The 72089-nt window shown below is 43.6% G+C and overlaps 2 protein-coding genes across 9 annotated transcripts in view; one reads left to right on the top strand and one right to left on the bottom strand.

Moving 5' to 3' along the window:
* The window catches only part of LOC110524924 (polypyrimidine tract-binding protein 3-like), a 116855-nt gene extending 108750 nt beyond the window's left edge, over nt 1-8105 (bottom strand). For 2 of the 6 annotated variants that reach the window (XR_005051597.1, XM_036976560.1), the window contains exon 1: nt 8025-8105. Coding sequence is in view for 2 of the 6 variants with exons in the window: in XM_036976560.1 (XP_036832455.1) it covers nt 8025-8090 (66 nt within the window). In the remaining 4 variants the exon portion in view is untranslated. Of the gene's footprint in view, nt 1-7174; nt 7550-8024 lie in introns of those variants that run through there. The other 4 variants (XM_036976562.1, XM_036976563.1, XM_036976559.1 and 1 more) reach the window with 3 other exon arrangements.
* A 24928-nt stretch (nt 8106-33033) lies between these two features.
* Nucleotides 33034-71789, top strand: LOC110523071 (uncharacterized protein KIAA1958). Of its 3 annotated transcripts, none has more exons than XM_021601482.2 (7): nt 33034-33205; nt 38846-39073; nt 46813-47686; nt 58124-58303; nt 66503-66697; nt 69402-69559; nt 69742-71789. In XM_021601482.2, exons 2-7 carry the CDS (start codon nt 38867-38869, stop codon nt 69889-69891), a joined length of 1764 nt encoding a protein of 587 aa, XP_021457157.2. In that variant the 5' UTR covers nt 33034-33205; nt 38846-38866; the 3' UTR covers nt 69892-71789. The 3 variants fall into 3 exon arrangements, with proteins under 3 accessions (XP_021457157.2, XP_036832453.1, XP_021457156.2); XM_036976558.1 differs by having other exon boundaries at nt 58124-58324; XM_021601481.2 differs by lacking the exons at nt 58124-58303; nt 66503-66697; nt 69402-69559; nt 69742-71789 and adding exons at nt 53309-53398; nt 53528-54262; nt 55123-55839.
* The last annotated feature ends 300 nt before the right edge of the window (nt 71790-72089 follow it).

Here is a 72089-nt window from a genome sequence, read left to right as displayed (position 1 = left end):
GGTGGCTGTTGTCATTGTGTTCCTGGTTCGAGCCCAGGGAGGAGCGAGGAGAGGGACGGAAGCTATACTGTTACACTGGCAATACTAAAGTGCCTATAAGAACATCCAATAGTCAAAGGCTAATGAAATACAAATGGTATAGAGGGAAATAGTCCTATAATTCCTATAATAACTACAACCTAAAACTTCTTACCTGGGAATATTGAAGACTCATGTTAAAAGGAACCACCAACTTTCATATGTTCTCATGTTCTGAGCAAGGAACTCAAACGTTAGCTTTCTTACATGGCACAAAATGTAACGATTAACCGGTATCGGCTTTTTTAGTCCTCCAATAATCGGTATCGGCGTTGAAAAATCATAATCGGTCGACCTCTAGTTGATTGACCCTTTTTAGTCTAGTGTTTGTGTTGAATCTGAGAGGTATTCACCTACAGGAACAATGTCACTGAGCAGGAAAGTAAAGCAGCACCACAGATGACTCACTTCATCAGACAGACACATTCCATCTCTTTTTCCTGCCTGGCCCAACCAGGAAGAGACAGACACATTCCATCTCTCTTTCCTGCCTGGCCAAACCAGGAAGAGACAGACACATTCCATCTCTCTTTCCTGCCTGGCCCAACCAGAAAGAGACAGACACATTCCATCTCTCTTTCCTGCCTGGCCCAACCAGGAAGAGACAGACACATTCCATCTCTCTTTCCTGCCTGGCCCAACCAGGAAGAGACAGACACTTTCCATCTCACTTTCCAACCAGGAAGACAGAAACAGACCAGGAAACAGTCACAGCAGTTTCCTCTCTCTACAGGCCCAACAAACATGCAGGCCTGTGACTGGGCCATACCGGTCTGTCTGTTTAGAAAGGAAAGATATAGGAGGCTCATATGTAAGGTCTGATATAGGGTCTGATATAGGGTCTGATATAGGGTCTGATATAGGGTCTGATATAGGGTCTGATATAGGGTCTGATATAGGGTCTGATATAGGGTCTGATATAGGGCCTGATATAGGGTCTGATGTATGTAGGGCCTATGTCAGGCCCTAATCAAGTCTATTTGCATACCAAATGGCACAGCATTTCCTATATAAACGCAGCACAAAAAGAAAAGTCCCTTTTTTAGGACCCTGTCTTTGAAAGATAATTAGTAAAAATCCAAATAACTTCACAGATCTTCATTGTAAAGGGTTTATACACTGTTTCCCATGCTTGTTCAAATAAACAATTAATGAACATGCACCTGTGGAACGGTCGTTAAGACACTAACAGCTTACAGACGGTAGGCAATTAAGGTCACAGTTATAAAAACTTAGGACACTAAAGAGGCCTTTCTACTGACTCTGAAAAACACCAAAAGAAAGATGTCCAGGGTCCCTGCTCATCTGCATGAACTTGCCTTTGGCATGCTGCAAGGAGGCATGAGGACTGCAGATGTGGCCAGGGCAATAAATTGCAATGTCCGTACTGTGAGACGCCTAAGACAGTGCTACAGGGAGACAGGGAGGACAGCTGATCGTCCTCGCAGTGGCAGACCACGTGTTACAACACCTGACAACAGGATCGGTAAATCCGAACATCACACCTGTGGGACAGGTACAGGATGGCAACAACAACTGCCCGAGTTACACCAGGAAAGCACAATCCCTCCATCAGTGCTCAGACTGTCCACAATAGGCTGAGAGAGGCTGGACCAGACAGGACTGGCAAAAAGTGCTCTTCACTGACGAGTCGCGGTTTTGTCTCACCAGGGGTGATGGTTGGATTCGCGTTTATCATTGAAGGAATGAGCGTTACATTGAGGCCTGTACTCTGGAGCGGGATTGATTTGGAGGTGGAGGATCCATCATGGTCTGGGGCGGTGTGTCACAGCATCATCGGACTGAGCTTGTCATTGCAGGAAATCTCAACGCTGTGCGTTACAGGGAAGGCATCCTCCCCCTCATGTGATACCCTTCCTGCAGACTCATCCTGACATGACCCTCCAGCATGACAATACCAGCAGCCATACTGCTCGTTCTATGTATTCCAGCAACACAGGAATGTCAGTGTTCTGCCATGGCCAGCGAAGAGCCCGGATCTCAATCCCATTGAGCATGTTTGGGACCTGTTGGATTGGAGGGTGAGGGCTAGGGTCATTCCCCTCAGAAATGTCCGGGAACTTGGTGGAAGTGGGGTAACATCTCACAGCAAGAACTGGCAATTCTGGTGCAGTCCATGAGGAGGAAATGCACTGCAGGACTTAATGCAGCTGGTGGCCACACCAGATACTTACTGTTACTTTTGATTTTGACCCCCCCCCCCTTTGTTCAGGGACAAATTATTCAATTTCTGTTAGTCACATGTCTGTGGAACTTGTTCAGTTTATGTCTCAGTTGTTGAATCTTGTTATGTTCATACAAATATTTACACGTGTTAATAAGTTTGCTGAAAATAAACGCAGTTGACAGAGAGAGGACGTTTATTTTTCTGTTGCTGAGTTTATATGCATTTGCCATTTCACATACTGCAAAACACACATAGAGCAGGTTCACTCCACGGACAGAACCAAGGAAACCGGATGTTACATTTGTGTTTATTCTAATTCCGTCTTCAGCCAACAGTTCTGAATTTAAAGACGCTGTTCCAATCACCACTGCATATCTTCTCACCATCCCAGGAAAGAAAGGCAGGTGTTGATGATTCTAGAAGACAATACTGTACAACGGCTACAAAGAAGGTAGCTAGTCTTACAAGTTTAAGTGGAGAGAGTTAGTATATTTGACATCCACATCACATGGTGGTGTATAGCATTTTAGATCATGTTTATTTTGGACAGGACATTCAGAATAACGAGTGTGTAGGGTCTAGTGTGTAGGGTCCAGTGTGTAGGGTCCAGTGTGTAGGGTCTAGTGTGTAGGGTCTAGTGTGTAGGGTCTAGTGTGTAGGGTCCAGTGTGTAGGGTCTAGTGTGTAGGGTCTAGTGTGTAGGGTCTAGTGTGTAGGGTCCAGTGTGTAGGGTCTAGTGTGCAGGGTCCAGTGTGTAGGGTCTAGTGTGTAGGGTCTAGTGTGTAGGGTGAATGACTACGAAAACAGTTTGTCAAAAGCGATACCTGATAGCAATAATCCTGCTCTATTGCAACAGGTCCATTGGACAGACCCTGCTATTGCAACAGGTCCATTGGACAGACCCTGCTATTGCAACAGGTCCATTGGACAGACCTTGCTATTGCAACAGATCCATTGGACAGACCTTGCTATTGCAACAGATCCATTGGACAGTGACAACTACTTCATTCTTATCAGCATTGCTGTAGGTTGTGTAAAGGAAACACAGAGTAGACCATTTATATTTCCTAATTACTAAAACACTGAAAATCCCTGTATGAGTTGAGTTTTCAGTTTTAATAAATAAGAAAGGAACCTGAGGAAACTGTGTCATCATTCATGCAAATATTTTAAAGTACTACTTAAGTCGTTTTTGTCTGCATCGGTACTTTACAATTGATATTTTTGACAACTTTTACTTTTACTCCACTACATTGCTAAAGAAAGTATGTACACAAATACTGCGTTTGTAAATGATGTCCAAGCGTTGGAGTGCGCCTCTGACTGTCCGTAAATTAACAAAACAGGAAAATCGTGCCGTCATGTTCGCTTAATACAAGGAATTTGATGTATGTACAGCATTTACTTCTACTCAAGTATGACAATTGAGTACTTTTCCCCACCACTGTACATTAGTACGCTTAAAAACAGATTATTTTAGACTTTTACTCAAGTAGCATTTTACTCTGTGACATTCCATTTTACTTGAGCTATGTTCTATTAAGGTATCTTTACTTTTACTCAAGTATGACCATTTAGTACTTTTTCACCACTGTGCAAATATGTAGGGTTAAACGTCTACCATTGACAGTGTGTTCAGCAGACACGCATATCACTTAGGCCTATTTCCCCATGTCATTAACAACTTCTTGATTAATTTATGTGTTATCACTGTAGCTAGGTTTACATACAATTAGTGACAGATTTCCATGTGAATATTCTATAATCCACATAAAAAAAAACGATATGGGCATTTTCCCACAAGTTTCCATTAAATTGACCTGTTGTGGATGACGTAGCCTGGTGCACATATATACAGTTGAAGTCAGAAGTTTATATACACTTAGGTTGGAGTCATTAAAACTCGTTTTTCAACCACTCCACAAATGTCATGTTTAGATCGTACTTTTTGGAGAAATGTCCTCTGGTCTGATGAAACAAAAATAGAACTGTTTGGCCATAATGACCATCGTTATGTTTGGAGGAAAAATGGGGAGGCTTGCAAGCTGAAGAACACCATTCCAACCATGAAGCACGGGGGTGGCAGCATCATGTTGTGGGAGTGCTTTGCTGCAGGAGGAACTGGTGCACTTCACAAAATAGATGGCATCATGAGGTAGTAAAATTATGTGGATATATTGAAGCAACATCTCAAGACATCAGTCAGGAAGTTAAAGCTTGGTCGCAAATGGGTCTTCCAAATGGACAATGACCCCAAGCATACTTCCAAAGTTGTGGCAAAATGGCTTAAGGACAACAAAGTCAAGGTATTGGAGTGGCCATCACAAAGCCCTGACCTCAATCCTATAGAAAATGCGTGGGCAGAACTGAAAAAGCATGTGCGAGCAAGGAGGCCAACAAACCTGACTCAATTACACCAGCTCTGTCTGGAGGAATGGGCCAAAATTCATCCAACATATTGTGGGAAGCTTGTGGAAGGCTACCCGAAACATTTGACCCAAGTTAAACAATTTAAATGCAATGCTACCGAATACAAATTGAGTGTATGTAAACTTCTGACCCACTGGGAATGTGATGAAATAAATAAAAGCTGAAATAAATCATTCTCTCTACTATTATTCTGACATTTCACATTCTTAAAATAAAGTTGTGATCCTAACTGACCTAAGACTGGGAATTTATACTAGGATTTAAAATGTCAGGAATTGTGAAAAAATGAATTTACATTCATTTGGCTAAGGTGTATGTAAACTTCCGACTTCAACTGTATATAAATGTTGAGGTAAAATTCCCATGAACTGAATAAAAAATACAAGTTAAATGGGTTTCCATCGCATTTTCAAATGTACTGATTGTTTTCTCACCAAAAAGAGGTAGTTATATAGTGAGTGTGCCTTTGCATGTGCCCTCTAACCAACCATACATGGTGAGATTATAATGGACCAAAAAATATATTTTAATTTGTCAAACAGGCAGTCAAGCATAGATGATCATGTCACCAGAATAAGACCCTCGATATTTATTGGAAAGCGGCATCAAGCTCATCATCTTGCACTTTCACCACCCTGTGAAGTTCATAACTTATTTCATCTGTAGCCTAATAAACTGCATGCTTTCCCGACGAGTCTGAGTGGGAGGACCACACAATATGTCCTATGTTGGTTATTATATCAATATTTGCGTACTAAAAACGTTCCCACCGACATTTCTTGCATACTTGACTTTACCGACACAAAAAGATCCCACCTTGTCTATCGTATTTCGTTTTTTCAAAATGTTAAAAGTTTACCGAAAAAATGTTCTGTTTCCATCAGGCCTGTCGTGACATGTTTTATCCGACATGTAGACCTACTTTACTGCATAAAAAGGTTCGACATGTAGACCTACTTTACTGCATAAAAAGGTTCGATGGAAACCTGGTTGGTGTTATGATGACACGCATTCATCAACAATAAGACAGCTGTTGTGTTTGGTTCACATCAATACGGGATGATGTGGCAAACAGCTCACACGCCAAAACAATAGCCTGCCTTATCACTGATAGTTGCCGTAGAGATGTGTGATGTACAATCACGGAAATCCCCACTGGAGAAGCTCACAACACAATCAGCTCACTGCACATTGGAACCATCCACTACATTTAACGCTACTTGTATATCCATATCCTACACGAGGCCCCAACTAACTAACTCGTGTAAGTGATTTGACTGATGATCCACTTCCACGTCGTTACATTGTTGCATTGTATTTGTTACATGAATAAGAAATGGAGAGAGGACCGAGCGGTCAACAGTTAAGCGACAGTCTTTTGTTTCGGGAAGAGAAGGCAAGGCAGACAGCGTGGCAGATCATTCGAAGTTGAGAGGTGGCATAGATAGAAATGCTACAAATTGGCGAACCAAACTGCACAATTATGGTCACCAATTGCAAGTTAGTTTGTAGGCAAAAAATAGGATACAAAAAAACGCGTCATAGGTTATGACGGTTTTATTACATGTTATTACTAAGTTATAACATGTATATCTGTGTTAATGTGTGCAGCCCCACGCCGATACACCTGTTGGATAATTGAGCACATGGAGCATATGTATCTGAAAAGAATTGTCTGAAAATGTTGTAGAGAAATGTTGTAGGATGAAGATTTTATAAATCTATCGACCAGCCCCCCGCCCACATGCCGTTATTTTCCCACGCACACGAGTAGTAAACAATGATTTAGAATAGCTCATATTCCGTTGTTTAAACAGCTCTGATATCATGTATATCTATGCTTAAATTGCACCATTTTACTTCAAGACTATTCTGTTGTAACTAGTTGTACATATTCTCTAAATGATGCTTTCGGTAGTCTATGTATCAAGAGCCTCTGTTGTTTTCGCGAAGAAAGAAACGCCCCTTGCATATCTTAAAATGGCAGCATATCTTAATCAATGTCTTGATTTGTTACTTTTACTGTCCATGTGTGGCGATACTGTATTACTTACAGTAATGACACATATCATGCGAGAGTAGGGACAATAGAAAAAGCGTAGGCAACTAGCTCAACAATTGAAGGGAAACGGGCTATTTTCTATGACTTTATTAAGTCAACTCTAGATAATGAACCAGCAAACGTCCATGCGCATAGACACAGAAATATGATGACCTCTCTAATCTATAGTCTTTTTTCGGTGACGTGAAGTCCTTAATTGAATAGAATATGACCAATAAATCTATGTGAACACTTAAAAGAAGGTTAGGTTTAGGCTGCGAGTGGGCTTGTTTGTCCCCCCCCCCCCCCCCCCTGCGTGCAAATCTCAACATTTTCTATCCGTGACTATAATTCCACTACACATTAAACAGGTTTCCTGCAAAAATGTTACATGCTTTTGTGTAACGGGCAATTACTGTAAAGAAAAAAGCAACATACCCATCCATTGCACAGAGGAAACAGTGTAGAAAGGACAGTGAACGCTCAGGAAAGTGAAGAAATCGGTTTGGGTGTTGTTACTACTGCTCAGCTAGCTCGCGCCCCTCCAACACTGAAATGTTCGCTCTCATACGCACAATGGCACGCTTCCTGTTAAACTGACGTGAAAATACACAGACAGACATGTACAGACGCCTTGCCTGCCTGCCTGCCTCGCTGTACAAAATGGCCTCTCCTCTCAGGCAGCTCCAACATAGACACACACACCTTTGTCACTTCCAACAACGAACGCACATCCATGTACACCACTCTGCGCCTTAGCGCGCCATCACCGCGCACACAGTTTGGATAGAAATTAGGATAGAATATGTCTGTGCCGCCCTGTCAGCGATAAAGACTGAGATCTCATCTAGGGACAGAGTGGACTCTGCTGCAGACTAGCAGTTAGTTGAACAGGAATAATCTTGTTCAATGGCAGGTATTAATTAATTAAGTTAATGGATCACACTGATCCAAGACTCACTTTAATTAATTGGCCACACTAATTTACCCATGAGAGTCACCACGAAATCATAGCACTTAAAGAAATTCATTATCAAATACAGTTTTAAGGAATAATTAACACAAACATGTTTATTTTACTATCATTGTGGGACCAAACAATTTAGTCCCATTCAAAATCCTATTTTCCCTAAACTTAAACCCAAACCTAACTCTAATTGTAACCCTAAACCGAAAACAGCCTTTTTCCTTGTGGGGACCGGTGAATTGTCCTTGTTTTTGTTTTACTAATGCCCCCCTCCCACACACACACACACACACACACACACACACACACACATACACTTACTACATTTGGGCCTACATCATGTCTGCCATTCCTTGTTTCCTGCACTGTCAATGGTTGTTTCATCATGGTTCTATGCAGCACAGTGAGCACACAGCTTACCAAAGCATCCTGAGACTGCAGCATGTACAAACTCGTTGCACCAGTCTGACCAGAAAGACTGAAGTATTGTATACATAGGCTATGCAATTAAAACATTACTCAAATACAAGGGAAAGCTATAGTTCCTAACATTATACTGCCCCCTATGTCACTCTCTTTCTTTCTCTCACCCTGTGTGTGTGTGTGTGTGTGTGTGTGTGTGTGTGTGTGTGTGTGTGTGTGTGTGTGTGTGTGTGTGTGTGTGCGTGCGTGCGTGCGTGTTGTGGTGTGCGTGTGTTCCCACATCACATGGTCAAGAGTAATGCGTTTGATATTCATTGACATCAGAGGACTGCAGCTGTGAAAAATATATTGATTAATCCTAATGTAGCCTAAAGGATTCCCATTCAAAATTCTGTTTTCCCAAACCCCTAAACCTAACATTTACGACAGCATTTACGACAGCAAATTTCAATTTACAAAAAATGAAATGACTGTGTTTTTGTCCTTTGAGTTTCTAGTCATGAAATCTATGCAGCCTACTCAATCACTTTTTATAGCTAATGTTTACAGGCCTCCTGGGCCATATACAGCGTTCCTCACTGAGTTCCCTGAATTCCTATAGGACCTTGTAGTCATGGCAGAGAATATTATAATCTTTGGTGACTTTAATATTCACATGGAAAAGCCCAAAGACCCACTCCAAAAGGCTTTCAGAGCCATCATCGACTCAGTGGGTTTTGTCCAATATGTCTCCGAACCTACTCACTGCCACAGTCATACCCTGAATCTAGTTTTGTCCTGTGGAATAAATGTTTTTCCTCATAATGCTGGACTATTGGACCACCATTTTATTACGTTTGCTATTGCAACAAATAATCTGCTCAGACCTCAACCAAGGATCATCAAAAGCCATGCTATAAATTCTCAGACAGCCCAAAGATTCCTAGATGCCCTTCCAGACTCCCTCTACCTACCCAAGGACGTCTCCGATTTGGTCTTGCCGAACATACCTACACGTACGCTACAATCACAAGACGCAGGTGTTCTAATTGTCCCTAGAATTTTGAAGCAAACAGATGGAGGCAGGGCTTTCTCCTATAGAGCTCCATTTTTATGAAATGGTCTGCCTATCCATGTGAGCGACTCAGACTCGGTCTCGACCTTAAGTCATTACTGAAGACTCATCTCTTCAGTGGGTCATATGATTGAGTGTAGTCTGGCCCAGGGGTGTGATGGTAAACGGAAAGGCACTGGAGTGACGAACCGCCCTTGCTGTCTCTGCCTGGCCGGTTCCCCTCTCTCCACTGGGATTCTCTGCCTCTGACCCTATTATGGGGGCTGAGTCACTGGCTTACTGGTGCTCTTCCATGCCGTCCCTAGGAGGGGTGCGTCACTTGAGAGGGTTGAGTCACTAACGTGATCTTCCTGTCCAGGTTGGTGCCCCCAACGTGTGGTAGAGGAGATCTTCGTGGGCTATACTCAGGCTTGTCTCAGGGTACTAAATTGGTGGTCTGTTGATATCCCTCTAGTGGTGTGGGGATTATCCTCAGCCTGGTCTCAGGGTAGTAAGTTGGTGGTCTGTTGATATCCCTCTAGTGGTGTGGGGATTATCCTCAGCCTGGTCTCAGGGTAGTAAGTTGGTGGTCTGTTGATATCCCTCTAGTGGTGTGGGGATTATCCTCAGCCTGGTCTCAAGGTAGTAAGTTGGTGGTGTCATGACGTTGGCCTGGGGGGGTGGTTTATGACAGTCATAAATACCTCCTCCACCCTTTTTCCTCTCTCTACCCTACTAAGGTTACATTTGCAAACCCCTGGGGTTTAGGTGGGGGGAAATGAACTATATTCTGGTAATCCGACCAATTGAACATATGCAGTGGTACTTAATGAATATGATGTCAGTTCGGTTGTCATCTGAGACATTCTCATCAATGATAAGATGACATAAACTCTACAGTGGAAAGTCTACACATCAGAGTTATCGGATTCACATGGAATTGTTGTTCAATTTAAATGTTTGAATGTGAAATTATTTGTGATGGGATGAAATGTGATTTTAGCTTCTAAAATGTGAGATGTGGGTTTTCATAAGGTTAGGTCTGCTCACTCAGTGGCCCGCCTCTGTGAAGGGACAAGGGCTATAAAACGTTTCAAACACACCCTTTTCTCCCTTCCTATATAAAGCCTTGACGACAATAGAACTTCCTGTTCCAATGAGGTAGGATGACGATCCTATGTCAGAATGGTTCAGATAATAACTACAGAATGAAGCCAACATCCGCATGAGTTTTGGTTGCGAATGGTATGAACTTTGAACTCTTATTCACGACAGAAGTGATACCTCCTAGCCGTTGAGTTAGCGACCGCAGCTGCAAACGCAGGTTAGGAAGGAACAGACAGAGTATCCCATCTACCACACAACGACGTTACTACAACTTATCCAAGTGACCACCAGAAACATTCTTCAAAGGACAGAGGACTCGGTTTGGCAACAATGTCTCCCATCTACCACCAACCTGCTGAAGCGCAGCTCAGAGTAAATATTTATTGCATTTTCCTTTTCCAAATGGGCGGTAATTTAGAATGCATAAGATACACAGCTTCGCCTTTGTTCCTGTCTTCCCGCTCTTTCACTCAACCCAGCCCCTTTTCCTTTGTGTAACAAGCTGTCATGTCTGTTCCGCCCGCTAGGGACGTTTTTCCTTTATGATGTAAAGAATTATCCAGGTATAATTAATTCTTTGTAAATGTAGTTCTGGGTGATTGGTTAGGTATTTAGTAAATAAGTAATTATACCCAATTTTGTATTGCTGATTCAAATTGTTAGCCAGGGTTCTTGCAGATAACCAAGAATTTACAACTTTCCGATTATGAGACTGAAGTAAGATGACGATTGATATTGACTGCTATTGATCTAAAATATTACTATATCTTTAAGAGTTTATTCGGAAGATAACAGCACCTTAAATATTATTTTGTGGTGCCTGACTCTCTAGTTAATTCCATTTACCTGATTAGCTCAATCAGGTGATATTAATTACAGAGAAATTATTTTATAGAATAGCATGTCATAGCAATTAATCTGGCATAGCCAAAGACACGACAGTGTTCTGTTGATATCCCTCTAGTGGTGTGGGGACTATACTCAGCCTGGTCTCAGGGTAGTAAGTTGGTGGTTTGTTGATATTCCTGTAGTGGTGTGGGGGCTGTGCTTTGGCAAAGTGGGTGGGGTTATATCCTGCCTGGTTGGCCCTGTCCGGGGGTATCAACAGACAGGTCCACAGTGTCCCCGAACCTCCACCTGTCTCAGCCTCCAGTATTTATGCTGCAATAGTCTATGTGCCGGGTGGCTAGGGTCAGTCTGTTATCTGGTGTAATTATCCTGTCTTATCTACTGTCCTGTGTGAATTGAAGTATGCTCCCTCAAATTCTCTCTCCCTTCCCTCGCGGAAGACCTAGGACCATGCCTCAGGATTTGCCTAGCCTGATGACTCCTGGCTGTCTCCAGTTTCAACTGTTCTGCCTGCGGAACATCCAGACGTTCAACCAATTACATTAAATCCCGGACGTGAAACTATGAGATCAGGTTGAATGTTCCATAGTGTCAGCAACAGTCCTGAACTAGCCTATCCTACAGTTCAACCCATTCTTTACTGTGGGTGACTTACAGAAAGCTGGCATGACAAACCCTGTTCATCACAGGAGCAAGTCGTGGAATAGGGAATGCTATCGCACTCAAAGCTGTCAGGGACGTGCCAATGTTGTCATAGCTTAGAGAGGAACCAGACTCTGAGAGTTGGCCTGTCCTCTTCTGGTTGTGCCAGGTGGAGATCATAAGAGTACATGGCCATTAAGGCCAGATCGTTCTTTAAGATGTTCATAGATGACCAGCAGGGTCGAATAATAATCACAGTAGTTGTCGAGGGTGCAACAGATCAGTATCTCAGGAGTAAATGTCAGTTGGCTTTTCATAGCCGAGCATTCAGAGGACGAGACAGCAGGTGTGGTAGTGACAGAGAGATTTGAAAACAGCAGGTCCGGGACAAGGTAGCACATCTAGTGAACAGGCCAGGGTTCCCTAGCCGCAGACAGTATACAATTTAACGTTTGGTACAGATTGTCCTCCCACGTCTGTCCCTCTTTGTAAATTTGTTAATTTTATCCAGGATCGCTTACATTAACATATCAGTTTTGAATTGAGTTGAACGTTCTGTTAGTTTCTGACTTTTTTTTTGTAAGGAAGGAAATCTATTTAAAATGGAAATGTTTGGGATTCCGTAAGTAGAGATGGAGTCCTCCATCGGGGTCTTGATAGGCAGTAGGGCTGATTTTGTTAGGTTCATTTTATAACTTGAGATATAAGCTGAATTGATCTATGATCTTTAATGTGTTTGGGTGTGCTCGTTTTGTGTAGCCAGTTGTTGTGATAACCATCTTGTGTGTTGACAGAAATACTTTCCACAAAACCTTCTCAAATAGATGTTAACTTCAAAGTAGGCTTACCTGGCAGAAGTAAAATACAAGTCAGAAGTTTGGACAAACCTACTCATTCAAGGGGTTTTCTTTATTTCTTTATTATGGAATCATGTAGTAACCAAAAAAGTGTTAAAGAAATCAAAATATATTTTAGATTCTTCAAAGTAGCCAAGATTGTGCAGAGCTGTCATCAAGGAAAAGTGTGGCTACTTTGAAGAATCTCAAATAAACAAATACAAAATATATTTTGATTTGTTTAACACTTGTTTTTTTTGTAGGTTTTTTCTTCCAGGCATGTAAATTCACTGAACCAGGGTCAGTAGTGACTCCTCTAGCACTGAGATGCAGTGTCTTAGACCGCTGAACCAGGGTCTGTAGTGACTCCTCTAGCACTGAGATGCAGTGTCTTAGACCACTGAACCAGGGTCTGTAGTGACTCCTCTAGCACTGAGATGCAGTGTCTTAGACCGCTGAACCAGGGTCTGTAGTGACTCCTCTAGCACTGAGATGCAGTGTCTTAGACCTCTGAACCAGGGTCTGTAGTGACGCCTCCAGCACTGAGATGCAGTGTCTTAGACCTCTGAACCAGAGTCTGTAGTGACTCCTCTAGCACTGAGATGCAGTGTCTTAGACCTCTGAACCAGGGTCTGTAGTGACGCCTCCAGCACTGAGATGCAGTGTCTTAGACCGCTGAACCAGGGTCTGTAGTGACGCCTCCAGCACTGAGATGCAGTGTCTTAGACCGCTGAACCAGAGTCTGTAGTGACTCCTCTAGCACTGAGATGCAGTGTCTTAGACCACTGAACCAGGGTCTGTAGTGACTCCTCTAGCACTGAGATGCAGTGTCTTAGACCGCTGAACCAGGGTCTGTAGTGAATCCTCCAGCACTGAGATGCAGTGTCTTAGATCTCTGAACCAGGGTCTGTAGTGACTCCTCTAGCACTGAGATGCAGTGTCTTAGACCGCTGAACCAGGGTCTGTAGTGACTCCTCTAGCACTGAGATGCAGTGTCTTAGACCTCTGAACCAGGGTCTGTAGTGACGCCTCCAGCACTGAGATGCAGTGTCTTAGACCTCTGAACCAGGGTCTGTAGTGACGCCTCCAGCACTGAGATGCAGTGTCTTAGACCGCTGAACCAGGGTCTGTAGTGACGCCTCCAGCACTGAGATGCAGTGTCTTAGACCACTGAACCAGGGTCTGTAGTGACTCCTCTAGCACTGAGATGCAGTGTCTTAGACCGCTGAACCAGGGTCTGTAGTGACGCCTCCAGCACTGAGATGCAGTGTCTTAGACCACTGAACCAGGGTCTGTAGTGACTCCTCTAGCACTGAGATGCAGTGTCTTAGACCACTGAACCAGGGTCTGTAGTGACTCCTCTAGCACTGAGATGCAGTGTCTTAGACCGCTGAACCAGGGTCTGTAGTGACTCCTCTAGCACTGAGATGCAGTGTCTTAGACCGCTGAACCAGGGTCTGTAGTGACTCCTCTAGCACTGAGATGCAGTGTCTTAGACCGCTGAACCAGGGTCTGTAGTGACTCCTCTAGCACTGAGATGCAGTGTCTTAGACCGCTGAACCAGGGTCTGTAGTGACGCCTCCAGCACTGAGATGCAGTGTCTTAGACCTCTGAACCAGGGTCTGTAGTGACGCCTCCAGCACTGAGATGCAGTGTCTTAGACCTCTGAACCAGAGTCTGTAGTGACTCCTCTAGCACTGAGATGCAGTGTCTTAGACCTCTGAACCAGGGTCTGTAGTGACTCCTCTAGCACTGAGATGCAGTGTCTTAGACCGCTGAACCAGGGTCTGTAGTGACTCCTCTAGCACTGAGAGGCAGTGTCTTAGACCGCTGAACCAGGGTCTGTAGTGACTCCTCTAGCACTGAGAGGCAGTGTCTTAGACCACTGAACCAGGGTCTGTAGTGACGCCTCCAGCACTGAGATGCAGTGTCTTAGACCGCTGAACCAGGGTCTGTAGTGACTCCTCTAGCACTGAGATGCAGTGTCTTAGACCGCTGAATCAGGGTCTGTAGTGACTCCTCCAGCACTGAGATGCAGTGTCTTAGACCGCTGAACCAGGGTCTGTAGTGATGCCTCCAGCACTGAGATGCAGTGTCTTAGACCGCTGAACCAGGGTCTGTAGTGACGCCTCCAGCACTGAGATGCAGTGTCTTAGACCTCTGAACCAGGGTCTGTAGTGACTCCTCCAGCACTGAGATGCAGTGTCTTAGACCGCTGAACCAGAGTCTGTAGTGACGCCTCCAGCACTGAGATGCAGTGTCTTAGACCGCTGAACCAGAGTCTGTAGTGACTCCTCTAGCACTGAGATGCAGTGCCTTAGACCACTGAACCAGGGTCTGTAGTGACTCCTCTAGCACTGAGATGCAATGTCTTAGACCGCTGAACCAGGGTCTGTAGTGACTCCTCTAGCACTGAGATGCAGTGCCTTAGACCGCTGAACCAGGGTCTGTAGTGACGCCTCCAGCACTGAGATGCAGTGTCTTAGACCGCTGAACCAGGGTCTGTAGTGACGCCTCCAGCACTGAGATGCAGTGTCTTAGACCGCTGAACCAGGGTCTGTAGTGACGCCTCCAGCACTGAGATGCAGTGTCTTAGACCGCTGAACCAGGGTCTGTAGTGACTCCTCTAGCACTGAGATGCAGTGCCTTAGACCGCTGAACCAGGGTCTGTAGTGACGCCTCCAGCACTGAGATGCAGTGTCTTAGACCGCTGAACCAGGGTCTGTAGTGACTCCTCTAGCACTGAGATGCAGTGCCTTAGACCGCTGAACCAGGGTCTGTAGTGATGCCTCCAGCACTGAGATGCAGTGTCTTAGACCGCTGTGCCACTCGGGAGCCCACTGAGATGTAGTGTCTTAGACCGCTGTGCCACTCGAGAGCCCACTGAGATGCAGTGTCTTAGACCGCTGTGCCACTCGGGAGCCCACTGAGATGCAGTGTCTTAGACCGCTGTGCCACTCGGGAGCCCACTGAGATGCAGTGTCTTAGACCGCTGTGCCACTCGGGAGCCCACTGAGATGCAGTGTCTTAGACCGCTGTGCCACTCGGGAGCCCACTGAGATGCAGTGTCTTAGACCGCTGTGCCACTCGGGAGCCCACTGAGATGCAGTGTCTTAGACCGCTGTGCCACTCGGGAGCCCACTGAGATGCAGTGCCTTAGACCGCTGTGCCACTCGGGAGCCCACTGAGATGCAGTGTCTTAGACCGCTGTGCCACTCGGAAGCCCACTGAGATGCAGTGCCTTAGACCGCTGTGCCACTCGGGAGCCCACTGAGATGCAGTGTCTTAGACCGCTGTGCCACTCGGGAGCCCACTGAAATGCAGTGTCTTAGACCGCTGTGCCACTCGGGAGCCCACTGAGATGCAGTGTCTTAGACCGCTGTGCCACTCGGGAGCCCACTGAGATGCAGTGTCTTAGACCGCTGTGCCACTCGGGAGCCCACTGAGATGCAGTGCCTTAGACCGCTGTGCCACTCGGGAGCCCACTGAGATGCAGTGTCTTAGACCGCTGTGCCACTCGGGAGCCCACTGAGATGCAGTGTCTTAGACCGCTGTGCCACTCGGGAGCCCACTGAGATGAAGAAAATACAAAAAGTAGTGTAAACATATAGTGCCCTACTCTTGACCAAAGTCCTATGGGGAATAGGGTGCCACAGACTTGGTGTGGTAGAATGTGTCTGTTAATGTTAACACATTGTAGTATTGTCTCTAAGGTTATTGGTCAGGTATAAACATGTAGTATTGCAGTTATTGGTCAGGTATAAACATGTAGTATTGTAGTTCTTGGTCAGGTATAAACATGTAGTATTGTAGTTCTTGGTCAGGTATAAACATGTAGTATTGTAGTTATTGGTCAGGTATAAACATGTAGTATTGTAGTTATAGGTCAGGTATAAACATATAGTTTTGTAGTTATTGGTCAGGTATAAACATGTAGTATTGTAGTTCTTGGTCAGGTATAAACATGTAGTATTGTAGTTATAGGTCAGGTATAAACATATAGTATTGTAGTTATTGGTCAGGTATAAACATGTAGTATTGTAGTTCTTGGTCAGGTATAAACATGTAGTATTGTAGTTATTGGTCAGGTATAAACATGTAGTATTGTAGTTATAGGTCAGGTATAAACATATAGTTTTGTAGTTATTGGTCAGGTATAAACATGTAGTATTGTAGTTATTGGTCAGGTATAAACATGTAGTATTGTAGTTCTTGGTCAGGTATAAACATGTAGTATTGTAGTTATTGGTCAGGTATAAACATATAGTTTTGTAGTTATTGGTCAGGTATAAACATATAGTATTGTAGTTATTGGTCAGGTATAAACATGTAGTATTGTAGTTATTGGTCAGGTATAAACATGTAGTATTGTAGTTATTGGTCAGGTATAAACATGTAGTATTGTAGTTATTGGTCAGGTATAAACATGTAGTATTGTCTCTAAGGTTATTGGTCAGGTATAAACATATAGTATTGTAGTTATTGGTCAGGTATAAACATATAGTATTGTAGTTATTGGTCAGGTATAAAGATGCAGTATTGTAGTTATTGTACTGTAGTAATTCCTCTTTGGTCCTTAAAGGTACTGATATCCTGGTGAACCATTCCAGTGCCATTAACCAGGAAGCCTGGAGACACCCATGAAGAAGGTGGACCTTTATGTTGGGCGTCAACCTCCGAGGGACCTATCTGACGTGAGTGAATGGCTGCTGTCTCAAATGGCACCCTGTTCCCTTTAAAGTGCACTACTTTTGACTAGAGCCAACAGAGCTATGATGAAAAGTAGCATATATATGGAATAGGGTTCCATTTGAGACCTCGACAATGAATCAGTACGCTAAATAATGTCTGTCTCAACTTCGATGTTAATGACAGTTATGTAGTCTAGTGTGTTATTTACCAAACTGAAAAGGTGTTTGTTTATTGCAAGCTTTGAAAAAAATGGTAGTAGTATTTAATGCCAGGAGATGGCAGTGTAATCTTGTCTGCAGTACTCTATGGTTATCAGCTGATCACCCATGTTATACAGGGCTGTCAGCTGATTACCCATGTTATACAGGGCTGTCAGCTGATCACCCATGTTATACAGGGCTGTCAGCTGATTACCCATGTTATACAGGGCTGTCAGCTGATTACCCATGTTATACAGGGCTGTCAGTTGATCACCCATGTTATACAGGGCTGTCAGCTGATTACCCATGTTATACAGGGCTGTCAGCTGATTACCCATGTTATACAGGGCCGTCAGCTGATTACCCATGTTATACAGGGCCGTCAGCTGATCACCCATGTTATACAGGGCTGTCAGCTGATTACCCATGTTATACAGGGCTGTCAGCTGATTACCCATGTTATACAGGGCCGTCAGCTGATTACCCATGTTATACAGGGCTGTCAGCTGATTACCCATGTTATACAGGGCCGTCAGCTGATTACCCATGTTATACAGGGCTGTCAGCTGATTACCCATGTTATACAGGGCCGTCAGCTGATTACCCATGTTATACAGGCCTGTCAGCTGATTACCCATGTTATACAGGGCTGTCAGCTGATTACCCATGTTATACAGGGCTGTCAGCTGATTACGCATGTTATACAGGGCCGTCAGCTGATTACCCATTTTATACAGGGCCCTCAGCTGATTACCCATGTTATACAGGGCTGTCAGCTGATCACCCATGTTATACAGGGCCCTCAGCTGATTACCTACAGTGCGTTCAGAAAGTATTCAGACCCCTTCCCGTTTGCCACATTTTGTTACGCCTTATTCTAAAATAGATTTATTTTAAATGTCCTCATTAATTTACACACAATACCAAATAATGACATCACAATACCCCATAATGACATCACAATCGCCCATAATGACATCACAATACCCCATAATGACATCACAATACCCCATAATGACATCACAATAGCCCATAATGACATCACAATACCCCATAATGACAAAGCGAAAATAGGATTTTAGAAAGTTTTGCAAATACATTACAAATTTAAAAATTACATAAGTATTCAGAACCTTTGCTATGAGACTCGAAATTGAGCTCAGGTTCATCCTGTTTCCATTGATCATCCTTGAGATGTTTCTACAACTTGATTGGAGTCTGTGGTAAATTCAATTGATTGGACATGATTTGGAAAGGCACACACCTGTCTATATAAGGTCCCACAGTTGACAGTTCAGGACATAGCAAAACCAAGCGATGAGGTCGAAGGAATTGTCCACGGAGCTCCGAGACAGGATTGTGTCGAGACACAGATCTGGGGAAGGGTACCAAAACATTTCTGCAGCATTGAAGGTCCCCAAGAACACAGTGGATTTGCAGAGCCCGGACTTGAAGCCAAATATCTCTGGAGAGACCTGAAAATAGCTGTGCAGCGAAACTCCCCATCCAACCTGACAGAGCTTGAGAGGATCTGCAGAGAAGAATGGGGGAAACTCCCCAAATATAGGTGTGCCAAGCTTGTAGCGTCATACCCAAGAAGACTGGAGGCTGTAATCGCTGCCAACGGTGATTCAACAAAGTACTGAGTAGAGCTCTTAAAAAAAAAAAAAAAATTATACTTACGCAAAAATGTCTCAAAACCTGTCTTTGTTTTGTGATTATGTAGTTGTGTGTAGATTTATGTAGAAAAAAACAACATTTTAATACATTTTAGTATAAGGCTGTAACGTAACATAATGTGGAAAACGTCAAGGGGTCTGAACACTGTATGTTGCAACGACCCCAGGCTTCCTCGGTGCTACCTAATCTGTGCTTCCATTACATTTGGTGTATATTGCAACGACCCCAGGCTTCCTCGGTGCTACCTAATCTGTGCTTCCATTACATTTGGTGTATATTGCAACGACCCCAGGCTTCCTCGGTGCTACCTAATCTGTGCTTCCATTACATTTGGTGTATATTGCAACGACCCCAGGCTTCCTCGGTGCTACCTAATCTGTGCTTCCATTACATTTGGTGTATATTGCAACGACCCCAGGCTTCCTCGGTGCTACCTAATCTGTGCTTCCATTACATTTGGTGTATATTGCAACGACCCCAGGCTTCCTCGGTGCTACCTAATCTGTGCTTCCATTACATTTGGTGTATATTGCAACGACCCCAGGCTTCCTCGGTGCTACCTAATCTGTGCTTCCATTACATTTGGTGTATATTGCAACGACCCCAGGCTTCCTCGGTGCTACCTAATCTGTGCTTCCATTACATTTGGTGTATATTGCAACGACCCCAGGCTTCCTCGGTGCTACCTAATCTGTGCTTCCATTACATTTGGTGTATATTGCAACGACCCCAGGCTTCCTCGGTGCTACCTAATCTGTGCTTCCATTACATTTGGTGTATATTGCAACGACCCCAGGCTTCCTCGGTGCTACCTAATCTGTGCTTCCATTACATTTGGTGTATATTGCAACGACCCCAGGCTTCCTCGGTGCTACCTAATCTGTGCTTCCATTACATTTGGTGTATATTGCAACGACCCCAGGCTTCCTCGGTGCTACCTAATCTGTGCTTCCATTACATTTGGTGTATATTGCAACGACCCCAGGCTTCCTCGGTGCTACCTAATCTGTGCTTCCATTACATTTGGTGTATATTGCAACGACCCCAGGCTTCCTCGGTGCTACCTAATCTGTGCTTCCATTACATTTGGTGTATATTGCAACGACCCCAGGCTTCCTCGGTGCTACCTAATCTGTGCTTCCATTACATTTGGTGTATATTGCAACGACCCCAGGCTTCCTCGGTGCTACCTAATCTGTGCTTCCATTACATTTGGTGTATATTGCAACGACACCAGGCTTCCTCGGTGCTACCTAATCTGTGCTTCCATTACATTTGGTGTATATTGCAACGACCCCAGGCTTCCTCGGTGCTACCTAATCTGTGCTTCCATTACATTTGGTGTATATTGCAACGACCCCAGGCTTCCTCGGTGCTACCTAATCTGTGCTTCCATTACATTTGGTGTATATTGCAACGACCCCAGGCTTCCTCGGTGCTACCTAATCTGTGCTTCCATTACATTTGGTGTATATTGCAACGACCCCAGGCTTCCTCGGTGCTACCTAATCTGTGCTTCCATTACATTTGGTGTATATTGCAACGACCCCAGGCTTCCTCGGTGCTACCTAATCTGTGCTTCCATTACATTTGGTGTATATTGCAACGACCCCAGGCTTCCTCGGTGCTACCTAATCTGTGCTTCCATTACATTTGGTGTATATTGCAACGACCCCAGGCTTCCTCGGTGCTACCTAATCTGTGCTTCCATTACATTTGGTGTATATTGCAACGACCCCAGGCTTCCTTGGTGCTACCTAATCTGTGCTTCAGTTACATTTGTTGGAGAATGCAGGCAACTCCAAAAGTCATTCATGTTTTGTGTTGATTGACTGCAGGGCCAATATTTTTACATTCATGACAATAAACTGAACCTTGGCAGTATGACTAGACTTCAGTAGTATTACATTGTCCTGTGTGTTCTGTTGATGTTTCCACGTTCTAAGTGAGCATGCAAGAGTGTGGATCATGGGGCAGTGCAGGTAGCGTTGAACACACCGCCCAGATCTGGGACCAGCCTCGTGCTGATCTAATCCAAACAGATCTGGGACCAGCCTCGTGCTGATCTAATCCAAACAGATCTGGGACCAGCCTCGTGCTGATCTAATCCAAACAGATCTGGGACCAGCCTCGTGCTGATCTAATCCAAACAGATCTGGGACCAGCCTCGTGCTGATCTAATCCAAACAGATCTGGGACCAGCCTCGTGCTGATCTAATCCAAACAGATCTGGGACCAGCCTCGTGCTGATCTAATCCAAACAGATCTGGGACCAGCCTCGTGCTGATCTAATCCAAACAGATCTGGGACCAGCCTAGTGCTGATCTAATCCAAACAGATCTGGGACCAGCCTAGTGCTGATCTAATCCAAACAGATCTGGGACCAGCCTAGTGCTGATCTAATCCAAACAGATCTGGGACCAGCCTAGTGCTCATCTAATCCACAAAAATCATGCTTTTCAAATCAATATTTCACTAGTCCTCATCGCCACTCTAGCTCTCAGTAATACATGTTGTGGTGCTCTCTTCACAGTAATACATGTTGAGTATACTGTCATTAGCAACACGGTGTTGCTGTCATTAGTAACGCTGTGTGGCTGTCATTAGTAAGGCTGTGTGGCTGTCATTAGTAACGCTGTGTGGCTGTCATTAGTAAGGCTGTGTGGCTGTCATTAGTAAGGCTGTGTGGCTGTCATTAGTAACGCTGTGTGGCTGTCGTTAGTAACGCGGTGTGGCTGTCATTAGTAACGTGGTGTGGCTGTCATTAGTAATGTGGTGTGGCTGTCATTAGTAACGCGTGGTCTCTCTCTCTCCGGGGGGACTAAAGCCCACCATGTCCTTCGTGTCAGGGAAGCTGAAGGAGACATGAGCCTGGCTTTCAAGATGGAGAAGATGTCCCCGATGAAGAAGTCTAAACTCTAACTAGTAACTATTGGAAGATGATGTGTCTGAAATGGCTGTATAGTCTCTATTTGTGGTGCGTTTCAGATAACTGTGAACACATATCACTTTCTGACGGCCATCCCTTTTGATTGGAGCAGTACCTTCCACAGGCTACGTGTTTTGCCCCGGGTAGAAGTGTCTTCATCACAGAAAAACAGGACCGGTTGAGTTTCATCAAATTTGAACGCTTACAAACAATTTGATAATTTCTTGAATATTTGTAATTTTTTAACGTCATTTTAATAAAAAAAAAAAAACGTATAACCCTTTACAACTTGTTTACAGGTTGAAATGGCAGATTCTATCATTGATACGTGCCTAAATTGGAACGCAGTCCCCGTACAGTAACATGGCGTCAGAACTCAGGCTCTTGGCTTTGCAGCGCAGCATGGGTTTAGAGACTGACAGACGCTCAGAGTGAGCACCGTGCGCGACAAGACGCTCCCCCATCCCTCCCCCTAATTGGACAACTTTTGCTCATTTGTTGTCTGAGAGAGGAATTCTGTAAATGGAGAGGAGTCGATGTGTTCTGAACGATGAGACGTTGAGGATTATAATAAATACCGCTTTGATGTCATTACAAGCAAACCACACACCCGTGAGGCCAAATGTGCACTTCACATTTCCATATTATAAAACTCATGTCATTTACAGTGTCCATGTTTATAATCCCCATGTTTAGTGTACAGTTACAAGGAGGTGATACTGTGTGTAGGTCCAAGCTCAGGACCCTGGGACTGAACACATCCTTCTGCAACTGGATCCTGGACTTCCTGACGGGCCGCCCGCAGCTGTTGAGAGTAGGTACCTCCACCGTCCCCTCAGGGGTGCGTGCTCAATCCCCTCCTGTACTCCCTGCTTACTCACAACTCCATCATCACGTTTGCTGACGACACGACGGTGGTAGGCCTGATCACCCATGGCGATGAGACAGACTATAGGGAGGACGTCAGAGACCTGGCAGTGTTGGGCCAGGACAACAACCTCTCCCTCAATGTCAGTAAAACAAAGGAGCTGATTGTCGACTACAGGAAACAGCGGGAAGGGGGGGGGGGGGGCTCCCGTTTTGAGGGTCAGCATGGTGGAAGTGTTGTTGCCTACCCTCAACACCTGGGGCCAACCCACCAGGAAGACCAGGGTCCAGTTGCAGAGGGAGATGTTTAGACCCAGGGTCCTTAGCTTAGTGATTAGCTTTGTGGGCACTATGGTATTGAACTCTGAGCTGTAGTCAATGAATAGCATTCTCACATAGGTATTTTCCCTCTTGAAGTGCAATTGAGATTGAGATGGTATGAGTGAGGAGTGAGTCTAGGGTGTCTGGGATGATGCTGTTGATGTGAGCCATGACCAGTCTTTCAAAGCATTTGATGTGAGTGCTACAGGACGATAATCATTTAGACAGGTTACTTTGGAGCTCTTTGGATCAGGGACATTGGTGGTCATCTTGAAACCTGCTGGGATTACAGACCGGGACAAGGATAGATTGAGATTTTTGAGAATGTTCCCTGGTATTCTGTGTGTGATTGTTAACGTTTAAATGTTCTGCTCACATCGGCCCCTGTCATCCGGAAAAACAGAGGCTTTCACGCAAGGCACAGTGTTATTTTCCTCGATCAAATCAAACATTTGTTACATGCACCGAATACAAGTGTAGACTTTATCGTGAAATGCATACTTACAAGCCCCTAACCAACAGTGCAGTTAAAGAAGAGTTAAGAAAATATTTACCAAATAAACTAAAGTAAAGTAACACACTAAAATAACAATAACGGGGCTATATACAGGGTGTTAGGGTACAGAGTCAATGTGCGGGGCTACCGGTTAGTTGAAGTAGTTTGTAGATGGAGGTAGATGGAGGTAGGGGTGAAGTGACTATGCTTAGATAATAAACAGAGAACAGCAGCAGTGTACAAAACAAATGGGGGGTAGTCAATGTAAATAGTCTCGGTGATCATTTGATTAATTGTTCAGCAGTCTTGTGGCTTGGGGGTAGAAGCTGTTAAGGAGCCTTTTGGTCCTAGACTTGGCACTCCGGCAACACTTGTTGTGTGGTAGCAGAGAGAACAGTCTATGACTGGGGTGGCTGGAGTCTTTGACAATTTTTAGGGCCTTCCTCTGACACCAGCTATTATATAGGTCCTGGATGGCAGGAAGCTTGGCCCCAGTGATGTACTGGCCCATACACACTACCGTCTGTAGTGCCTTACGGTCAGATGCAAAGCAGTGGGGGCGGTCCTGGGGGCGGTCCGTCAGGAAGTCCAGGATCCAGTTGCAGAGGGAGGTGTTGTCACGAGAATTATGTTCTCAATGTTCATAACCCAATTCAATTAACTACTCAGCCTGAAGCCCAGAATTTGTAAGAAACTGGTTGAAATTAATCAGACGGAGGCCCAGCTACGAAAGTTTATTTACGGGAGCGCTGGTTGGTTATACAAAACCATTCATTTTATACTGGCTTCTCACGCACACACATTCACACTAACATACTCACACACATTCACACTAACATACTCACACACATTCACACTAACATACTCACACACATTCACACTAACATACTCACACACATTCACACTAACATACTCACACACATTCACACTAACATACTCACACACATTCACACTAACATACTCACACACATTCACACTAACATACTCACACACATTCACACTAACATACTCACACACATTCACGCTAACATTCTCACACACATTCACGCTAACATACTCACACACATCATTAGAATAATCTCATGATTCTAATCAATTGCATCCAATCATATGGTTTCAGGGTGGAATATTCTAATCATTCACGTGATCAAATAAATCCCATTATCAATCCACCGTTAATGACTAAATAATACACACTGATACCTCATGTACTATCTGGAAATTTAAATGGTATCCAAGATTAATTCAAACCAATACATGTATGTACATTCGATATTCATCAATGACTGTTATATATTATATATTATATATATATAGATATATATATATATAGATACTACAATCTTATTATATCTTATATTACAATCTTCATTAAAAAACAGTCTTAACCCTCAAAAACAGTCTCATCCAACATGGGCCCCTCGTATTACAAGAAACGGAGCCATCTCCTAGGCCTGGAGGCCCGTATTCGTCATCCCACTGGCCGGAGCTTGGAATCAGTCCATACCTCACCATCTGTTGACCTCTCCAGAGTCCTGGTAATCAAACCTCTCACACAGGGAACCAAACAACATCCACACAGAACCAAAACACTCATACAGGTGAAAGTTGCCCACAACACCCTGATTAGGACATTTTTCCATTTCCCAAACATACTGTCAAACCAATTTGTTAGAGCATTATCCACCCCAGAGTTCTCTGCTAATTCGTGAGCTAATGTGGTTAAACCAGCCAGGGCCTTGGTCACTGATCCGTCTGGAGCTGTGTTATTGTTGATGAAAGTACAACATTCTGCTCCGAATTTCACACACACACCCCAACCTTTTCAGCCAGTAACATATCCAAGGCTATTCTATTCTGCCATACCATCAAACTAGTTGCCGCGGTTTGTCCTGCTAAACCTTTTATCGCCTCTCTAGTATAGTTGATGAAACGCTGTTGGTTATAGTAGATATAATTGATCCAATCTACATTTTAATTGAAAGTTGACCACCAGAAGATGCTTGATTCCAATCCAGCCCATATCAGATTCCAATCCAGCCCATATCTGATTCCAAGCCAGCCCATATCTGATTCCAAGCCAGCCCATATCTGATTCCAAGCCAGCCCATATCTGATTCCTAGCCAGCCCATATCTGATTCCTAGCCAGCCCATATCTGATTCCAAGCCAGCCCATATCTGATTCCCATCCAGCCCATATCTGATTCCCATCCAGCCCATATCTGATTCCTAGCCAGCCCATATCTGATTCCAAGCCAGCCCATATCTGATTCCAATCCAGCCCATATCTGATTCCAATCCAGCCCATATCTGATTCTAAGCCAGCCCATATCTGATTCCCATCCAGCCCATATCTGAGTCCCATCCAGCCCATATCTGATTCCTAGCCAGCCCATATCTGATTCCAACCCAGCCCATATCTGATTCCAACCCAGCCCATATCTGATTCCAAGCCAGCCCATATCTGATTCCAAACCAGCCCATATCTGATTCCCATCCAGCCCATATCTGATTCCCATCCAGCCCATATCTGATTCCAAGCCAGCCCATATCTGATTCCCATCCAGCCCATATCTGATTCCCATCCAGCCCATATCTGATTCCTAGCTTTGAACTCCAATGCTATCAATGTAAACTCTATTGTCAAAAGATCCTGACGGAGCACTCCTTCTCTCTCTTCTACCTGGCCCTAGGTCTTTGTGTTTGACAAGTTATGCCTAACTGCACTAGTGCACAAATACCGGTTCAATTTTCTAGGCAGGTTAGGCCACAGCTTCAGATCTCCACACAACCAACCACTCCCTCATTGTCTTGTCGGTTGTAACATTCTCTGTCCTATTGCATGTTCTTACTTCCCCTACGTCCCACCCGTGTGTGATGTATTGAGCCATACAATAATAATGTCCTCCTGTAACTGTGAAAGGGGAAAGTCTGGATGTAATGGGCACATGGGGGTACAGATAATGCAGATCAATGCAACTGTCATTGTCTGGCTTCCCTGCCTCCATGAACAGCTTTACCATACAGGCCATTCCCCTCGGTGCATCAATTCCATCAAATGGAAAGGGAATGGTTGTCAACTGAGGTTTTTTTATTTTATTTTACCTTTATTTAACTAGGCAAGTCAGTTAAGAACAAATTCTTATTTTCAATGACGGCCTAGGAACAGTGGGTTAACTGCCTGTTCAGGGGCAGAACGACAGATTTGTACCTTGTCAGCTCGGGGGTTTGAACTTGCAACCTTGCGGTTACTAGTCCAACGCTCTAACCACTAGGCTACTCTGCCGCCCTGTCGCTAGGCTACTCTGCCGCTGTGGCACAGGCATAACATTCTTCTTTCGCTACTGATCTGGCTGTATACTGAATCCATTCTAACCATAGGTTAGAATCCCCATAACCAGTTTCCACCTCAATCACTTCCTTTAGATCTTTCATCTGAACTATCTACACTGGCCCTTGGCTCTGGACGTCTCCACGGTCAGAATCTGTTTTGTTAGGGGCTCTGCTTATATTCTGGCTGGCTATAGCACTATCACTGGCCCTAACCTCTTCTACCCGGAATGGTACCGTAGAGAGGTAACCCCCGAACCCTATTGGTATTCGGTTCTTCTCCTAACTCTGTGATTGTTTGACAGTGTCCGTGTGTCTTACCCTCTTGCAATGTGTGATATGAACCCACCGCGAAGGCTATCACCAGGAGTAGTTGGTATGGCCCCTCCCAACGGGCCTGCTTCCCGTCTATTCTCCTCAGGGACTGGATCCATACCCAGTCTCCTGGTTGCATTGAGTGAATCACCTTCTCCTGTAATTCACCTGTCGGACACAAAATCTTGGACATACGGGTTTGGTTAACAAACAGTCTTCTCATGTGTTCTGCTAGTATATCTTCAACTTCTATGTCTACTTGTTCTGTCTGGCATTATCCATTATTTAAATTATTGCTATATTTGCTCTATTTATCTATTACACATTTTTTTTTTTATTATCCAATAGGCCACAAAGTATCCTAACCTACCCCCTCTTGATACATGGCCCTGCCCATATTGCCGCATAACAATGGTTTAGGTAAGATTAGTCAATTATCCTTATGTCAATCATTTCTAGACCATGGTTCAGTGTCTAACATCTTAGCTCCCGAAACCAACTAAGCTTTCATTCCCCTGTTATCTACCCATTCGGTATCACTTCTATCTTCTCTCTGCAAAGTCTCAGCAGTGTGGGGAGGGCTCCTCCGTCTGCCCTTCCTTCTGTCTGTCGCTCTTACTCATAGCAGGCAGTATCAAATATGGTTTTCTGTTTCCAAATATTGACTAAGTGTCTCACTGTCTCCCTGTCTGAACTCATGGATTGTAGAAAAATCACCTGTCTATGGTGGCAATCTCTAAGGTTATTACATAGGTTGATTAAAGTTATCTCGATGCTCTCAATAATCCTGAATCCCCACAGATGTCATATATCCCTGTCCTGTTGGCTTGGATTAGGTTCTTGATACTTAACATAAGTCTACCATTAATCCAAGGCTATGCCATTTCTGTCTTCTCATTGGTTCAAATTGCAACTATGTCAAAGAACTATAAACTCATTCATAATTATCAATTACCTTTAAAATCAGTATCACAGATGACCTCAAAATCATTATTCAAATGGCCCTTTCCATGAGGCTGATCAGACCGCAACAGAAAGCAATGATAGAGGTCAAAGGTCATACCACCCTTTTACAGTCGTGTTTCATACTATATTAGACAAATTAAAGAAAAACCATCTAACATTTTCTACATGTTGTATCCCAGGTTCCCAGAACATTCCCTTATCAAAATAATTCCCGTGTTTAATCAAAACTCAGAAAATAAAACTTAGAATATTCCATATGTGAGTGTACCCCTTTAAGATATCTGGGCAACACGGAAACATGGAAATCTTCTCAAACCTAATAAACCTAATAATGATAATTCCAATCATTAGTTTTACATTTCCTCAATGGTTCATTATATTTAATTGAACGTGCGCTCCAAGCTTGCTTTGTAACATTAAATCCGAATTCAGTCTGTCTGCAAACAGTCTCTGAAAATGCTTGATAGGAAAACCCTGCCATTAGACACACACAACTGTGATTAATGTGCACTGTCCCTTTAAAATAAAATAAACTCAACCTGCAATCCCCTTTACCGACCTGACATGGAAACAGATTATAATGTTAGAATACCTTAACTTCCTGTTCCAATTCACTGGTGTTACCTAAACAATCAAACCAAAAATTAATAACCAGAAACTATCACAAAACTTTTACGATTCAACTATTCAGACCTGAGTCGCAGTTGTAAATGAGAACTTGTTCTCAGCTGGCCTACCTGGTTAAATACATATTTTTTAAATATATTTTTTTATTTTAAAATCTGACCACTTTCTTATTGACCGAGTCACTGGTGCTTCCTTCTTTAGTTTTTGCTTGTATGCAGGAATCAGGAGGATAGAATTATGGTCAGATTTGCCAAATGTGGAAGAGCTTTTGTACGCATCTCTGTGTTTGGAGTAAAGGTGGTCTAGAGTTTTTTTTTCTCTAACATGCTGGTAGAAATGAGGTAAAACGGATTTAAGTGTCCCTGCATTAAAGTCCCTGGCTACTAGGAGCGCCACCTCTGGATGAGCGTTTTCCTGTTTGCCTGTTTGCTCACGCCCAATTTTTCAGTTTTTGATTTGTTAAAAAAGTTTGAAATATCCAATAAATGTCGTTCCACTTCATGATTGTGTCCCACTTGTTGTTGATTCTTCACAAAAAAATACAGTTTTATATCTTTATGTTTGAAGCCTGAAATGTGGCAAAAGGTCGCAAAGTTCAAGGGGGCCGAATACTTTCGCAAGGCACTGTATATAGGGCAGCAGCCTCTCAGGTGCAGGGTTGAGTAACCGGGTGGTAGCCGGCTAGTGATGGCTATTTAACAGTCTGATGGCCTTGAGATAGAAGCTGTTTTTCAGTCTCTCGGTCCCTGTTTTGATGCACCTGTACTGACCTCGCCTTCTGGATGATAGCGGGGTGAACAGGCAGTGGCTCGGGTGGTTGTTATCCTTGATGATCTTTATGGCCTTCCTGTGACATCGGGTGGTGTAGGTGTCCTGGAGGGCAGGTAGTTTGCCCCCGGTGATGTGTTGGGCAGACTGCACCAACCTCCAGAGAGGCCTGCGGTTGCGGGCGGTGCAGTTGCTGTACCAGGCGGTGATACAGCCCGACAGGATGCTCTCCATTGTGCATTTGTTAAAGTTTGTGGGTCTTGCGGGCCAGAATAAATTTCTTCAGCCTCCTGAGGTTGCTATATCTTACCGTGAATTGAAAAACTTATAAACCCTTAACCAACAATGCAGTTTTAAGAAAATAGAGTTAAGAAACTATTTACTAAATAAACTAAAGTTTAAGAAAAAAAAGTAACACAATAAAATAACGAGGCTATATACAGGGGGTACCGGTACAGGGTCAATGTGGAGGCTATATACAGGGGGTACCGGTACAGAGTCAATGTGGAGGCTATATACAGGGGGTACCGGTACAGGGTCAATGTGGAGGCTATACACAGGGGGTACCGGTACAGGGTCAATGTGGAGGCTATACACAGGGGGTACCGGTACAGAGTCAATGTGGAGGCTATATACAGGGGGTACCGGTACAGAGTCAATGTGGAGGCTATATACAGGGGGTACCGGTACAGAGTCAATGTGGAGGCTATATACAGGGGGTACCGGTACAGAGTCAATGTAGAGGCTATATACAGGGGGTACCGGTACAGGGTCAAACAAAGATGCCTCCCTGGCAACCAGTGCATATTTCCAAATGATGTTTGCATATAATGACAAATTAAAACGGTTATTCTTTTGTCCATTTATTAAATTGTTTATTAAATTATATTCTAAGCTCAAAATATTATGATTTAATAATTAATAATAGTAGCCATAATTCATACATGGCACCATGCAGGGCTCATTGAAGAAGAACATCTAGGGTTCTGACAGGGTTCTATATAGAACCTCTAGGGTTCTGACAGGGTTCTATATAGAACCTCTAGGGTTCTGACAGGGTTCTATATATAACTTCTAGGGTTCTGACAGGGTTCCATATAGAACCTCTAGGGTTCTGACAGGGTTCTATATATAACTTCTAGGGTTCTGACAGGGTTCTATATAGAACCTCTAGGGTTCCGACAGGGTTCTATATAGAACCTCTAGGGTTCCGACAGGGTTCTATATAGAACCTCTAGGGTTCCGACAGGGTTCTATATAGAACCTCTAGGGTTCCATTTACAGTGTGTTTGGAAAGTATTCAGATCCCTTTACTTTTTCCACATTTTGTTACGTTACAGTCTTATTCAAAAATGGATTAAATAGTTTTCCCCCCTCAATATACACACAAAATCCCATTACAACTAAGCAAAAACATGTTAAGAAATGTTTGCAAATGTATATAAAAAAAACTGAAATATCACATTTACATTAGTATTCAGACCCTTTATTCAGTACTTTGCTGAAGCACCTTTGGCAGCGATTACAGCCTCAAGTCTTCTTGGGTGTGATGCTACAAGCTTGGCTCACCTGTATTTGGGGAGTTTCTCTCATTCTTCTCAGCAGATCCTCTCAAGCTCTGTCAGGTTGGATGGGGAGCATCGCTGAACAGATATTTTCAGGTCTCTCAAGAGGTTCAAGTCCGGGCTCTGGCTGGGCCACTCAAGGACATTCAGAGACTTGTCCTGAAGCCACTCCTGCTTCTTGGCTGTGTGCTTAGGGTCGTTGTCCTGTTGGAAGGTGAGCCTTCACCCCAGTCTGAGGTCCTGAGTGCTCTGGATCAGGTTTTCATCAAGGATCTCTGTACTTTGCTCCATTAATCTTTCCCTCGATCCTGACTAGTCTCCCAGTCCCTGCCGCTGAAAAACAGAGTCTCATAGCAAAGGATCTGAATACTTATGTAAATAAGGTATTTCAGTTATTTTTATTTTTTAATACATTTGCAAACATTTCTAAAAACCTGTTTTTACTTTGTCTTGATGGGGTATTTTGTGTAGATTGATGAGGATTTTTTTTTTAAATCAATTCATTTTAGAATAAGGCTGTAACTTAACAATGTGGAAAAAGGGAAGGGGTCTGAATACTTTCCGAATGCTCTGTATGAAGCATGCGATGGAACCCTTTTTGGTTCTATAAGGAACCTTTTTTTCCTAAGAGTTTAAGCTACTAGAGTTATCAGATAGGATTTATTAATTACAAAAACTGGTACTTTTGTTTTGGTTGGAACCGGTTCATAAATGTATTTTGCTGGTCGGAACAGTAACCACATTTACATCCACAGTAAAGTCATGCCATAATAATAAAAACAATCACAACAGCTGAAGAAATAGGAAGTGTCGGGACAATTTTATAAATGTCGAACAGATCTTTTTGTGTCAGTAAAATGTACTATGCGGTGGAAATGCCCATATGTGCAAATATATCTATACAGCAACGCTCCCTATCCAACCAGACAGAGCTTGAGAGGATCTGCAGAGAAGAATGGGAGAAACTCACCAAATACAGGTGTGCCAAGCTTGTAGCATCATACCCAAGAAGACTCAAGGCTGTAATCACTGCCAAAGATGCTTCAACAAAGTACTGAGTTTGTGATACATTTACATTTGTCAATTAGCAAACACTTTTATCCAGAGAGACTTGCAGTAGTGAGAGCATACATTTTCTCATACTAAATGTGATATGTTTTTCTTTATTTCATACATTTGCAAAAAATTCTAAAGACCTGTTTTTGCTTTGCCATTATGGGGTATTTTGTGTAGATTCATGAGGAAAACACAGTTTAATACATTTTAGAATAAGGCTGTAACGCAATAAAATGAGGATGCACTGTACACTAACCAGATTTATTTGTGGGTAAAGTTGATAACATTACCGGTGGAGGGTTCTTATCAACAGTCTAAACCAATCTACATTTTCTAGAAATAAAATTAAAAAGCAGCTAGTGTGAGTTATTTTTGAATTCCCCCTATTGATTTAATGAATGTAAACATGTTTTTACATTATTTTTTTTTAAGTTTAACTTTCCAGTTTTGTTAATATAAATATACAATGAGCCTAACATCAACCCATACGTTGTCCTCAGTTTTCTCATCCTTCCAATTGTCCTGTATTTGTATTTATTATGAATAAGATGATCATTTTCATCTCTCATAACAACACGATGACGTAGCTACATATCCGAATCGACGTATTTCCGGTAAGGCCTCGTTGTATTTCTATGTTTTGGAGAAGAAGAAGAAGAAGAAAATATCTCTCACTATCCAGCTAGTCGGAGTGGTCTATCGCTTGCTTTGACCGCTGATTGTTACTTATTATCATCCCAAACAACTCCTTCCTTTTATATTAGAAGAAATAGCTATATGAAGAGTCTCCGGTGTAAAGGTAAGTGTTTATTGACAATAACAGAGAGATAGGCGTCTCTTTGTTCTATGAGTCGGATCACGCTAACGACCGTAGCTAGCTAGTTAGCCGTAGACGAAAGCTAGCTTCACATTCGGGCTGCTGTTTGATTTGAAATAGCTGAATAGCTAGCAAGATAACTGGCTAGCTCGGGTGTGTTATGTTAGCCACGGGCCCAGCTAGATAATTAGCAAGCTAGATAGGTAGCGATATGCAGAAAGGTTGAAATGACTAGCCAGCCCAGACTTAACATTATATCAATGTGTTAGCCACTGATAACGAAATGGGCTATGAACAATATTTGATGTGTTGCTAAATATCTAGTAATTGTAACAGTAGGCCGTTCTTTGCCTTAGTTGTCTTATGCTCGGTATACACTACACGACTTCTGAAATCGTAACAACTTGGACGTGCTCACATTTCCCGATGTCCTTGGCCCCAAATCTTTCTTCCCATCCACCCTAAAACCACAGGACGAGGGTGTTCACACAATGAGTTCCTAGTTGATCCTGTCCTGCTTTTCTCGGTTGTCATAGGAAGAAAACAAATATGTGCAGATGTATTTTTTTAAAGTATTGAGGCGCAGAATATGGTCTTGATTTCATGTCGTTATATTTTTATTTATTTCTGTCATGTAATGTAGGACACTGATGTAATATTGGTTCGTTTTGCTTTGCCTGTTGCCTCGGGTGAGTGGAGGTTTTATGTAAGTACCAAGGATTCTGTGGTTTCCTTTGCAAAAGGGGTTGCTTTTGATAAAAACGTATTTTTCTTCCTTCCCAATGAAAACGAATTAGAAAATGTTAAAATATGTATTTTATGTAAAATATATGAATGTTTATGGACGATGCACCATGCTGCCTTGTTGACAAAATGACAGAGCTGCTCCATTTGAGAAGGACATGCCTCCCTCCCCGTTTTCACCAGATGTGACAGGCATCGGCCTGGGCTCAACATAATTGAATCCGCCCAATTGTTTTCGTCTCACATGCTGAATGCTCAATGGCTATTGGGAGCAGTCCTTGCCCAATCATGCTGAAGCACTGCTCATACTATAACATGCAAACCCAAAATGTAGGACATGTCAGGACATCCGACAGGGGTCTGGAGAACAGAACAGCCGTCATTGGTGCGTCCTTGACCTGCTCAAACTATGCGAGTCTCGACGTAATGATCCTAGCCCAAGTTCATAGGATTTCAGCCAGATCATTCGTATTCGTCTGAGATGGCAAAAATGTAGCGAATTCATGTCAATGTTGTGTATTGTATTCCCGGCCTTAAACCCTCTACAGACTATGATTTTGGCTGTCTTATGCTGTGATTTTGCAGACACTTCCACATCGTTGGCAATTTTTTTTAATCGTAAACGATTGTTGGACATCTTGGCTCGTTCAGTGTAACGGGGTCTAGGTCGTAGGCTCTGACCGTTCGTTCTGGCGGTGTCTTTATCGTGTCAGGTGTTCCGAGCTGATCCCAGTGACTGACCAATAGGAACACTTGAGCACACAATTTGTCAGAGTAATATAACAGTTTGATTTTTAAACATTTACATGCTGTGCAAGAAGGAACGATTTCCCTAATAATCTTGTTTACATGATGGGATTTTGATAAATGCAGAAAATATCTAAACAAAATAAACCTTCCACCATGTTATTTTGGGGAAGCTTCTTTTGATTCTGACTTGGGACATATGAAGTTTATATGTGTAAACTTTTTTTTAAAGATTCATATGTTCAGTTTTTCCTGAACTCACTTCTCTCGCGCATAACCGTAGAGAGAGGCTTGCGCTGCTGGTGCATAGATCAAATACACCGCTGATGTTGACGTAAGCCTGTACCAATTTAACCAGCTTGATATCAAGATTTTAATTCATATCACATACAGTGACGTGATAATCGTAAAAGACAGAATCTGACGTACAGTCTGCACAAAGGCCTTAAACTCAACTCTACGAATTACTATGGAGTTGAGCAGTGGTGAGTGTGAGCGGACTGTTGCTAGCAGATTGTAACGTGCTCCATTAGCCATTACAGGATAGTAGGCAGGGCAAACCCTGGTAGATCATCTACAAATAAATTGCAGTTTTTGGACACATTCAGCAGCTTTTACCAGATTAAATACAATACCATTGGAAATCAATGTTAAAAATTCAGTTGTATATTCATAAAAACTTAAATTGAAAATTATGCTGTCAACTGCTTCTTTTTTTGGGGGGGGGTCACGTCACAGACGCCAAGCCCCTTCCCATGCCACTCGCAACAGACACAAAATTATCTTCTTCCTCTTTGACAACAAGCAGTGTTAACTTGCTATTTGCATTTGAGGTTTGGTCCAACACAATCGGTCATATGGACACCGAAACACATTGAGACACTATTTGACTGGAATAGAGGAGACCTTGACCTTTCTAATAATACCCTATTTATGTCTCAACTCCTAACATGTCGAACAAAGCAGACCCTACTAAAACGAGAGGATCAATGAACATGTTGTGGAAAATCAATCAAATGTATTTATAAAGCCCTTTTTACATCAGCCGATGTCACAAAGTGCTGTACAGAAACCCAGCCTGAAACCCCCAAACAGCAAGCAAAGCAGATGTAGAAGCACGGTGGCTAGGAAAAACTCCCTAGAAAGGCAGGAACCTAGGAAGAAACCTAGAGAGGAACCAGGCTATGAGGGCAAGCCAGTCCTCTTCTGGCTGTGCCAGGTGGAGATTATAACAGAACATGGCCAAGATGTGGAGTCAGCGTGCTCTGGGCATTACTGACTCAAATTAATGAGATGTGTCTGATGTAGTACAGAGTTTTTTTTTTTTTTTTTCAACAAATTTAACTTGGTGATACCATCTCAGTTCTCCTATCCTCTAAAATATAAGTTTTCTTGTTTGCGGGTTTGTTTTGATTTTGGAGCAAAAAATTGTAAAATAAATCAATCTGCTAGGTAGGCACCTCTGACTACATCGAGTCGCTGTCAGTTCATACTTGGAAAAATGTTACCTATTTTTGTCCTGTGTAAATGTGTTCTTTTCTTTGGGTGCTGCAATCTGTCGTGTTTTAGCCCTGCCAAGGGAGCGGGCGTTAATGCAGAATGACTAGATCCCATTTAGCCCTGCCAAGGGAGCGTGTGTTAATGCAGAATGACTAGATCCCATTTAGCCCTGCCAAGGGAGCGGGTGTTAATGCAGAATGACTAGATCCCATTTAGCCCTGACAAGGGAGCGGGCGTTAATGCAGAATGACTAGATCCCATTTAGCCCTGCCAAGGGAGCGTGTGTTAATGCAGAATGACTAGATCCCATTTGGCCCCTGAATACTTAATGATAAGCTGTAGACCACACTGTCACCAAGAGTTCTCATCTATATTATTCGTAGCCGTCTATTGACCACCACAGAACGATACTGGCACTAAGACCGCTCTCAACCAACTCTACAAGGCCATAAGCAAAGAAGAAAATGCTCACCCAGAAGTGGGGCTCCTAGTGGCCGGGGACTTTAAGGCAGGCAAACTTAAATCAGTTTAACCAACATTTTACCAGTATGTCACATGTGCAACTAGGGAAAAAACAAAATCCTAGACCACCTTTACTCAACACAAAGAGATGCATACAAAGCTCTCCATCGCACTCCATTTAGGAAATCTGCCCATAATTCTATCCTCCCTGATTCCTGCTTACAAGCAAAAACTAAAGCAGGAAGTACCAGTGACTTCCGTGTTGCTCAATACGGAAGTGGTCAGATGACGCGGATGCTACACTACAGGACCCTTTTGCTAGCACAGACTGGAATATGTTCCGGGATTCATCCAATGGCATTGAGGAATGCAAGACACGGATGTGCATCGTTGACATCGTCCCCACAGTGACTGTACGTACATATCGCAACCAGAAGTCATGGATTACAGGCAACATTCTCATCGAGCTAATGGCTAGAGCTGCCGCTTTCAAGGAGCGGGAGACTAATCCGGACACTTATAAGAAATCCCGCTATGCCCTCAGACGAACCATCAAACAGGCAAAGCATCAATACAGGACTAAGATTAAATCGTACTACACCGTCTCTAAAGCTCGTCAGATGTGGCAGGGCTTAAAAACTATTACAGACTACAAAGGGAAACCCAGACTCGAGCTGCCCAGTGACGTGAGCCTACCAGACGAGCTAAATGCCTTTTATGCTCGCTTCGAGGCAAGCAACCCTGAAGCATGCATGAGAGCACCAGCTGTGCTGGATGACTGTGTAATAATGTGAACAAAACCTTTAAACAGGTCAACGTTCACAAAGCCGCTGGGCCAGACAGATGACCTATTACTGCTCGGCATCTGCCCGTAAGGCAGGGTGGTGTGAATGGCCCAGTACATCACCGGGGGCCAAGCTTCCTGCCATCCAGGCGGTGTCAGAGGAAAGCCTATAAAATTGTCAGACCACACAGCAAGTGGTACTGGAGCGCCGAGTCTCGGACCAAAATGCTCCTTAACCGTTTCTACCCCCCCCCCCCCCCCCAAACCATAAGACTGTTGAATAATTCATAAAATCGCCACCGGACAATTTACATTGACCCCCACCCCCGTTCCCCCTCCCTTTTGTACACTGCTGCTGTTTGTTTGTAACCTATGCATAGTCACTTTGCCCCCACCTACATGTACAGATTACCTCAACTAGCCTGTACCCCTACACCCTGACTCTGTACTGATGCTCCCTGTATTTAGCCTCGTTATTCTTATTGTATTACTGTTGGTAAAATTATGATTAAATGACTGAACAAATCATTTTAAATGGAACTTTAAGTAAACTTAGTTACAAATAAAATACTCTGTTTTATTATATCCGATTTACAATGAGTTCATACGATGTGATTGTGTGACATGGACAAGGAGTAATTAAAGTTAATGAACACCATTCCAACTAGGAAGAAACAAATGTGTTTTCACAGTCCCCAACCCATAAGGTCGTTAACCTAGGAATGCACTCACTGTCTTATCTAAAAACCCCAGAGCTAAGTTTCTGTGGGTTCAACCATAGGTTATCTGTTAATTAGAACTGTCAGCTCAGTGGTGATCGATAATGTTGAGGGGTCAAAAGTTACCTGGGAGTGTGTTAGTAAGTTAGAATGAACTTTTCACCTCACTTTGTCCCGGTCGAGAGGAGGGGATTCTGTTAAAGCAATGAAATGACGTCATGATCTGTATATAAACTGTTGCTTGTGGTTAAGTGGGAGAATAAATTCTGTTACCTATTATTAAAAAGACTGGTCTCCGTCTATTTTATGCAAAAAATAATCTTACAAATTCTCATAAAATAGATTAAGGGTTTTCAATAATATATATATATATATATATAATAATTAAATTACACTAACAATTACTTTTTATTATTACTTTGTATTTGTCTACTTGGTAAATATGTTCTTCTTAAACTGCACTGTTAAGGGCCTTTAAGGGCCACTGTTAAGGGCCTTTAAGGGCCACTGTTAAGGGCCTTTAAGGGCCACTGTTAAGGGCCTTTAAGTAAGCATTTCATGGTAAAGTCTACACCTATTGTATTAGGCGCGTGTGACGAAGTTTGATTAGATTTTAATTTGAACTCACACTTCTATTATGAATAAGTAATATACATTTTTCCATAGGGGAAACGGCTCCAACTCACGATGGAAGACTGCTTGCACACTTCTTCAGAGAACCTGTCTAAGCTGGTCCGCTGGGCCCACAGTCACGGCACCATCTGTGCTCTCATCCCGAACCTCAAACACCTGCTTACCGAGGGTTCCCATGGGAACCTGACCGCTATGTGGGGGTGCAGCGCGGGCCACGCCTACCACTGGCCCCTCCCCGCCACCTGTAAAACAGGCCAGAAGGTAGGTGTTTTTTTTTTACACTGTGGCCAGTTTACACCACCCCGTTCACAAAAATGGTTCGCTCCTCCAGACAGTGAGTCGCGTGTCCGTGGCTTGCTATATAAAGCAGGCAGGCAGGCATCAAGACATTCAGTTACTGTTTAATTGAATGTTAGAATGGGTAAAACAAGTGACCTACACGACTGAGCGTGGTATGATTGTCGGTGCCAGGTGTGCCAGTTCCAATGCTCTGGTTCTCAGAAACGGCTGGGCTCCTGGGCTTTTCACGCACGACAGTGTCTAGGGTTTACCGAGAATGGTGTGACAAACATAAAAATATCCGGTCAGTGGCAATCCTGTTGCCAAAAACAGCTCGTCGATGAGATGTCGAAGGAGAATGGCAAGAATCGTGCAAGCTAAAAGGTGGTCCACGAACAGGCAAATAACGGTGCAGTACAACAGTGGTGTGCAGAAACGGCTTCTCGGAATGCAACTCGTCGGTCCTTTTCACGGATTGGCTATTGCAGCAGATGACCACACCAGGTTCCAATCAGATAAAAAAAACAAGAGGAAGTGGCTCCAATTGCCAACACTGGACAATAGAGGAGTGGAAAAACATTGCCTGGTCCAACGAATCCCGGCTCCTGTTGTCAAGCTGATGGCGCTCAGTGTTTAGCATGAGGGGCGGCAGGGTAGCCTAGTGGTTAGAGCGTTAGAGCGTTGGACTAGTAACCGGAAGGTTGCAAGTTCAAATCCCCGAGCTGACAAGGTACAAATCTGTTGTTCTACCCCTGAACAAGGCAGTTAACCCACTGTTCCCAGGCCGTCATTGAAAATAAGAATTTGTTCTTAACTGACTTGCCTGGTTAAATAAATGTAAAGAAAAAATGAGCAGCAGAGCGCTCTGTAAGCAGTATGAGTCATGGCCCCATCCTGCCTGGTGTCAACACTACAGGCTGGTGGCGGTGATTTAATGGAGCGGGGAATGTTTTGCTGGCATGCCTTAAGTCCCTTGATACCTATTGAGCAACTTTCCCTGACGAAGTCTGGCTTTTCTGGAGGCAAAGGGGGTTCAACCCAGTACTGTAAGAGTTTACAATCAGTGGACAGTTTGTTTTTCTGTAAATAATGGGGCCAATGTGTGACATTGGGATAAACATTTCTAAATGGTTTGAAACTAAAATAATTTTTATTTTCATGCAGTTCCAAATGTGAACTCGGAGGAATAATAGTGAATATATGCAAATTGGCCCATAACTCTGTCGTGTCTGTCATTAAACTGAAGACTTTTAGTTTTTATCAAAGATTCTCTGTAATTAGTATTACACGATCAAACTGATTAATCATGTAGCCGTAAATAACTAGGAAGTCGGGGCACCAAGGAAAATATTCAGATTACAAGGTTATAATTTCCTAATATAACCTTTCAGATATTTTATCTGATCAATTAGTCTTCGAAATAATGAATTATTTACTTTACCTCACGTTAGTCTCATTCCAAACGTCGTAAATTGTTGGTTATCTGCACAAACCCAGTCTTCACTATGAGTCATCCATACATCAATTGTCTTAAATCATTTATTTATTACTAACTAAGTAATTCACAGAAATGCATAAACAAACAAAGTAAATATGGTTACAAGAAATGATAAGGGAATGTGGGCTAAACCGGCATCGTGGCTTGGTGGACAAAACGGGGAGTGGAGGTCAGCTGAGAAGTCACTACAGAGTTGATCATTATAACAATTGAAATGCTAATCCTTTGCACATGAACGCTCACTCATTCGGGAACAATTGCAATCAATATATATATTTACGCTCAGTGTGTCGTCTTGATCGCTGGTGAAAAGTGTGTTTCTTTTGTAGAATTGTCCGTCTCTCTCTCTCTCTGTCGTGGTTAGAGGGGATAGTTCAGTGACATTCATTCATGTTGTTGTAGAATGGATGTTTCGGCGGTTGTCGTTCTTCAATGATACCAAATTCCTAGCTGCAGACTAGTAATTAATATCAAAGACTTGTTCTTATTCTGTCGATATCGATAGTCTAAGAGTTTAACCACGTGTAATGGTTAAAATATTCAGCAATGGTCTACAACCTTTGTCCCCTCGTAATGGAGGAAAACATGGTCTACTTGAGAATTTCTCAAAGTTGGGGTTTTATTCGGAATTGCAGAAAAGGGCCTGTCCCAGGATGCCTGACCCTAACTGGGCTCAGTGGCGGTCCTCTGATTTAGTTCAACTCAAAAGAGAATTGGAGTTTCCTTCATTAAACAGTCCAAAATCACATCACACAATTTTACAAACAGTGTCATACTCACTCATTCATCTTATACAACAATTAGATGTAAACCTCATATCTGACGCTATTATATAAACAGCGTTATGGTAATGTGGTCACACCGTCTCCCATGAGCTTCACCAAGTTGTAACAAACGGACCAGTTCGTAGCTGGATTCTTCACTGATCTTTTATACTTTCTCCGGAACATGAAATTTGTTCGTACTTCAAGTTCTGTGCGGTGGAAGAAATTCCTTTGTTCTCTATGAAACTTCACTCTGTCTCTTATACTGTGTGTCCATGAGGCAGGGTCTTCTCCTCAGGAATTTACGACCTCTCTCTGACCACAGCAGCCTAGTTGAAGGAGGCAAGGGGGTGGCAGGGAGAGGGGGATGAGGCTTGCTGTACCCAAAGAGGGCAACGTCATGACAACTCCATCTATACGACAACACGGGTCTAGGACTGTACGGCAACTCAGGGCTAGAACTGTACGGCAACTCAGGGCTAGGACTGTACGGCAACTCAGGGCTAGGACTGTACGGCAACTCAGGGCTAGGACTGTACGGCAACTCAGGGCTAGGACTGTACGGCAACTCAGGGCTAGGACTGTACGGCAACTCAGGGCTAGGACTGTACGGCAACTCAGGGCTAGGACTGTACGACAACACGGGTCTAGGACTGTACGGCAACTCAGGGCTAGAACTGTACGGCAACTCAGGGCTAGAACTGTACGGCAACTCAGGGCTAGAACTGTACGGCAACTCGGGGCTAGGACTGTACGGCAACTCGGGGCTAGGACTGTACGGCAACTCGGGGCTAGGACTGTACGGCAACTCGGGGCTAGGACTGTACGGCAACTCGGGGCTAGGACTGTACGGCAACTCGGGGCTAGGACTGTACGGCAACTCGGGGCTAGGACTGTACGGCAACTCGGGGCTAGGACTGTACGGCAACTCGGGGCTAGGACTGTACGGCAACTCGGGGCTAGGACTGTACGGCAACTCGGGGCTAGGACTGTACGGCAACTCGGGGCTAGGACTGTACGGCAACTCGGGGCTAGGACTGTACGGCAACTCGGGGCTAGGACTGTATGGCAACTCGGGGCTAGGACTGTATGACAACTCAGGGCTAGGACTGTACGACAACTCAGGGCTACGGAACTGCAGGGCTAGGACTGTACGGCACCGCCAGTACCAAGTTAATGTGGAGGCTATATACAGGGTGTTACTGTAGAGAGTCAATGTGGAGGCTATATACAGGGTGCTACGGTACAGAGTCAATGTGGAGGCTATATACAGGGGGTACCGGTACAGAGTCAATGTGGAGGCTATATACAGGGGGTACCGGTACAGAGTCAATGTGGAGGCTATATACAGGGGGTACTGTACAGAGTCAATGTGGAGGTTATATACAGGGGGTACCGGTACAGAGTCAATGTGGAGGCTATATACAGTGGGTACTGTACAGAGTCAATGTGTGGGGCTACAGGTTAGTCAAGGTAATTGAGGTAATCTGTACATGTAGGTAGAGTTATTAAAGTGACTATGCATAGATAATAACAGCAGTGTAAAGGGGGGGGGGGGGCAATGCAAATAGTCTAGGTAGTCATTTGATTAGATGTTCAGGAGTCTTATGGCTTTGGGGTGGAAGCTGTTTAGGAGCCTCTTGGTCCTAGACTTGGCACTCCGGTACTGCTTGCCGTGTGGTAGCAGAGAGAAGTCTATGACTAGGGTGGCTGGAGTCTTTGACAATTTTTAGGGTGTTTATCTGACACCACCTAGTATATAGGTCCTGGATGGCAGGAAGCTTGGCCCCTGTGATGTACTGGGCCGTACCCAATACCCTCTGTAGTGCCTTGCGGTCAGAGGATGAGCAGTTGCTATACCAGATGGTGATGCAACCCGCCAGGATGCTCTCGATGGTGCAGCTGTAAAACCTTTTTTGGATCTGAGGACCCATGCCAAATCTTTTCAGTCTCCTGACGGGAAAAGGTTTTCTCGTGCCTTCTTCACGACTGTCTTTAGTGTGCTTGGACCATGTTAGTTTGTTGGTGATGTGGACACCAAGGAACTTGAAGCTCCGAACCTGCTCCACTACAGCCCCGTCGATGAGAATGGGGGCGTTCTTGGTCCTCCTTTTCCTGTAGTCCACAATCATCTCTTTTGTCTTGATCACGCTGAGGGGGAGGTTGTTGTCCTGGTACCACACGGCCAGGTCTCTGACCTCCTCCCTATAGGCTGTCTCATCATTGTCGGTGATCAGGCCTACCACTGTTGTGTCATCGGCAAACTTAACGATGGTGTTGGAGTCGTGCCTGGCCGTGCAGTCATGAGTGAACAGGGTTTTAGATGTCAATGTAAAGTGACTCTCGGTTAGAAGCATTCCATAATTTGGGATTTGTGTGTCCATGAAAACCGTTTTCACCTGTAACATAAAGACACACAAAGTGTAATGAGATCTTTATACACAAACTATCCAACAGCCTGATGCCTGGTTCGATGTCTAATTTAACCTCTAGCGACGAGCAATCCCGTATCCGGGAGCGTAATCATAGCCTCAAGCTCATTACCATAACGCAACGTTTCCTATTCATGAAAATCGCAAATGAAATGAAATAAATATATTGAAACAGCTTAGCCTTTTGTTAACAACACTGTCATCTCAGATGTTCAAAATATGCTTTTCAACCAAAGCTACACAAGCATTTGTGTAAGAGTATTGATAGCCTAGCATAGCATTAAGCCTAGCATTCAGCAGGCAACATTTTCACAAAAACAAGAAAAGCATTCAAATAAAATCATTTACCTTTGAAGAACTTGGCATGTTTTCAATGAGGAGACTCTCAGTTAGATAGCAAATGTTCATTTTTTTCCAAAAATATTATTTGTGTAGACAAAGTAGCTCCGTTTTGTTCATCATGTTTGGCTAAGAAAAATACCGGAAAATGCAGTCACTTACAACGCCAAACTTTTTTCCAAATTAGCTCCATAATATCGACAGAAACATGGCAAATGTTGTTTAGAATCAATCCTCAAGGTGTTTTTCACATATCTATTCGATAATCTATCAGTGGTGGCAGCTGGCTTCTCATCAGAAGCAAACGGAAAAATACTGCAGCTGGAGATTATGCAATAATTGCAACGGAGGACACTAAGCGACCACTTATGGTCAGTCTTCCAATGATATGCCTACAAATACGTCACAATGCTGTAGACACCTTGGGGAAAACGTAAGCTGACTCCTAGCTCCTTCACAGCCATATAAGGAGTCATTGCCATGAGGCGGTTTCAAAAAATGCGGCACTTCCTGATTGGATTTTTATCTGGGTTTCGCCTGTAACATCAGTTCTGTGGCACTCACAGACAATATCTTTGCAGTTTTGGAAACGTCAGTGTTTTCTTTCCAAAGCTGTCAATTATATGCATAGTCGAGCATCTTTTCGTGACAAAATATCTTGTTTAAAACGGGAATGTTTTTCATCCAAAAATTAAGAGCGCCCCCTATATCGAAGAAGTTAACGTCAGTTTACACTGCCAAAATATAATGAGATCTTTATACACAAACTATCCAACAGCCTGATACCTGGTTCGATGTCTAATTTAACGTCAGTTTACACTGCCAAAATGTAATGAGATCTCTATACACAAACTATCCAACAGCCTGATACCTGGTTCGATGTCTAATTTAACGTCAGTTTACACTGCCAACATGTAATGATCTCTACACAAACTATCCAACAGCCAAAATGCAAGTCATGTTTTATGTCACACAATCTTGGGATTTGGACAAATAAAACAGTTAAAAACCGGTTTTAAATCAACTTGTGAATGTTATTGATTATGATCCCCCATCTTCATTTAATTTTTAAAAATCTTTTTATTTTACCTTTATTTAAGGTAAGAACAAATTCTTATTTTCAATGACGGCCTAGGGGGCAGAACGAACGACCTTGTCAGCTCGGGGATTTGAACTTGCAACCTTCCGGTTACTAGTCCAATGCTCTAACCAGTAGGCTACCCTGCCCGCCCCATGACATTAAAACATTGTCAGATTGTTATCAATGACTTCTAAAAGCTGGAACACCTTTTCAGGGAAATCCTCACCGGTACCCATCCTCTGGTACCCATCCTCTGGTACTCTAGTTTATAGAAAGGTCATATTGGAAGTATTCTGACCCTGTGACTTTTTCCACGTTTTGTTTCGTTACAGCCCCTCCCCCCTCATCAATCTACACACAATACCCCATAATGACAAAGCGAAAACAGGTTTATATTTTTATATATCACATTTACATAATTATTCAGACCTTTTACTCAGTACTTTACTCAGCACCTTTTGTAGCCATTATAGCCTGGAGTCTTCTTGGGTATGACGCTACAAGCTTTGCACACCTGTAATTTGGGGAGTTCCTCCCATTCCTCTCTGCAGATCCTCTCAAGCTCTGTCTGTTTGGATGGTGAGCGTCACTGCGCAGCTATTTTCAGGTCTCTCCAGAGATGTTCGATCAGGTTCAAGTCCGGGCTCTGACTAGGACACTCAAGCACATTCAGAGACTTGTCCCGAAACCACCCCTACATTGTCTTTGCTGTGTGCTTAGGGTCCTTGTCCTGTTGGAAGGTGAACCTTCGCACCAGTCTGAGGTCCTGAGCACTCTGGAACAGGTTTTCATCAAGGATCTCTGTACTTTGCTCCGTTCATCTTTCCCTCGATCCTGTCTAGTCTCCAAGTCCCTGCCGCTGAAAAACATCCCCACAGCATGATGCTGCCACCACCATGCTTCACCGTAGGTATGGTGCCAGGTTTCCTCCAGACGTGACGCTTGGCATTCAGGCCAAAGAGTTCAATCTTGGTTTCATCAGACCAGAGAATCCTGTTTCTCATGGTCTGAGAGTCCTTTAGGTGCCTTTTGGCAAACTCCAAGCGAGCTGTCATGTGCCTTTTACTGAGGAGTGGCTTCTTTCTGGCCACTCTACCATAAAGGTATGATTGGAGGAGTGCTGTAGAGATGGTTGTCCTTCTGGAAGGTTCTCCCATCTCCACAGAGGAACTCTGGAGCTCTGTCAGTGACCATCAGGTTCTTGGTCACCTCTCTGACCAAGGCCCTTCCAAATCATGTCCAATCAATTGAATTTACCACAGGTGGACTCCAAGTTGTAGGAACATCTCAAGGGTGATCATTGGAAACATGATGCACCTGAGCTCAATCTAGAGTGTCATAGCAAAGGGTCTGAATACTTAGGTATTTTTAGTACATTTGCAAGAAAATCTAAACTTGTTTTCGCTTTGTCATTATGGGGTATTGTGTCTAGATTGAGGCGGAAGAGAACGACTTAATCCATTTTAGAATGAGGCTGTAACAAAATGTGGAGAATAGTTGCGGGGTCTGAATACTTCACTGTATTCTCTCTGATGTTGTCAGGGCCATTCCACCAGGTCAAATTCCCGATCCATGTCAAATGTCTTTGTTGACTTCTGATTCTAAAGGAGCGGGGGGGCTGCTTCCAGGACAGCCGAAGCATCAACTCAGACAGCCTCAGTGTCCAGGGAGGGGCCTCAGCCCGTCAGAGCAGCCCAGGAGGTGAGAGGTTTCTGGGCCGCTCCACCAAGGCCAAGGGAGGTGACAGCAGCCAGACACGGGACTCCTGCGACTTCTCCAACTGCAGCGACGACAACACCGAGGCTGACGACAACGCCGAGGAGTATAACAACAACCTGTTTGATATTGTCTGTGAGTCTTCAGCCACGACGGACGAGGATGGAGACGTAGACTACGAGCCTCATCACAGACCCAGGAAGAGGGGTCCCCCGGGGGGCATGCCCGGCCCCCAGAGACCAGGGTCTGAGGACAGGGGACAGGGGGACAAGTCAGTGAAGAAGATCAAGCAGGAGACTGCTGAGGACTTTTACTCAGTACCTAAAGCCCAGCTAGCAGCAGGGGTAGGTACTGACTCAGGCCTAGCCTCTCACTCAGTCTCCCAGTCCCCAAAACCTAATAATTCCCTGTCCCACCATGCATTGCCACACAAACCCTTGCAGCTGGACGCCGACTGTTTGGTTGGTGGTGTGTCGTCTTCTCTGCTGGGCCACTCCTTTCCTCACAAACCTCTCCGAGGCTCTATCTCCAGCTCTATCTCCAAACCTTCCATGATGAGCACTAGTTCTCCCAGACATCAGGACCTGTCTTCGGTGTCGACCCAGGGCCTGAGCACCCTCCCTGGGGCAGGTAGTGAGCTGATGGAAGACCTGCTGAACCATGGAGGATCTGAGGGGCCGTTGGGGAACCTGACTCCCTCCTCTCCCAGTGGGATGAACCCTGACCTGGACCTCCTGGGAGCAGAGACCAAAGGAGAGGCAACAGGTACAGTTAACCTCTCGCTCTCTCTCTCTCTTGCTCTCTCTCTCACTCGCTCTCTTTTCTCTTCTCTTGCCCTCCCTGTCTGTGTGTGTGTGTGTCACCACACTGGTTCTGCTGTCATACATAAACAAACACAACCAATTGTCACAAAAAGGCCCCTCACCATTTCTGAGTGGTGTACCTGAGAGCACTTAAAGAGATTCTAAACATCTAGAATATAATGTACCGTTACCCCTTTTCTATACCGGTGGAAACCTGTATCTGTCTGTTTTGTTGTTTTATTTCAGTCTTTTCTGTCTGTTGTAATCTGTTCAGCAACACTGCTGCATGCTCCATAAGACATGACAGTTCCTCTGTGAATCCTGTAGGCCTCTTAAGGGTGTAACAGGACACGTATGTGTGTACTGAACCGTTTGGCACGGGGACCTCGGTTCGGTCCGCACTGTGAACTCTAATACCTCTAAAAATATATTTACAAAGTAAAAATACTAGGCCTAAAGTCTATGCCTAAACTGTGTGGTGGGGCCCTGCTCCTCTGTGTGGTGGGGCCCTGCTCCTCTGTGTGGTGGGGCCCTGCTCCTCTGTGTGGTGGGGCCCTGCTCCTCTGTGTGGTGGGGCCTGCTCCTCTGTGTGGTGGGGCCTGCTCCTCTGTGTGGTGGGGCCCTGCTCCTCTGTGTGGTGGGGCCCTGCTCCTCTGTGTGGTGGGGCCCTGCTCCTCTGTGTGGTGGGGCCCTGCTCCTCAAGTAAATCAGAGCTGAAAAAAAACCATTTCATGCTATTCTGTTAAAACAACTAAAGCCTATGTGCACGTTAATCAAACTTTAAAATCTTAATTGGCGCACTCCTTTTTGTGAGGCGCAGCCAGGAAGTACTTCTGTGCGATGGCGAGTGGTGGGGTCATACTTTGCTCTTGCACCCGTTATCGTAGACAGGCCATCACATTACCCCAGGGGTGGGAGATGTACCGTGCTACAGACACAACACCTTTTATTAGTCAGGGCGTCTGGCACTGAAGGAGGTAGTGTCACGGTGCGTTCGTAACCAAGGAAGAGGGAATTTACCACATACGACTGGGGAGAAATCCACTTTCCTCCAAGTGGTTATTACTATTGGGGAAACGATCATCCTGAGCACACACTTCTCCCACATGGTGACCTCACCTACTGAGGAAATGGCTTCTACAACAGCATTTAAATGCAACAAAACATTATATATGAATAAAAAGCTATTTATTGTGTTTTTAAAAAAACTATAATTTGTTTACAATAATGATAGCTGTACTTTTAGTTTATGGTTGACACCGCTTGTTGGTCATTAGCCAGTTGGCATTTCTCAACGAGTTCAAATCACATGAAATGCTTCCAACTGGTATTTTATGACTTCAGAGTGGAAACTTGAGGCCCGACGTAATAATCCGGTCACAACAGACAAAGTAAGGAACATTTTGAATTTAATTTACCGGACAGCCGAACCCGTGACCCCCAAAACCACAATAAGTACCGAACTTTGGTTTTTGGAAAACATTACACATTCACATATCACATATGGGGCGGCAAGGTAGCCTAGGTTTGGTAACGGAAAAAGTGGTCTGATACTCCTTCCATTTCAATATTATCGCTTGCACAGTGCTCCTTGGGATGTTTAAAGCTTGGGAAATCTTTTTTGTATCCAAATCCGGCTTTAAACTTCTTCATAACAGTATCTCGGACCTGCCTGGTGTGTTCCTTGTTCTTCATGATGCTCTCTGCGCTTTTAACGGACCTCTGAGACTATCACAGTGCAGGTGCATTTATACGGCGACTTGATTACACACAGGTGGATTGTATTTATCATCATTAGTCATTTAGGCCAACATTGGATCATTCAGAGATCCTCACTGAACTTCTGGAGAGAGTTTGCTGCACTGAAAGTAAAGGGGCTGAATAATTTTGCACGCCCAATTTTTCAGTTTTTGATTTGTTAAAAAAGTTTGAAATATCCAATAAATGTCGTTCCACTTCATGATTGTGTCCCACTTGTTGTTGATTCTTCACAAAAAAATACAGTTTTATATCTTCATGTTTGAAGCCTGAAATGTGGCAAAAGGTCGCAAAGTTCAAGGGGGCCGAATACTTTCGCAAGGCACTGTATTTGACAAATCAAATTGGATCTGATTTGAAACTATTATGACTGGAATGATGAGACTCTCAAAATGGATAATTTTTTTTATTTTCCTCATCAATCTACATACAATACACCATAATAGGTTTTTAGACACGTTTGCTAATTTATATATATTTAAAAAAGTGAGGTGTCTCGTTCAGAACCCTTCACTTTTCCCACATTGTTACGTTAGACCTATTCTGAAATTTATTAAATTGTTTCCCCCCCCCCTCATCAATCTGCACACTATACCCTATAATGACAAAGCAAAATATATTTTTTTTCGTTTCATTTTTGCTAATTTATTAAAAATAAACTTAAACATTACTTTTACGTAAGAATTCAGACCCTTTACTCAGTACTTTGTTGAAGCACCTTTGGCAGCGATTACAACCTCAAGTCTTCTTGGGTATGACGCAGCAAGATTGGCACACCTATATTTGGGGAGTTTCTCCCATTCTTCTCAGCAGATCCTCTCAAGCTCTGTCAGGTTGAATGGAGAGTGTCGCTGCACAGCTATTTTCAGGTCTCTCCAGAGATGTTAGATCGGGTTCAAGTCCGGGCTCTGGCTGGGCCACTCAAGCACATTGAGACTTGTCCTTAAGCCACTCCTGCGTTATCTTGTCTGTGTGCTTAGGGTCACTGTCCTGTTGGAAGGTGAACCTTTGCCTCAGCCTGAGGTCCTGAGTGTTCTGGAGCAGGTTTTCATCAAGGATCTCTCTGTACTTTGCTCCTTCATCTTTCCCTCGATCCTGACTAGTCTCCCAGTCCCTGCCGCTGAAAAACATCCCCACAGCATGATGCTACGACCACCATGCTTCACAATAGGGATGGTGCCAGGTTTCTTCCAGACATGATGCTGCCACCACCATGCTTCACCGTAGGGATGGTGCCAGGTTTCTTCCAGACGTGACACTTGACATTCAGGCCAATAAGTTCAATCTTGGTTTCATCAGACCAGAGAATCTTGTTTCTCATGGTCAGTCTTTTGGTGCCTTTTGGCAAACTCCAAGCGGGCTGTTATGTGCCTTTTACTAAAAAGGATTTAAAAAATAATAATAATAATTAAATCCTCAATCTACACACAACACCCCATAATGACAAAGCGACAACAGGTTTTTAAACATTTTTGCACATTATATAAAATGTTTAAATGAACAGAAATACCTTATTGACATACAGTTGAAGTCGGACGTTTACATACACTTAGGTTGGAGTCATTAAAACTCGTTTTTCAACCACTCCACAAATTTCTTGTTTACAAACTATAGTTTTGGCAAGTCAGTTAGGACATCTACTTTTTGCATGACACAAGTCATTTTTCCAACAATTGTTTACAGACAGATTATTTCACTTATAATTCCCTGTATCACAATTCCAGTGGGTCAGAAGTTTACATACACTAAGTTGACTGTGCCTTTAAACAGCTTGGAAAATTCCAGAAAATGATGTCATGGTTTTAGAAGCTTCTGATATGCTAATTGACATCATGTGAGTCAATTGGAGGTGTACCTGTGGATGTATTTCAAGGTCTACCTTCAAACTCAGTGCCTCTTTGCTTGACATCATGGTAAAATCAAAATAAATCAGCCAAGACCTACAATAAATTGTAGACCTCCACAAGTCTGGTTCATCCTTGGGAGCAATTTCCAAACACCTGTCAAAAAATGATTCAGCTTTCCCTGACTGTACAGTGCCTTTTCAATGTTAGGGTTGACTTTCCCTGACTGTACAGTGCCTTTTCAATGTTAGGGTTGATTGCGGGCCTCAAATGTTAAACTTTTATCACATAGTCGGGAGGTTGCGGATGAGTAAGAAGAAACGGCTGACCTGCGCACCACTAATCTCAATATAAGGTGAGTTATTAAACCTTTTCGTTGTTGAGTGATCACATATATAATTCTAGCCGTTTTGTGTAATGTAGCTCTGTGAAATCGGATTTCATTGTATTGAGATTGCCTGTATGCTGTAACTAAGGAGAGCACTATGTTTCCGTCCTAAATCCCACCCCATTCCCTAAGTATTGCACTGCTTTTGCCCAGTGCCCATAGGGAATAGGGTCCCATTTAGGGAATTAAGGTGCCAACAGTAGACTGTTTTTCTTCATGTGAAACAGTGAATGAGCACGTGTTCAATCCCATTTTATAGGTCCACCAGACTGTTCCAAGAAGATGGAGTGAGCTGTTTTTTACTTTGAGAGAAATGGTTAGTTATTTGTATGTACATTTCCAATTAAATGTGCTTTTAAATGTCATGACCAATCAAAATCATGTTTTTCATTTTTAATTGGATGATATTTGGATGAAACCAGATCAGAAGTATGAATAAATTATAAATGTTGTTTCTACATCGCTAAAGTTTGATTATAAAGTTACTCCCCCAAACACTTGGATTCAGGAGGCGGGATTATTAAGATGATCGGGTGACATCACTTTTAATAGACCAATGGTAACATGATTATTATTTCACCTAATTTAAATAAGTAGGGGCTTGTAACCAACATCAGAGATGGTGTGTTTGTAGAGGGGCGTGTCCTATATAGCTCTAAAGCTACTCTACTGGTGCCAAAATCTGACTGTAGGGTGGCAGCTAATATCATTTAAAGTTTTTACTCATTCGTTTACCCTTTCATCCGGCTAGCTAGGTCTTTAGCCAGCATAGAACGGGGGGGGGGGGTTGTTCAAAACTCAGGTCAACACGTCCGTCAGGGCTGCTGTGAACCGCGTCACGAGACTTAACAAAGAGATGCAGATCCAGTGATGTTTCACCAAATTAGGTTGAGATGATTTTACTGCAACGTTGTGTTTTCAAAGAGCTGTCAGTCAAGGCCACCTCGTGAATATAAGTTCCCCCGCAAACTCAACCGGTCTTTTTTTTTTTTTTTTTTTACTTCCTGGTAGGAAGTACTTTTTCCTCTAAATTTAGTCTTGTTTGACATGGGAATCAGAATGACTGTTGAGGACCTATGACTAGGCATTGTTCAGTGAATACTGTGTAAAATAAACTGTAATAAAAAAAAATGTATAGCCAAACTGTGTTGTCATTATGTCTCATAGGGATTATAGTTTAAAGATGCACTATGTAGAAATCGCTCCGCCATTTCCTGGTTGCAAAATTTCAAAAGTTTGCCCAATTTCAGTTTGTGACAGAACGAGAAAGGCCAGTGTAGAGAATCATTGTACCATCATCTAAACCACTGTGAAATTGATCTTCTCCATAACTCAAAATATTGTATTTTCAGCTGTTTGAAGCTGGTGGACAAAACTGAAAGTAAAAAAAACAAAAAAACGCAAAAACTAAACTTAAAAACAGGAAGCATAGAAATAGCACACACAGAACAGATCTGCCGTTTCTTAGACTCGGCGACAGATCTATAACTCTAATTTCTATGAGTTTGTTCGGCTCATCCAAAAAGTGACATATTGCCACTTTTAATGGAAAATATTTATATAAACCTGTCTGATTCCTCCTTTTTATTTTTAGACGTAATCTGGCCCACCTCTTCAAGCCACTGCCTGACCAGCGAACCGGCAGAGGAGAGGCGGCGCGTTGAAGAGTTTGTTGCTAGAATAGGTGCGACCATTCTGGAACTACGCTAGTTTTCAAATGACACTATTGATGAAGGTTTTCTCCTAGGCACATTTTGTAGAAATTGCTCTGTGTTTTGTTTTAGTGTGTAAATATCTCTGTTGTTCTCTACAGATCTGGGTCAGCTACAGAGTCTACAGACAGTCATCCACCAGGTTCTGTCTTTCCGTGACAAGAAAATGGAGAGAGGGGAGGATTGGAAAACGGAGAGAGGGGAAGAGAGGAGAACGGAGAGAGGACAGGATTGGAAAATGGAGAGAGGGGAGGATTGGAAAACGGAGAGAGGACAGGATTGGAAAACGGAGAGAGGGGAAGAGAGGAGAACGGAGAGAGGGGAAGAGAGGAGAACAGGGAGAGGGGAAGAGAGGACAACGGAGAGAGGGCAGGATTGGAGAATGGAGAGAGGGGAGGATTGGAAAACAGAGAGAGAGGAAGAGAGGAGAACGGAGCGAAGGCAGTACCATGAGGATAGAGCTCCCAGTCATTATCCCCAGCCCCACATTTATCAACCCAACACCCATCAGCAACAGACCCAGTTCCAGTCCCATCTTGAGACCCATCAGCCACAGCTTCAACCCCAGCCGGAGCCGACGCGCTGGCGAGGCCGTCACAGGGAGCAGCTGCAGGGCCAGCAGGAGCTCTACCCCGGCTCAGGAGTTCTGCTGTCCTCCCTGCAGCTAGCTGCCATGTTTCAGGAGGCCAGAGGGAACTGCATGAGACTCTTTCATCTCCTATTCGAGCATTTCTTCACCGAGGAAGACCTCATAGGGGCGGTGGCCTTCGGCAGGAGGGGGAAAGTACCTGACGGCAAGAAGATTCTTGACCGCAGAACGGTGGACGCAATCATAGGTGAGGAGGAGTAGAAGACTGTTAATGGACTTTTTCGGGCCCTGGTCTAAAGTAGTGCACTATATAGAGGGAATAGGGCTCTGGTCTAAAGTAGTGCACTATATAGAGGGAATAGGGACCTGGTCTAAAGTAGTGCACTATATAGAGGGAATAGGGCTCTGGTCTAAAGTAGTGTACTATATAGAGGGAATAGGGCCCTGGTCTAAAGTAGTGTACTATATAGAGGGAATAGGGCTCTGGTCTAAAGTAGTGTACTATATAGAGGGAATAGGGCCCTGGTCTAAAGTAGTGTACTATATAGAGGAAATAGGGCCCTGGTCTAAAGTAGTGTACTATATAGAGGGAATAGGGCTCTGGTCTAAAGTAGTGTACTATATAGAGGGAATAGGGCCCTGGTCTAAAGTAGTGTACTATATAGAGGGAATAGGGCCCTGGTCTAAAGTAGTGCACTATATAGGGAATAGGGCCCTGGTCTAAAGTAGTGTACTATATAGAGGGAATAGGGCCCTGGTCTAAAGTAGTGTACTAGTACTATATAGAGGGAATAGGGCCCTGGTCTAAAGTAGTATACTATATAGAGGGAATAGGGCCCTGGTCTAAAGTAGTGCACTATATAGAGGGAATAGGGCTCTGGTCTAAAGTAGTGCACTATATAGAGGGAATAGGGCCCTGGTCTAAAGTAGTGTACTAGTACTATATAGAGGGAATAGGGACCTGGTTTAAAGTAGTGCACTATATAGAGGGAATAGGTTGCCATACACGTGATTGTTACTTGTGTTTTCTACTCTGGGCCCATGTATGTATTGACTCATATCAACTGCTCAACGTGTCAGTTAACTCACTGTATCTACACTTCACAGCGTACGTCCTCCACTGCTCTGCCCTGGATGGATGGACGTCGGTGGAGTCGTCCAAACTGAAGAAGGCATGCATCAATAAGTGTAGACTGAGGATGTGTCAGAGGAGAATTGTTACATGTCCTGACGACTTTCCGCAGGTCAGGGTCTGAGGATCCTACCGTTGTGGAGGAAAGGAGGTCATCATGTCTGCCTTCTGTTAGACATGAGACCATGTCTTTGTCCCAAACGGAACCCTATTGCCTTCATATGGGCTCTGGTCAAAAGTAGTGCTCTATATAGGGCTCTGGTCAAACGTAGTGCTCTCTCTAGGGAATCTGGTGCCATTTTGAACATGGCCTGTGGGATGACGTGTCTTCTAATCTAGAAGACATGACGCCAGCGGAATGCAGGGTTCTATGTTCTTTACTTCCATTTTTCCTGCATTAAGTTATTGTTGTTAGTAACGATGTTAGACCAATGACTGAAGGAGAAACGTTGTGTGTAATGATGTTAGACCAATGACTGAAGGAGAAACGTTGTGTGTAATGATGTTAGACCAATGACTGAAGGAGAAACGTTGTGTGTAACGATGTTAGACCAATGACTGAAGGAGAAACGTTGTGTGTAATGATGTTTGACCAATGACTGAAGGAGAAACGTTGTGTGTAATGATGTTTGACCAATGACTGAAGGAGAAACGTTGACAGTATGTTGCCCTGAAATAAATGGTCAATCCCCTTCGATGTTGTCGATTAAATTATTTAATGGATATTTAAATAGACAGGCCTTGATCTCAGCCATAGAAGGGTTTAAACTTATCTCTTCATGTTTCTCTACAACTTTTCTTTAATCATGTCCCAGTTTTATATTAGTGATTCGTGTTGAAGACTAGCTATAGTTGAAGTCGGAAGTTTAAATACACTTAGGTTGGAGTCATTAAAACTCGTTTTTCAACCACTCCACACATTTCTTGTTAACAAACTATAGTTTTGGCAAGTCAGTTAGGACATCTACTTTGCATGACACAAGTCATTTTTCCAACAGTTGTTTACAGACAGATTATTTCACTTATAATTCACTCTATCACAATTCCAGTGGGTCAGACGTTTACATACACTAAGTTGACTGTGCCTTTAAACAGCTTGGAAAATTCCAGAAAATGATGTCATGGCTTTAGAAGCTTCTGATAGGCTAATTGACATCATGTGAGTCAATTGGAGGTGTACCTGTGGATGTATTTCAAGGTCTACCTTCAAACTCAGTGCCTCTTTGCTTGACATCATGGTAAAATCAAAAGAAATCAGCCAAGACCTCAGAAAAATAATTGTAGACCTACACAAGTCTGGTTCATTCTTGGGAGCAATTTCCAAACGCCTGAAGGTACCACGTTCATCTGTACAAACAATAGTACGCAAGTATAAACACCATGGGACCACGCAGCCGTCATACCGCTCAGGAAAGAGATTAGTTCTTTCTCCTAGAGATGAACGTACTTTGGTGCGAAAAGTGCAAATCAATCCCAGAACAACAGCAAAGGACCTTGTGAAGATAATGGAGGAAACAGGTACAAAAGTATCTATATCCACAATGAAACAAGTCCTATATCGACATAACCTGAAAGGCAGCTCAGCAAGGAAGAAGCCACTGCTTCAAAACCGCCATTAAAAAAGACAGACTACGGTTTGCAACTGCAAATGGAGACAAAGAACGTTGAAGAAATGTCCTCTGGTCTGATGAAACATAAATAGAACTGTTTGGCCATAATGACCATCGTCATGTTTGGAGGAAAAAGGGGGATGCTTGCAAGCCGAAGAACACCATCCCAACCGTGAAGCACGGGGGTGGAAGCATCATGTTGTGGGGGTGCTTTGCTGCAGGAGGGACTGGTGCACTTCACAAAATAGATGGCATCATGAGGTAGTAAAATTATGTGAATATATTGAAGCAACATCTCAAGACATCAGTCAGGAAGTTAAAGCTTGGTCACAAATGGGTCTTCCAAATGGACAATGACCCCAAGCATACTTCCAAAGTTGTGGCAAAATGGCTTAAGGACAACAAAGTCAAGGTATTGGAGTGGCCATCACAAAGCCCTGACCTCAATCCTATAGAAAATATGTGGGACAAACTGAAAAAGTGTGTGCGAGCAAGGAGGCCTACAAACCTGACTCAATTACACCAGCTCTGTCTGGAGGAATGGGCCAAAATTCACCCAACTTATTGTGGGAAGCTTGTGGAAGGCTACCCAAAACATTTGACCCAAGTTAAACAATTTAAAGACAATGGTACCAAATAATAATTGAGTGTATGTAAACTTCTGACCCACTGGGAATGTGATGAAAGAAATGAAAGCTGAAATAAATCATTCTCTCTACTATTATTCTGACATTTCACATTCTTAAAATAAAATGGTGATCCTAACTGACCTAAGACAGGGAATTTTTACTAGGATTTAATGTCAGGAATTGTGAAAAACTTGAGTTTAAATGTATTTGGCTAAGGTGTATGTAAACTTCCGACTTCAACTGTATGTACTAAATAGCTAATCGATATTTTAAAACTTTTCCCAACTCCCTTTCATTTATTAAAACACATATAGGACCGATAACTGTATAGAGTTTTAAAGCAAGTGGGAAAAACTCCTCTCATATTGGAAAGTTAACTGCACCTGTTATGAGTAGCAGGTAGGTTCCAGTTTCTCTCGTAATGTTTTCCGTTTCCTTTTTATTTGGCCTTCGTGCATTCTGCATGTGTTCTCTCATATGTTGGAACCGTGGCGGGGGGGGGGGGGGGGGGGGGGGGGTTCTGACTACACTAGTTTGAAAGTGACCCTACTCTGTATGTTCTCTGAACTATGACCCCTTTTCCAACACCCATAGACACTCTCCCAGTGTTAACTTCATTTAGCTTTTTTATGTACTTTAAAATTATTTCTGTAATAAAGTTACTATAATTATTATTATTATTATGTACATATTGAAACTGTTATACCCTGTCTCACCCTTCCTGTCTCTGTTGCCAGTGGGACCAGCTCTGTGTGAGATAGAGCGGCTGCGAGCGTTGCTGAGTGTTGAGCGTAGCCGCAGTGAGCAGATGGGGGAGACCATCTCTAGTCTGAAACAGGACAAGGAGCTGCTGCAGCAGGAACTCACTAAGAAGGCTGAACTCATCTGTGACTTCCTGCAAGACCAGCTACGACCAGGTACGCTCTTACTACGCCCAGGTAGGCACCTCTCATTCTTCTCAGGTACCCTATGAGCTCAATGGGATGTTATATAATGGGATATTAATATTGAGGGTTATGTGTTCAACGCTGACAGACAGGGTAGAGGTGATGGAGTGGCCATTTTGATAGAAAAAAAACAAGTTGTCTCTTTACAAAAAATCAAATTTTCCCAAAAATTGTCACTACTACCTGTCTGTTTGTCTGGATAAAAATGTATCCATAATTGTTATAGGGGTCTACCGTCCTCCCTCGGCTGTGCACTCGAGGAGTTAACTAGTTTGTTGTCTTCTACTAAGTCAGAAGTCCTTATCCTGGGTGACCTAAATTGTGATTGTCTGAAGCCTGCATTTCCCATTCTAAAAAATCATGTGTAATGACCTAAACCTTACCCAGCTGATGACTAAGACTACATGAGCCCAACCCTAAAGAGCCTTCAAAGTCAACTCTGATCTTATTCTGACAAATACACCAGCGAAATATGTTTCTACTGGTGTATTCTCCCAAGACATTAGTGACAATTGCCCAGTTTGTGTTAGAGATGTGACAATACAAAACATCTAAGCTTCAGCAAATAGGCTTTTAAAAATGATCTTTATTTTAGTGATCTTGATTGTATTTCAGCTATCCCTGAACCTGATTTAGTTTTCAGCCTTTTTTCAGATGTTTTCAGTACTGTTGTGAATGATCCCTTCAAAAATACTCAGGGTTAAAGGAGGATTGACTGCCTGGTACACTCTGGAATTCATTAAAAAAAAGAAGAAGATTATGCTTGGGTCAAGGCCAGGAACACAGTCTTAGGCCCGGACTGGACAAGCGTTTAAGCAACTGAGGAAACGTTTTTGTAAGACAAATAAAGAAAAGCTGAATCTGATTTATTATGTTCTTATGTTATTATGTTATTATGTTATTATATATTCTCCCTTTTGGATTGTAATGGGAACCCGGCTAAATTCTGGGAAGGTGTCAAATCCCCGTAGGGTTCTATTCCTCCTCTCTACCACAACAAATTTAATTCAGACTCTGGCCTCATCATTGATGCGTTTAATCACCATTTTTATTTCAGCGGGTTATCTCTCTTTGAAAGAACTTCTAAGTCTATTCACAATGGTATTGGGCTGGATGCTGGCAGGGGAAACTTACTGAATGATCTGAGAAATGATAGTCAAAGCTTTTCTTTTAATCTATATACAGAAAAAGAAAGTCCTGGATGCTTTGCTAGCAATATCCAACGAAAAATAGACACAGGGACCGAACACCCGGACCCTGGTCTGCTTAAGTTTGCCACGCCCATCATTGTTGGCACAATAAACCACATTTTTTAATTTAAATAAAATGTAACATTATCAGGAAATATTTCAAAAGTCTGGAAATCAGCTGTTGTTCTGCCACTCCTTCAGGACGTGGATAGTAGAGATGTTAATAACTATCGGCCCATTTCAAGGCTTCCTGGTCTAGCGAAGATTCTAGAAAACTTGGTAGATGTACAATTTTTATTTTTTTTATTTTTTACCTTAAATGTATTTTGAATGTAAACCAATCAGGGTTTAGGCCTGGGCATCCAATCAGGGTTTAGTCCTGGGCATCCAATCAGGGTTTAGTCCTGGGCATCCAATCAGGGTTTAGTCCTGGGCATCCAATCAGGGTTTAGGCCTGGGCATCCAATCAGGGTTTAGTCCTGGGCATCCAATCAGGGTTTAGTCCTGGGCATCCAATCAGGGTTTAGTCCTGGGCATCCAATCAGGGTTTAGTCCTGGGCATCCAATCAGGGTTTAGTCCTGGGCATCCAATCAGGGTTTAGTCCTGGGCATAGCACTGTTACAGCTTCCACTTTAGTAGTTAATAATCTTGTCAATTCTTTAGACACTACGATGACATGTTCTGCTTTGTTTGTGGACCTGTCAAATGATTTTGATACTGTTGATCGTGCTATTTTATTGAATAAGTTGTCCTCGATAGGTCTGAGCTCTGACACCTGTTCATGGTTTCATGATGATCTTAGTGACAGAACTCAGGCCATCCTGATGGATGGGGTTAAGTCTGAATTTCTAGAGGTACATAAAGGTGTACCACAGGGGTTGATTTTGGGACTTCTCATTTACTACTAATATAAACACCATTGGTCAATCTGTTAAATTGTAAACTTCATCTATATGCAGATGATACCATTATGTCTACTATTGTCCCGACTTTTGATCTGGCTGTGTCAAAACTACAGTCAGATTTTATAGCTATGCAGGAATATCTAGCTGATGTGCTTAAAACGGGCAAAAACTAAACTCATGTTGTTTTTAAAACTCTCGTAGGCATGTTTCAGATGAACTACATGTTCTCCAATCAAACGTGTTCCTGCATATACAGTTCCTTCAGAAAGTATTCAGACCCTTTGACTTTTTACACATTTTTTTACGTTACAGCCTTATTCTAAAATTGATTTAATAAAAAAAGTATTCAGCAATCTACACACAATACCCCATAATGACATCACAATACCCCATAATGACATCACAATACCCCATAATGACATCACAATACCCCATAATGACATCACAATACCCCATAATGACATCACAATACCCCACAATGACATCACAATACCCCATAATGACATCACAATACCCCATAATGACATCACAATACCCCATAATGACATCACAATGCCCCATAATGACAAAGCGAAAACAGGATTTTAGAAAGTTTTGCAATTATATTACAAATAAAAACTGATACCTTTACATAAGTATTCAGAACCTTTGCTATGAGACTTGAAATTGAGCTCAGGTGCATCCTGATTCCATTGATCACCCTTGAGACGTTTCTACAACTTGATTGGTATGCACCTGTGGTAAATTCAATTGATTGGACATGATTTGGAAAGGCACACACCTGTCTATGTAAGGTCCCACAGTTGACAGTGCATGTCAGGGAAAAAACCAAGCCAAGGTCGAAGGAATTGTCCGTAGAGCTCCGAGACAGGATTGTGTCGAGGCACAGATCTGGGGAAGGGTACCAAAACATTTCTGCAGCATTGAATGTTCCCAAGAACTCAGTGGCCTTCATCATTCTTAAATTGAAGAAGTTTGGAACCAACAGAGCTTCCTAGAGCTGTCCGCCCGGCCAAACTGAGAAATCGGGGGAGAAGGGCCTTGGTCAGGGAGGTGACCAAGAACCCGATGGTCACTCTAACAGAGTTCCTCTGTGGAGATGGGAGAACCTTCCAGAAGGACAACCATCTCTGCAGCACTCCACCAATCAGGCCTTTATGGTAGAGTGGCCCGACGGAAGCCACTCCTCAGTAAAAGGCACATGACAGCCCGCTTGGAGTTTGCCAAAAGGCACCTAAAGGAATCTCAGACCATGAGAAACAATATTCTCTGGTCTGATGAAACCACGATTGAAGTCTTTGGCCTGAATGCCAAGCGTCATGTCTGGAGGACACCTGGCACCATCCCTACGGTGAAGCTCATGTTTTTCAGCGGCAGGGACTGGGAGACTAGTCAGGATCAAGGGAAAGATGAACAGAGCAAAGTACAGAGATCCTTGATGAAAACCTGCTCCAGAGCGCTCAGGACCTAAGACTGGAGCGAAGGTTAACCTTCCAACAGGACGATGACCCTAAACACACAGACAAGACAACGCAGGAGTGGCTTCGGGACAAATCTCTGAATGTGCTTGAGTGGCCCAGCCAGAGCCCGGACTTGAACTCAATCGAACATCTCTGGAGAGACCTGAAAATAGCTGTACAGCAACGCTCCTCATCCAACCTGACAGAGCTTGAGAGGATCTGCAGAGAAGAATGGTAGAAACTCCCCAAATACAGGTGTGCCAAGCTTGTAGCGTCATACCCAAGAAGACTCAAGGAAGGAATCGCTGCCAAAGGTGCTTCAACAAAGTACTGTTTTTTAGCAAAAATGTCTAAAAACCTGTTTTTGCTTTGTCATTATGGGGTATTGTGTTTAATCAATTTTAGAATAAGGCTGTAACAAAATGTAGAAAAAGTCCAAAGGTGTCTGAATACTTTTCGAAGGCAAATATTTAGGTATTTGGATATAACGTTTAAAAACACATGAGCTGGTTAAGAAGTGAAGATTTAACGTTGTCTTTTTCTACAGAAACAGATGGTGCCTTTCTATAAGCAGTAGGGAGCAGATCATTCAGTCAACCTTTTTATCTGTTGTTGATTATGATGATATTATTTATCAAAGTGCAGCTGCTAAAACTCTTAAACCTCTGGATGCCATCTACCATAGTGCCCTTCGTCTTCTTACAGGTGACAGTTTTGATCACTGTATCCTGTATGAAAAGGTCGGCTGGACTTCACTATAGACGTGGAACAAAATTCAAAATCCATTTTCTCTTGATGTTCTGGTGTCGTTCGGCCAATTTTTAAATTATTGATTGTGTAGGAATGTAACTGTTTTTCAGTGTGATTTGTGATGTTTTATTTGTGATTATTTGTGATGTTTTATTTGTGATTATTTGTGATGTTTTATTTGTGATTCCCATGACTGTATTTGTATTTTAACGTATATATATATTTACACACACACACACACACACACACACACACACACACACACACACACACACACACACACACACAACCAGAAGTATGTGGACACCTGCTCGTTGAACATCTCATTCCAAATATCATTAATATGGAGTTGGTCTCCTCTTTGCCGCTATAACAGCCTCTACTCTTCTGGGAAGGCTTTCCACTAGATGTTGGAACATTGCTGCTATAACAACCTCCACTCTTCTGGGAAGGCTTTCCACTAGATGTTGGAACATTGCTGCTATAACAGCCTCCACTCTTCTGGGAAGGCTTTCCACTAGATGTTGGAGCATTGCTGCTATAACAGCCTCCACTCTTTTGGGAAGGCTTTCCACTAGATGTCGGAAGGGGACCCATTGCTGAGGGGACCTGCTTCCATTCAGCCACGAGAGCATTAGTGAAGTCAAGCACTGATGTTGAGCGATTAGGCCTGGGTCACTAGTCAGTGTTCCAATTCATCGCAAAGGTTGAGGTCAGGGCTATGTGCCGGCCGGTCATGTTCTTCCACACCGATCTAAACAAACCATTTCTGTATGGACATCACTTTGTGCACGGGGGCATTGTCATGCTGAAACAGGAAAGGGCCTTCCTCAAACTTTTGCCACATAGTTGGAAGCACAGAATTGTCTAAAATGTAATTGTATGCTATAGTGTTAAGAATTCCCTTTACTGGAACTAATGGGCCAGTTTCCACTGCTCCAGAGTCCAATGGGGGCGAGCTTAACACCACTCCAGCCGACGCATGGCATTACGCATGGTGATCTTAGGCTTGTGTGCCGCTGCTCGGCCATGGAAACCCATTTCATGAAGCTCCCAACGAATAGTTATTGTGCTGACGTTACTTCCAGAGGCAGTTTGGAACTTGGTAGTGAGTGTTGCAACCGAGGACAGACGATTTTTACGCACCTCAGAGCTTTTGGCCTACCACTTCGCGACTGAGCCGTTGTTGCTCCTTTCCACTTCACAATAACAGCACTTACAGTTGACCGGGGCAGCCATAGCAGGGCAGAAATTTGACTTACTAGGAAGTCACTGAGCTCTTCAGAAAGGCCTGTTTGTATATAGAGATTGCATGGCTGTGCGCTAGATTTTATACACCTGTCAGCAACAGGTGTAGCTGAAATAGTAACATTTCATTTGAAGGGGTGTCCACATACGTGTGTGTGTGTGTGTGTGTGTGTGTGTGTGTGTGTGTGTGTGCATATAAACACCATTCTCAACGTCAACAGTGAAGAGGCGACTCTGGGATGCTGGCCTTCTAGGCAGAGTTGCAAAGAAAAAGCCATATCTCAGACTGGCCAATAAAAAGAAAAGATTAAGATGGGCAAAAGAATACAGACACTGGACAGAGGAATTCTGCCTAGAAGGCCTGCATCCCAGAGTCACCTCTTCACTGTTGACGTTGAGACTGGTGTTTTGCGGATTCTATTTAATGAAAATGCCAGTTGAGGACTTGTGAGGCGTCTGTTTCTCAAACTAGACACTCTAATGTACTTGTCCTCTTGCTCAGTTGTGCACCGGGGCCTCCCACTCCTCTTTCTATTCTGGTTAGGGCCAGTTTGCGCTGTTCTGTGAAGGGAGTAGTACACAGCGTTGTACGAGATCTTCAGTTCCTTGGCAATTCCTCGCATGGAATAACCTTCATTTCTCAAAACAAGAATAGACTGACGAGTTTCAGAAAAAAGGTCTTAATTTCTGGCCATTTTGAGCCTGTAATCGAACCCACAAATGCTGTTGCTCCAGATACTCAACTAGTCTAAAGAAGGCCAGTTTTATTGCTTCTTTAATCAGGACAACAGTTTTCAGCTGTGCTAACATAATTGTGAAAGGGTTTTCTAATGATCAATTAGCCTTTTAAATTGATAAACTTAGATTAGCTAACACAAGAGTGATGGTTGTTGATTACGGTCCTCTGTACGCCTATGTAGATATTCCATTAAAAATCAGCCGTTTCCAGCTACAATAGTCATTTACAACATTAACAATGTCTACACTGTATTTCTGATAAATGTTATCTTAATGGACAGAAACAAGGATATTTCTAAGTGACCCCAAACCTTTGAAAGGTAGTGTCCCATAATCTCTGTACATTCAAATTGACATGTAATAAAATGCAATTGTGTTCGTTGTCCGTAGCTTATACCTGCCCATACCATAACCCCACCGCCACCATGGTACTCTGTGCACAACGTTGACATCAGCAAACCGCTCGCCCACACAACGTCATACACGCTATATATGTTGAGGCCAGTTGGACGTACTGCCAAATTCTCAAAAACAACATTGAATGCTTATTTTGGAGAAATTAACATAAAATTATCTGGCAACAGCTCTGGTGGACGTTCCTGCAGTCAGCATGCCAATTGTACGCTCCCTCAAAACGTCAGACATCTGTGGCATTGTGTTGTGTGACAAAACTGCACATTTTAGAGTGGCCTTTTATTGTCCCCCAGCACAAGGTGCACCTGTGTAATGATCATGCTAGCGTCCCACCTGGCCAACATCCAGTGAAATTGCAGAGCGCCAAATTCAAAAACAGAAATACTCATTATAGAAATTCATAAAACATACAAGTGTTATACATCGGTTTAAAGATGAACTTCTTGTTAATCCAACCACGGTGTCAGATTTCAAAAAGGCTTTACAGCGAAAGCATAACATGCGATTATCTGAGAACATCTCCCAGCAGATAAATCATTACAAACAGTAACCAGCCAAGTAGAGGAGTTACATGTCAAATGATGTTTCTAATTAATCCTCAGGTTGTTTTTAGTCATAATAATCGATAATATTTAAACCGGACAATAACGTATATAAAAGGTAAACAAGAAAGGGGCGCTCTCGGTCGTGAAAAACCTCTGGGACACTGTAGGGTCCAGTCATTCAGACTGGTCTTACTCCCTCATTTTTCAGAATACGAGCCTGAAACCATTTATAAAGACTGTTGACATCTAGTGGAAGCCATAGGAAGTGCAATTTGAGTCTTAAATCAATGGATACTGTAATGGCATTTAATAAAAAACTACAAAAATAAAAAAATCTCACTTCCTGGATGGATTTTTCTCAGGTTTTCGCCTGCCATATCAGTTCTGTTATACTCACAGACATTATTTTAATGGTTTTGGAAACATTAGAGTGTTTTCTATCCAAATCTACCAAATATATGCATATCCTAGCTTCTGGGCCTGAGTAGCAGGCAGTTTACTTTGGGCACGCTTTTCATCCGGAGGTGAAAATAGTGCCCCCTCCCCTAATGAAGTTAATCAGCTTCTTGATATGCCACAGCTGTCAGTTGGATGGATTATATTGGCAAAGGAGAAATGCTCACTAACAGGGATGTAAACACACGTGTGCAGAACATTTGAGAGAAATAAGCTTTTTGTCCGACACTTCTTATTTCAGCTCATGAAATATGGGACCAACACATTACATGTAATATTTTTGTTCAGTATAGAACATAATTAGGTCTAGTCTGAGGCTACAAACTGTACCTGATCATCATCAGCAGGGGTGGGGGAGGCATGTGGATGAAGAATGACACTCTATTACAAATCCAGAGTTAAAAACATGGCGTGATGTTTCTGCCAGAGACCATCGGTTTAATGTTTTTTTCTTTTCCTCAGAGAAGAGGCGTGGTCTTTCGTCCAGCCAGATGGAGCTGGGGACGGGTAGCTCCTCCCACATGGGGGTGGGTTTCCCTGATGAGGGCGTGGCTTTTGAGAACCCCGCCCTATTCGACAGCTTTGAGGAGGTGGAGCTCCACAGGGTGATGAAGAGCTCCAAGAGGAGCAGAGATGGAGAGAACACACGAGTTAGGAGTAAGTACTGTAGATGGCCCTTAAACAGAGTCAGGACTACAGTACTGTAGATGGCCCTTAAACGGAGTCGGGACTACAGTACTGTAGCTACCCCTTAAACAGAGTCAGGACTACAGTACTCTAGATGGCCCTTTAACAGAGTCGGGACTACAGTACTGTAGATGGCCCTTAAACAGAGTCAGGACTACAGTACTGTAGATGGCCCTTTAACAGAGTCGGGACTACAGTACTCTAGATGGCCCTTTAACAGAGTCGGGACTACAGTACTGTAGATGGCCCTTAAACAGAGTCGGGACTACAGTACTGTAGCTACCCCTTAAACAGAGTCAGGACTACAGTACTGTAGATGGCCCTTAAACAGAGTCAGGACTACAGTACTGTAGCTACCCCTTAAAAAGAGTCGGGACTACAGTACTGTAGATGGCCCTTTAACAGAGTCGGGACTACAGTACTCTAGATGGCCCTTTAACAGAGTCGGGACTACAGTACTGTAGATGGCCCTTAAACAGAGTCAGGACTACAGTACTGTAGATGTCCCTTAAACAGAGTCGGGACTACAGCACTGTAGATGGCCCTTAAACAGAGTCGGGACTACAGTACTGTAGCTACCCCTTAAACAGAGTCAGGACTACAGTACTCTAGATGGCCCTTTAACAGAGTCGGGACTACAGTACTGTAGATGGCCCTTAAACAATGTCAGGACTACAGTACTGTAGATGGCCCTTTAACAGAGTCGGGACTACAGTACTGTAGATGGCCCTTAAACAGAGTCGGGACTACAGTACTGTAGATGGCCCTTAAACAGAGTCGGAACTACAGTACTGTAGATGGCCCTTAAACAGAGTCGGGACTACAGTACTGTAGATGGCCCTTAAACAGAGTCGGGACTACAGTACTGTAGATGGCCCTTAAACAGAGTCGGGACTACAGTACTGTAGATGGCCCTTAAACAGAGTCGGGACTACAGTACTGTAGATGGCCATTAAACAGAGTCGGGACTACAGTACTGTAGATGGCCATTAAACAGAGTCGGGACTACAGCACTGTATATGGCCCTTAAACCGAGTCGGGACTACAGTACTGTAGATGGCCCTTAAACAGAGTCGGGACTACAGTACTGTAGATGGCCCTTAAACAGAGTCGGGACTACAGTACTGTAGATGGCCCTTAAACAGAGTCGGGACTACAGTACTGTAGATGGCCCTTAAACAGAGTCGGGACTACAGTACTGTAGATGGCCCTTAAACAGAGTCGGGACTACAGTACTGTAGATGGCCCTTAAACAGAGTCGGGACTACAGTACTGTAGATGGCCCTTAAACAGAGTCGGGACTACAGTACTGTAGATGGCCCTTAAACAGAGTCGGGACTACAGTACTGTAGATGGCCCTTAAACAGAGTCGGGACTACAGTACTGTAGATGGCCCTTAAACAGAGTCGGGACTACAGTACTGTAGATGGCCCTTAAACAGAGTCAGGACTACAGTACTGTAGATGGCCCTTAAATAGAGTCGGGACTACAGTACTGTAGATGGCCCTTAAACAGAGTCGTGACTACAGTACTGTAGATGGCCCTTAAACAGAGTCAGGACTACAGTACTGTAAATGGCCCTTAAACAGAGTCGGGACTACAGTACTGTAGATGGCCCTTAAACAGAGTCGGGACTACAGTACTGTAGATGGCCCTTAAACAGAGTCGGGACTACAGTACTGTAGATGGCCCTTAAACAGAGTCGGGACTACAGTACTGTAGATGGCCCTTAAACAGAGTCGGGACTACAGCACTGTAGATGGCCCTTAAACAGAGTCGGGACTACAGTACTGTAGATGGCCATTAAACAGAGTTGGGACTACAGCACTGTATATGGCCCTTAAACAGAGTCGGGACTACAGTACTGTAGATGGCCCTTAAACAGAGTCGGGACTACAGTACTGTAGATGGCCCTTAAACGGAGTCGGGACTACAGTACTGTAGATGGCCCTTAAACGGAGTCGGGACTACAGTACTGTAGATGGCCCTTAAACAGAGTCGGGACTACAGTACTGTAGATGGCCCTTAAACAGAGTCGGGACTACAGTACTGTAGATGGCCCTTAAACAGAGTCGGGACTACAGTACTGTAGATGGCCCTTAAACAGAGTCGGGACTACAGTACTGTAGATGGCCCTTAAACAGAGTTGGGACTACAGTACTGTAGATGGCCCTTAAACAGAGTCGGGACTACAGTACTGTAGATGGCCCTTAAACAGAGTTGGGACTACAGTACTGTAGATGGCCCTTAAACAGAGTCGGGACTACAGTACTGTAGATGGCCCTTAAACAGAGTCGGGACTACAGTACTGTAGATGGCCCTTAAACAGAGTCGGGACTACAGTACTGTAGATGGCCCTTAAACAGAGTCGGGACTACAGTACTGTAGATGGCCCTTAAACAGAGTCAAGACTACAGTACTGTAGATGGCCCTTAAATAGAGTCAGGACTACAGTACTGTACCCAATACCATAGAGTTGGATAGAGGGCACACTTGGACCAAAGCCTGGTGATGTCGCTGAATCACAGAAGTGGCCAATGCGAAGATAGGAGATGAGCTCTCTAGTACTGAAATGTCGAATAAAGAGTTGAGAAATCAGCTTTTTAAACAACAAATGCATTTGTTTTACTATTACTTAACCCCGTCGGTCCTGTCTCTCTCTCTCTCTCCCCAGTGAAGAACGTGGTGGGCGTCATCGCCAGGTACATGGCGGCCCTGCAGGAGTTCAGACGCAGCGTCTCCATGAAGGTGGCGTTCGACCGCGTGGGCGTCGACCGCAACACCATCTCACGGACGGCCGCCATCGCCGAGCTGAGCCTGGCCGCTCCGGAGGTGAATCCTTCTTATCGTCCGATGGGGACATTTTAATCTAAGGCTCTCCATTGAGCTTTTTAGTCTGGGATTAGGTTTTTAGCATTTGTGTCTGTCATTGTATTTATTCAGTGTTGTAGGTATTCAGTGTTGTATGTATTAGCTGGTCCTTTGGGTGTTAATAAAGTATTATTTAATCGTAGGTGTTCCACGCTCTGCCACCTTGGGACGAGAAAGAGGAGACGCTGGCTCACTACGCCCACCGCTGCAGGCAGGCCATGGACGACACCATCAGAGCCAAGATCAAAACCATGAAAACCAAGGGAGACCTGCTGCCCATAGTCAGCAAATAACCCCAGAGACGGAAAGTGTGTCCTCGGATGCCTGTAGGACAAACCAGACCAACACCATCTGCGGTAGATTACCTGCTTGGTGTTTTGACGAACGGTGGCAATTTTAACATGTAGAATCGTCAGGAAATGAACAGAAAATGGCGGCCGATGTTCTGTGGTCAAAGGCGATGGGACGGCTGTGTACGGCCTACGTTCTTCGTGTTGGTCTGTCTTGTCCTTATGATAAAAGCCTGGTCCACAGATCTGTTTGTGCTGTCGTGCCAAGTTGGAATGACGACACAAACAGGTCTGGGACCAGGTTTGCCCTCTGATCCCCAGTGATGCTCGACTGCCATTTCAAAACAAGTGAAATGTTGTTATTGCTCCATTCCATTTGTCTGGCCACCCCCACTATGACCTTAACCCATCAATGATGACAGACACCATGACTATCATTAAAAACACATTGTAGTGCACAAATGTTTGATTTACTGTAATGTGTAACATTTATTTAGCCTTTTGAATGATGTGCTAATGCTTTAAAGTGTTTTTAGTAGTGGAGAACAACATTGGAAAATACTGTTCAAATAAGGATCTTATTTTTGTCAAGAGATTTTCCGGTACTTTTGGTGGTCTATGTAATTGTTTTAAAGAGATTCTCCAGTACTTTTGATGGTCTATGTAGTGTTGTTTTTAAAGAGATTCTCCAGTACTTTTTTGATGGTCTATGTAGTGTTGTTTTTAAAGAGATTCTCCGGTACTTTTGTAAACTTTTTAGCCAGTAGTTTTGAAAGTATCGCTCACGAGCCAAAAGGAGTCCCTGAAAATTGCGGACTATGTCACACTGCGCTCGCTGTGTGTGTGCATCTTGCTAGCTGTCACTCAAATGGCGAGGTGTTGAATCTCATTGGTTGGAACTCGAACTGCTAGAGGGCTGGCTCACGTGGAAGGAAATGGCACAGCTTCCAGAAAAACAGGTGCTTTCAAACTAGGGATTTTAGGGCTAATTGAGATGAGATATGTGTTGATATTTTAGTTTGCCCCTTTAGGGCACCCGTACTGATCCAGTGATGTCTGAGGTTGTGTACATTGTCACTCGTGGGAAAGGAGGAGAGCTGTCGGGACAGCCTAAATCCTTACCCGGTGAGAAGAAACGAGCTCACAGTTCAGTACTGCTTGCTCATGCAGCTCCTTGAAGAACTCTATTCAGGGCACTGTGGTGTGAATGAAGGAGATTGCACGCAGCTACTTCTGGTGGCCAGGATGCAGTTATCAAAGACTAGGCCAAGTGTTGTTCTGCATGTCACATGACGAGGAACGTGCCTTAGCTAGCGCTGCTACACTCATGGGACTTCCCAGAGGGGCCTTGGCAGCGAGTCCACATGCAGGCCTACTGGAGCAAGGTTTCCTAAACTCTGTCCAGGGCTCCTCCCTGGGTGCACGTTTCGTTTTTTTCCCCCCTAACACTACACAGCTGTTTAAAATAATCAAAGCTTGATGATGAGTTTTGCTAGGGGCAAAAAAAACACCAGCAACCTGCACCCAGGGTGGGCCCTGGGACCGAGTTTGGAAACCCTAGACTGGAGAATCGTATGTTCCTAGTCACACAGCAAATGGCCTGAGGTTGCAGTGATGAAGAACACTTCAGCAGAGAGAGCCATCGAAAAGTTAGTCAATATTCAGTCGTTTCGGCTTGCCAACGCAACTCGTTAGTGATAATGTCCCCCAGCTGGTGTTTGAAGAGTTCCGGTCATTCATTGAAGCAACAGAATCCATCACATCAAAATCAGCGCTGTATCACCCTGCAACGAACTGCCTCGTCGAAAGATTAGTCCAGACTATGAAGCAAGCTTTAAAAATCATCACAAGGAAACGGGTCCCTCAACACCTTCCTGTTGACCAACAGAACCCCCCCCCCCCCCCCCCCCTCCCCAATAAAAAAAAATATCTGGTCGGGAGTGTCCTTGATGCCATCTCTTGCCGTTGTGTCCGTAAACTCCAAACTGCTCACCGGGTGGTGTAGTATGGCTGCCCTCTACTCCGACCTCTGTGTTTCTGAGGGGTCGGACTAAAGCACAAGACATTTCCATACAGCATCAACAGAGACAAGGAGGCCATACTTGCAACCATTTAAAGTTAAATGGGTTCTCCAGGCAATGAAATGCATTGATTTACTTGTGTGTGACAGAACACTAAATTGTAGCTTGTCCCATCAGATA

The sequence above is a fragment of the Oncorhynchus mykiss genome, chromosome 5 (assembly GCF_013265735.2).
Source record: "Oncorhynchus mykiss isolate Arlee chromosome 5, USDA_OmykA_1.1, whole genome shotgun sequence".
In the NCBI taxonomy this organism is placed as follows: Eukaryota; Metazoa; Chordata; class Actinopteri; order Salmoniformes; family Salmonidae; genus Oncorhynchus; species Oncorhynchus mykiss.
The sequence above is the reverse complement of the archived record's forward strand: the minus strand, read 5'-3'. Positions and strand labels throughout refer to the sequence as shown.

What these genes read in the sequence shown, in the direction of transcription:
- LOC110523071 (XM_021601481.2), top strand. Translation starts at nt 38,867, where the DNA reads ATGGAAGACTGCTTGCACACTTCTTCAGAGAACCTGTCTAAGCTGGTC. An exon ending in GACCAAAGGAGAGGCAACAG is followed by an intron (nt 47,687 to 53,308) that starts GTACAGTTAACC and finishes TTTTATTTTTAG; the next exon opens with ACGTAATCTGGCCCACCTCT. An exon ending in AGAGTTTGTTGCTAGAATAG is followed by an intron (nt 53,399 to 53,527) that starts GTGCGACCATTC and finishes TGTTCTCTACAG; the next exon opens with ATCTGGGTCAGCTACAGAGT.